Consider the following 72,089-nt stretch of genomic DNA (forward strand, 5'->3'; position numbering starts at 1 on the left):
TAAAGATAATGCCTCCAAACCTTCAAGGCAAATATCACAGCTGCTAACTCTAGATCATGCGTAGGGTAATTCTGCTCGTGAATTTTCAACTGACGTGAACCATAGGCAACTACTTTCCCTTCTTGCATTAATACACAACCCAGACCCTCTCGTGAGGCGTCACAATAGACTGCATAACCCAACCCTCTCTCTGGAATAATCAATACTGGAGCGGTAGTCAGTCTAACTTTCAACTCCTGAAACGACTTTTCACAAGTCTCACTCCATACAAATTTAACTCCCTTCCGAGTCAGTCTAGTCAACGGTGATGCTAACCTGGAGAAGTCTTTCACAAACCGACGGTAATACCCAGCTAACCCCAGGAAACTGCGGATCTCAAACACACTCTTAGGCTGTGCCCAATCTTGCACTGCCTCTACCTTGGATGTATCAACAGACACTCCTTCACCGGATACCACATGGCCTAAGAATTTGACTTCTCTCAGCCAGAACTCACACTTCCCAAACTTGGCATACAGCCTATGGGCTCTAAGTAACTCAAGCACCACCCTCAAGTGTGCCTCGTGCTCCTCCTCAGAAGGCGAATAGATAAGGATGTCGTCCACAAAAAACGACTACAAACTGATCCAAGAATTCCCGGAAGATCCGGTTCATCAAGTCCATAAAGACTGCCGGTGCATTGGTGAGCCCGAATGGCATTACCAAAAACTCATAATGGCCATACCGCGTACGGAATGCCGTCTTCGGAATATCCTCTTCCCTGACCCTCAACTGGTGGTAACCCGATCTCAAGTCTATCTTTGAGAAACAACGGGAACCCTTCAACTGGTCAAACAGGTCATCGATACGAGGCATAGGGTACTTATTCTTAACCGTAGCCCGATTCAATTTCCGATAATCTATGCAAAGTCTCAAAGCACCACCTTTCTTTTTAACAAAGAGGGCCGGTGCTCCCCAAGGCGAAACACTAGGACGTATAAAGCCTTTATCTAGCAACTCCTGGAGTTGGATCTTCAACTCAACTAACTCAGCTGGGGCAAAACGATAAGGTGACATAGAAATCGGCGCCGTGCCGGGCATTAGGTCAATAGAGAATTCAATCTCTCGATGCGGTGGCAAACCAACAAGATCCTCAGGAAAGACGTCCGAGTACTCACAAACCACCCTTGGCAACACAACCTGGGTCTCATCATCCTCACTAATCAAAAGGTTAGCAAGTAGCCCACTAAGCTCACTCCTTCCTCGTCGAACATACCCCGGTGGCAACACATCACCAACCCGGTCCCCCAGAAAATGAAAATACTCTCCGCTCACGGTACAACAAGTGACCCTCTGGCGGTAGCAATCAATAACTGCCCGGTATGACGATAACCAGTCCATACCCAAAATAACATCGAAACCTCTCATAGGCATAACTACAAAAGAAAATGGGATTCTATGGTAATCAACCTCTATATCACAACCCCTAACACCGTGTTTCAAAATCAATTCACCCCCAAGAGGCGACACTACACAAATAGGAGATGCCAACTGTACTAACTCCAACTCCAAAACAGATGCAAATGCAGCAGACACAAAGGAATGAGATGCACCCGTATCAATCAAAACATTAGCAACCGAGTTGCAAAACAAGAAAGTACCTCTCACAACAGATGGAGCCGGTACAGGATCCTGCGCGGTAACAGCATACACGCGCCCAGATGACCTCTGATCAACCTGCTCACCCCTTGGAGCATAAGATTGCTGCACCGACTGAGACGATGAAGCCCCCTGATTAGCCCTCGAGGCCTGACCCGACTGAGCTGGCTGTTGACCCTGAATCTGCCTCAAACCAGATGCACCAGGTGTGCCACCCAACTGCGGGCAATACCTCTTCATATGCCCTGGCTGACCACACTGATAACACGAGAGTGGCTGGCCTCTACCCTGACTCTGGCTCTGAGATCGAGCCGAAGATGATGCTGCTCTCTGCACTCCTCCCCTCTGAGGACAAACTGGAGACTTGTGGCCCAGCTGGCCACACTTGAAGCAGGTAATGCCTCCTTGACTGCCTTTCCCCGAACTAGCACTCGGCACAGGAAAAGTCGATCTAGAAAAGCTACTCTGAGACTGTTGGGGATTAAAACCCTTCTGTCTCCTACCATCACTCTGACCATCCTGACTCCTCTTGGAGCCCTTCTGTCCTTCCTCCTCCTCCTGCATCATGATCTCCATATGGGCTGCAGCATCAACCATACGCCCATAATCCCGAATCATAGTTCCCCCAACTCTCAGCTTGAGGCCACGCCTCAACTTCTTCTCAAACTCAATACAGCGGCGTTCCTCAGACGCCACCAATTCAGGTGCAAACCTGGATAAACTAGTAAATGCAGCCTCAAACTCGGCCACAGAAGAACTCGACTGCTTAAGCTGACAAAACTGGTCTCTCAGCTTCTCCCTAACTGCTGGAGATAAGAACTTCTCCTGGAAAGCATTCACAAAAGCCTCCCATGTACCTCCTATACGCCCCTTAGTGAACTTCCACCACTGACCCGCATCCCCCTTCAACTGAAATGATGCCAAGGTCACCTTCAACCCCTCGTCTTCGATGCCAAGCATCTCAAACGTCTTCGTTGTCTGTTCGAGCCATTCGTCTGCCTTAAGCGGCTCTTTAGGATCACCCACAAATTCATCCGGATTAGACCGGAAGAACTCCCTCTTCAGAAAGGAAGGTCCTGCATCCGCAACAACAACCTGGGCTTGATTCTCAGCCCTAAGAATGCCTACTGACTCCCTGAATGCCCCTGCTATCTCTCGGGCTAAAGCGCCCAAAGCCTGCTGGCCTACTGGCTCGGCCACATTGGCCTGGCCAATTCCCTCCTGAACTATCGGAATCTCCTCTGGCACAGGCACCTCCTGCCTACCCGGCCTACCACGCCTACCGCGTCCTCGTCCTCGTCCTGACATCCTAATAAAGGAAACAAAGACATTAGCACATTAATAAATGTGCCAAAGCTAAACACTCGCGTCCTAATACAATGGACAACAACAATTCATTCCACGTAAGCACATAATCACATAAGCACCTACGAATTTCATTCCCGGATAATGATAGTCCCAATGCGTTACTATAGTTCCGGTTGGAAGCAGCAGTGATCAAGTGCCTTTCCAACAAGACTACTAGAAACTCAAGGGTCAAATCACCATCCTAGAAACTACATTCCATACCCACATAGTCACATAAACATGTTATCACGTAAGCATATAACATTACACTAAGTCTCTATCAAACGAGACGAACCCATTGTGATACTAATCACTTCCCACGTACCCAAAGTATTCAAACCCGGTACGCTCTGATACCAAGTTGTAACGCCCTCAAAATAAACCCATAATAACCATAACATTAACATGCATTTATAAAAGAAACTGAATCATTTGAGTTATTCATCAGAGTATTCTTATTGAAAGACATCACATGTAACATCCTGCAACATCAAAATAAATGCCCTAAGGGCTTACATCTTTCCAAGCTAACACTTGGACACAAAAAGGATGAGTACTAACTCATTTACAAGTTAAGACCTAGGCTTGAATGTTTACATGAAATCTCAAAAATAACAAAATAAAACATATAACTAAAGACAAGTCTTCAAAATCCCAAACACCAAATCCTTCCAGGCTAAGTCCGTGGAGGTAGCTTATCACCTGAACCTGAAAATGATGTTCCCATAAAGGGTGAGCCACAGCCCAGTAGAAAAATACTAAACCAAATATAAGCATTGATTAAAGCTATAGCATTCAATAGATGGTTAACTAAGATAACCAATTTTACCATTATACAGTCTCATGACACTAATGTCTAAGACACATTTCACTTTCCATTATTACCAACATGGCTCAGAACCTGGCCAAACTTACAACAGTGAAATATATATCATATTCACATTACTTCCAATATCAACAAAACAAATGAGACTCATGCTCATATCAAAACACTTCATACTTCCCATTTGATACACATTTTAGTGCTGTATCAATAATCATGTAAAAACACTTCAATATAATAAGCACACATAAAAATGGTGCTAATGGAGTCCATCCCCTATCTCCTCCCAAACAAAAATCCGGTTTAGAGGTCCATCCCCTATCTTCCCCTAAACCGTGGAGTACATCCCCTATCTCCTCCCACACAAAACAATGTATGCAAATGCAATGCTCAAACAATACACGTATTTTCTGTATTAATGCAATAGTCAAAATTAATGACTTAACCAATGTGATTAGTTTCAGTTATTCCTAATCCACATGCAATGTCTACAACAATCACGACTATCCGCCACCGATAGCCCAAAACAGTTATTTCTAGACTGGAAATAAATATATCAACAATTTAATAGGTGAGTGATTTAAATCATCCAACTACACCATTTAATCTATGAATTCATCAATTTCATGAATTTAACCAAATTCCCCAATTCCCTTAAATTAATTTTACAAATTAATTAATTTATACAACTAGGGTTTTTCCCAAAATTATCTAAGTGACATCAACATCTTAAAATACCAAAACTTAGAACAAAGCTTATAGAATAGAGTAGGAAATCCCTACCTTGAAGATCACAACTAAAATAGAGAAGATGGAGATGATGACCCAAAATCCAAAGTGCTCCAAATCCTCTTTTTTTCAGATTAAAAGAAAGATCTCGTGAAGCTCTACCTTTCTTCCAAAGGAACTAGGGTAGAAGACCACCGGAAATAGATCAAATCTTGGAGAGAAGGTAAGAGTAGAGAGAGACTCTCAAGGGGCGGTTTTTAAAAGTTAAGAGATGAAAAGGTAGGTCAAAAAGTGATCAGAAAAGTGAAATCACGGACTGATGTAGTTGACTCTACGCTCGAGCGTAGAAAGACCCGCTCGAGCGTAAGACACAGAATCATGCTCGAGCGTGAAGAAAGCCGCTCGAGCGTCGATTGCACCCTTTCAGAAGTTTTGCAGGCGCTGCACCCGCTCGAGCGTCAAACTCCCAGCTCGAGCGGAGGAGCAAAAACAAGGGATCACGCTCGAGCGTAAAAACTACCGCTCGAGCGGAAGAACTGCAGAGCAAAATACTGGGAGATGGAAAATCCCGCTCGAGCGTCAAAACTCCCGCTCGAGCGGAGAAGCAACAACGAAGGGCCCGCTCGAGCGTTAAAACTCCCGCTTGAGCGGAGAAGCAACAACGAAGGGCCCGCTCGAGCGTTAAAACCTCCGCTCGAGCGTGAAGGCCAAAATCTGGGCATCACCTATTGGCATCAACAATCAACCAACCTGTAACAGACCCGCCCAACACAACCTATAATTCAAATACTAAGAGATTAAAGGACAACAACAACCAATAAGTAATGACAGGATCCACGGAACCTAAGTCCGGATACAATAATCTAAAGAGAAAAGACCGGGGTCGCTATAGGAGTGACCCCCAAAAGGGGATCCCAAGCATTATTCTTAAATCAATTACCTATTTTCAGCAACTCGTCTTCTTTGTTGCTGCAAATTTTAAAAGGTGCAAGTGTAATATGTGTAAGGTATATAAGTGCAAATTGTATGGAGTACTCCAAATCTTTTATTATTTTTTATTTTTAGCGAATATTTTGAATTTTAAAAAAATATATTTTATTTTTATGAGACATTAGAATGTAAAAAAAATAATAATAATTATAATAATAAGGAAAATATGAAAATTAAAAAAAAAATTGAGCATTATAACAAAATAAATCTTGAATTTTTAATTTTGTCAATTTGAATTCGAAACTTTTAATTTTTTTCAGTCTAAACGATTTGCCTAATTTTTTAAAGTAAAATCAAAGAAAAAATAGATATTTAATTATTAAACTCAATAAAAATAATATTTTAGACATTTTATATATACACATGAAGTTTAATGACTTAAATACTATTTTTTCTTATTAAGTTTTACTTAAAAAAAAATAGACGAATGATTTAAATTGAAAACAAATCAAAAAATTAAGATTTTTAAATTAAAAAAAATTAAAAGCTCAGGTTTATTTTGTTTAAAGACTCAAATCATGAGGGTTTTTTTTTTTTTTTACTAATAATTGTCTCAAAAATTTACTAAAAACAAAAATATATATATGTATATATTTCAGAAACAACTATGAGAAACTAAACAAAACAAAACAAGTTAATTACAAGATTGTCCTGTGTGCACTTTTTATCCCCCATTTCAACCCAAAGTTTGGACAGCACAAATATGAGCAAAACATCGGATCGGGTTGAGAAATTATTCATTGCCTCAAAGGCGCCACGTCACATGTGACAGTTGGGGCCTCACACCAATTACAATGTGCCAGCTAAGTCACTTGTCAGTGGGCCATGGCAAGTCAACAACCAGCATAGCAGTTAACTCAAATTAAATCCATTCCAAACGGCAACCTCACAGAAATGGATGGATGTTTGGAATAATGCTAGGATAATCAAAAAAAAAAATATCATAAATAAAAAAAAATTTCATCCTTTAATTACTATGTAATATTTTATTATGTGTAATTTAAGAGTGAAGAATCTTTTATGATCGTGATATTTTTTTCATGATTCCTAACATTACTCGGGCATTAAATGCGTTATTTAAAATTCAATACTTTTAAATCTAACTAACAAATTTGAAGAAAATGATACTAGTAAATATAAAACCCAACAAATAAAAAGACTTGTTTGAAGATCATTCTCTCTGGTTTGGGATAAATATATTCTCTCTGTTCCCTCAGCTTCTACAATCGGCCATGAGCACCACTGTTGGAAGCCAACTTCTCAGCAGTTAGTCATGATCAGCTCCACGACATTTGCACACTCTGCTCTACGACTGTGTTCTTTTCCCTTGCCACCACATCTCTCATAAGAAAAAAGCCTCTCTTTTTTTTTTCTTATTAAAAACGTGCAAAAAAAGTAGAGAGATAATGTGACCAAAATAAGCTGTTAATTTATATATTAGATTTAGATATATACTTATCTCCTTGCATTGTAGATATAGTCCATCTCTCTCTATCTCTGTCTCCTTCTATACATATCTAAGTTTATGTTCAGCCTATAAATACAGGCTCTCTTATTGTATTCAATTCAATTCAATATATATAAAATACACAGTTTTTTCTCACTTTCTCTCAACCATTGTAACATGGTATTACAGCGCAGGTCTTAAATCCTAGCTCCTCTTTTCTCGTGCTTATTGCCCATAAACAATGGCATTATCAAAGCACAAAGCACAGGGTTCCAGATTACACCATTATTTGTTCAACAACATTATTTCGTCATCGTTGTTGACCAAACTTTTACAAATTTTTCATCCTTGTGCTCGGAATTCTCTCCCGGTTCCAGCGCCACCAGGCCCGTCGCCAAACACCACCAGACACACCCTCACGCGCCGTTTTTATTGTCGGCGTGTCAAGTCTTCCGCCGCCACTGTTACACGCGCCCTTACGTGACTTTCAGTTGCCGCTCACATCAGCCTAACGTCAGCCCTTCATGTGCTCTCCATGCACCGTCCTGCTACTGTGAGCCACGCGCTGTCTCTGCTATCTTACACTGCGTCTCCGTTCTGCTAACATGCGCCGCGCTTTTTGTTGACGTCATCCATGCCCTGCTGACATCATCTCTGGCCCTTCCCTTTATTTTGCCTATTTTTTTGGTGATTTCACCCCGTTTTCGGCTATTTTCGACATTCTGGATTCACTGGTGTACTCTGTTTAATCCAGTTTTACTACGCCATCACTGGTTCTCCTTTGTGAGTCATTATTTAATCACCTCATGGCTTGTTCAGACAGTTATCCTCTGCACGGTCACTATTCTAGACCCTCCACAATATAGAGCCGAGATCAGTCTTCAGTACATTTTGCGTCTACTACAGTTGTCTCTGGTTCCTCATTCGTTGTTGCCCCGTCACCACCCTATATTCTTCAAGACATTAAAGCTATTTTCAAAAAGGTTATTTTTACCTTTGGTACACCCTCTGCTGTCCTCTCAGTTACTCCAAGTACTTCTTCTTGGTATTTTGATTTCGCTTGTTGCAACCATATGACCTCTGACCCTACATTGTTTTCTTTATTTCTACCTCTAATGTCTCTCTCCCTCACACTTATCTGATCTCTAATCTTACCCTTAATCTTATCTCTATTGGTCAACTCTGTGATCTTGGCCTCACTGTTCTATTTTCTCCAACTGGTTGTGTTGTGCAGGATTCGAAGACAGGAGAAACCCTTGGGATAGGTCGTTGACATGGACGTCTATACGAGCTCATCCATTTTCACATTCCCTCCTCAAGTCCTTCCAATGTTGAGACTGCTTCTTCTGTTACTATTAGCTCTCCTCTTGCTTTATGGCATTCAATTAGGTGATGTTCCAAATGATAAAGTAGACTGTCTATCTTGTCAACTTGCAAAATAGCCTACCTTACCATTTACTACTAGTACCTTTATGTCTCATGCACCTTTTGATCTCATACACTCTGATGTTTGGGGGCCTTCATCTAATACCACTATGGGGGGATCTAAATACTTTGTTATCTTTGTCAATGATTTCACTCATTTTACCTGGTTATTTCTTATAAAATTTCGCTCTGAGTTACACCAAACATACTATGATTTTTCTCACATGGTCAAAACTCAGTTTTCTTCTATTATCAAATTTTTTCGTGCTGATAATGCTCAAGAATACAAAGAAACTCATTTTTTACAATTTCTTTGTCAAAATGATACACTTTCTCATTATTCTTGTCCTGGTACCTCCTAACAAAATGGTCGTGCTGAGCGCCAACATCGCCGTATCCTCGACACTGTTCATGCTCTTTTAATGTTTTCTTCTTGTCCTAAATGTTTTTGGGGAGAAGCTGCTTTCACAGCAATCTATACAATCAACTGTGTTCCTTCCCCTACCATCAACAATCAAACCCTATATGATCGTATGTATGGCACACCTTATGCCCATACTGGTCTTCGTGTGTTTAGATGTGTTTGTTTTGTTCTTCTTCAACTACATGAATGTACCAAATTAGAATCTCACGCCCGTTTGTTTGCTTCTTGGGGTATGTGATTGAACATAAAGGTTATCATTACTGGGATCCTCTTTCTCATCGTCTTCATGTCTCTCATCATGTAGTAATTTGGGATCACAAAATGTTCTCCTCTATATCTAAGTTTCATTTATCCACTCATCTCATTACACCATTCTTTACAAATCCCTCTCTTCTGTTTGATGAGCTTGATACAGACACTATTTCTAACATGATGACTTTGGCCCATCCTGAGGATTGTGCTCCGTCTCCTAGTCCTACTGCTCCACTCCTTGATCCTGAGCCGGCTTTTGTACCTGCTCCTACTCCTGCTCCACCTCTTAGTAAGCCTCATACATCCCTTGATTCCACTACATCATCTTCTGCACCAGAGGTACCTCTTCGCCATTCTACTCGGGTAACACAACCTTCTGTATTTCTTCGTGATTTCATTGTTGATTCCACTATTTTTTCTTCTCATGAACCTACTTCTTATCAAGAGGTTTGGTCCGACCCTCTTTGGCAGCAAGCAATGAGTAATGAACTGCAGGCTTTAGATAAAGCTCATACCTAGGATGTAGTTGACCTTCCACCTGCCAAGAGTGTTGTTAGTTGTAAATGGGTTTACAAGATCAAAACCCACTCTGATGGTTCCACTAAGCGTTACAAAGCTCATCTCGTTGCTCGGGGGTTTACTCAAGAATATGGGATTGATTATGATGAAACATTTGCTCATGTTGCCCGTCTTACCTCAGTTCGTAGCCTACTTGCCATTGTTGTTGCTCGCCATTGGAGTCTTTGTCAAATGGATGTCAAGAACACCTTTCTCAATGGTGATCTCACTGAGGAAGTTTATATGCAGCCTCCTCCTGGTTCCTTAGTTCCGTCTGTAAACTTCGTCATGCTTTGTATGGTTTGAAACAAGCTCCCCGTGCCTGGTTTGCCATGTTTAGTTCTACCATTAATGACTTTGGATTATCTTCCAGTGCCTATGATTCTGTTCTGTTTATACGCAAGACAAAACATGGTGTTATTCTTCTTCTTCTCTATGTTGATGATATGATCATCACCAGGGATGACACAGTGGGTATCTCTATTCTCAAACAATTCCTCAATCGCCAGTTTGAGATGAAAGATTTAGGTTTGCTTAGTTACTTCCCCAGTTTGGAAATTTCTCATGATTCTTGTAGTTACTTTCTCACCCAGGCTAAGTATAACTCTGATCTCTTGGCTCGTGCTGGTCTTACCTATTGCAAGACAGCTCCTACCCCATTTGATCCTCGAACTCGTCTCATACCTCTTGACGATTACCTGTTGTCTGATGCTACCTTATATCGTCAGCTAGTTGGCAGTCTTGTTTATCTCACAGTTACTTGTCCCGACATTGCTTATGCTATTCATATTGTCAGTCAGTTCATGGTTGCTTCTCGCTCTCCGCACTATGATGCTTTGATTCGCATTTTGCGCTATCTCAAAGGAACTATGTTTCATGGTCTTCACTACTCCACATACCATCTCTACAATTACACGTATTTTCTAATGTAGATTGGGCAGGGGATCCTATTGATCGTCGTTCTACTATAGGATTCGGTTTCTTCTTGGGTAACTCTTTTATTGCCTAGCATAGCAAGAAGCAAACTCTTATTGCTCGTTCTAGTACCGAGGCCGAGTATCGTGCTCTTGCTGACACTACTCAAGAACTTTTATGGTTTCATTGGCTCCTTGCTGATATGGGTGTTTCTTCCCCTGGTGCCAGCTCTCTCTATTGTGACAATCAGAGTGCCATTCAGATTGCTCACAATGATGTCTTCCATGATCGCACCAAACATACTGAGATTGATTGTCATTTTATTCAACAGCATGTTACACGTGGCACTGTTCATCTTCTTCCTATTCCTTTTGCTGATCAACCTGCTGATATTTTCACCAAGGCTCATCCCCATAGTCATTTCGGTGATCTAGTTTCCAAACTCAAGTTGGTTGATGCTTACCCTACCTTGAGTTTGAAGGGGGCTGTTAATATATACTTGTATTGTAGATATAGCATATAGATTTATACTTATCTCCTTGTATTGTAGATATAGTCTATCTCTCTCTATCTTTATCTCCTTCTATACTTATCTAAGTTTATGTCTTTTTCTCACTTTCAACCATTATAACATAAGCTAATAAGCTGACTTTTTTTTTTCTAGTGGTGAAAACATCTACAACCTCTTCCACTATGAATCACCATAGTCGACCGTCAAGAAAATATTTGAAAAATACCAATTCGTATTTGGAGGAAACATAGCTTGCACCACTACGATTTTACCTTCTTTTTACTTTGGTCTTGGCCACAAATAAAAAGCGCTAATTTTTTTTCGAAATCTTTGTGACACAATGTGCATCAAATGTTGATAGTAATTCCAAAGTGAGTGTAGTTTTTTTTTTTTTTTGATTAGTTTGAGAAACACAATTTCTCATAATTGTTATTCTTTTTGGTTAACCATTTTTTCCCGGTGTTGTAATTCATTAAGCTCTTGAGAAACATGGCATGGGTGTGCAACAATTCTACCTTCGATGAGTTCTTAGATGATGAGATTCTTGGTAGAATTTGTAATGAGATGGTAGTAGTGGAAAGTAGGGTTGGGCATAGGGTTATCCAACCCGCATAACCCGCCCTACCCGACGCTACCCGCACATGTATGGACGGTTTCACAAATACAATAGGGTAGGGTGTGGTTTGAAATATTTCAATTTTTCGAGTTGCGGGTGGGTTGCGGGTTTGACCCGTACCCACCAAAACCGCCCGCAGTTTCCATTTTTTTTTTTTTTAAGAAAAAAGCTGAACCGTTCATCTATTTTATTCCCATCCGTAGATGATATTTTTTGCCCTAACCCAAACAAAACCAATTGAGATCAAAACCCTAATCTCAACTCATTCTCTTATCTCGACTCACTGAGACTGAGAGAGAGCTCTCTTCATCTTCTCATCTCTCTCCCATTTTTCATCTACGCAAATCGCACGCGACGATCGACATTCAATCTGTGATTTGTATCTCTGAGGTAAGGCTCTCTCTGTCTCACTTTCTCTCATCGATTTGTGATTTGATTTGTATCTCTGTCTCTATCTCGCTCTCTCTCTCTCCGATTTGCTTTTTTTTTTAGGTAATAAGATCTGTCTCACCCTCTCTCATTTTTTATCTCCACAGCTCGCATCGATCGACCTTCATCTTCTCATCTCTCTCTCTCTCATTTTTCATCTACGCAGCTCGTACGTGATGATCAATCTTCGCAATCGACTCTCTCTCTCTCTCTTCGGCAACTCTGGGGTAAGGCTCTCTCTGTCTCGCTCACTCTCCCTGATCTGTGATTCGTATCTCTATATCTCTGTCTGTCTGTCTGTCTGTCTCTCTCTCTCTCTCTCTCTCTCTCTCTCTCTCCCTCCCTCTCAGATCTGTCTCTCTCTTTTGTTTGAAATTGTTTGAATTTTTTGAAATTAAATCTGTTTAGATTTATCTGTGTTTTGTATTTTGTTTAATTTTTTGGGGGAGTTCGATCTTTGTAATCTGAATCGGTTAGGTGGGTTAATCTGATCTGATCTTTGTAATATGATCTTTATAATTTTATCTTTGTAATCTGATCTTTGTAATGTGAATCTGTTTAGATTTGGCTCACTCTCTCATTTTCGTTTAATTTACTTACTCTGTTACTTTTGAATTTGTTTAATTTGAATCTTTGTAATCTGTTTAATTTTGAATCTAAATCTGTTTAATTTGAATCTGAATTGAATTTCGAATCTGTTTAATTTTGAATATGAATTTGAATCTGAATTGAATTTGGAATCTGTTTACTTTTGAATCTATTTAATCTGAGTCTGAATTGAATTTGAATCTATGAATTGAATCTGAATTGAAATTGATATTGAATTTGGGTGGGTGATATTAAATCTGAATTTTTTTTGAATCTGAATCTGAGTTAAAATTGAATCTGAATTTTTTTTTTTAAATTGAATTTGAATTTTTTTTCTAATCTGAATTGAATCTGAATGAAATTGAATCTGAATTGTTAATGTTGGAGCATTTTGGAAAATTATAAGAAAATGATCCAAAAATAAATATTTACAAAATGGAAAAAAAAAAACTCAAAAATTAATTTTTAAAGGAAAAAACTAAAACCGCAAACCGCCCGCAACCGTCTGCACATCCGTAAACCCTATCCGCACAAATCGCACTGCGGGCAGTTGCGGTTTGGCTTTTTCCCAAACCTCATACATGTGGGCGGGTCAAAACCGAACCGCAAATCGCACAAAACCGATCCGCAAACACCCCTAGTGGAAAGCACGTCTCTTGGGCTGATTTATTGAAACTGTTTTAGTTGTGGAAATTGTTAATTACTGGACTAGTAGTGATATCATTCCAATAAAAATGAAGCACAAATCTAAATGCTATCCAAGAAAGAAAATATCCAAACATAGCTATTTAACAAAATTTTATAGGAAAGGGCCTGGATGTTTCCTCACTATTAACATAAAGCACATATTTGGAACTTGAATTTGCTAGGGAAAATAAGCAAAAAATAAAATAAAATGAGACTAAAAAAAATCCATTCACAATTTTTCATAAAATGAATGTCTAATTCATTATCACAATTAAAATTTTTCTTTAGGAGTTACATTTACCAAATAAAAAAGCCAACTACAGTTTTATTTTTAAGTCAAAAAACAATCCATTTTAAAGCCAATTCTTTATCAAAAGGGGCTTATACCAAGAATGCTGCATTCAAAAGCTTAGAGGATATTTCAGATAATTCACCAATAGAGTTCTATTATATTTAGAAAACTACAACATATGAACAATGGCAAGGGTTACAACAGGTTACAAGAGACAAATTTTTAAATCCTATATACAGGCAAACACAACTTTGCAGTACATTTGGAGGGATGAAAAATTATTTGAAAGCTAATACAATTGAGATCCACATTTGTTTTCATACCATACTATAGCGATCCTGGTTTTCCCCATTATGTATTATATTTCGGACTCGAGTCTAGTGGTTGTGGTTGTTGTCTTATTCTTGTTTCCATCCTTTTATACTTTGCATTTGAATTTTGGGATGTGTTGGGTAAGATTGGAACAGGTTGGTTGGGTGTTGGAACATATGATTGCTGTCCAGGTCTTTGTTCCTTCGCTCGAGCGAGACTTTTGTCGCTCGAGCGAGCCTTGGTTTTGTGTCTCTTCACTTGAGCGAGATCTCTTGCGCTCAAGCGTGCGTCTGCGTCCAGTTTGGGCCTGAAGGTTGTCATTCTTGGCTTGAGCGAGCTTTCCTTCGCTCGAGCGAGCGAGCGAGCCCTATGTTTTGAGTTTCTTCGCTCGAGCGAGCGGTCCTTCGCTCAAGCGTGCTTCTGGGTTGCAAACCTGAAGCTTCATGTTGTTCGCTCAAGCGAGGCTTTGTGCGCTCGAGCGAGGTTTGTCTGTGTCTGGTCGCTTGAGCAACCACTCCTTCGCTTGAGCGAGCCTCGAGTATATCAGTTGCAGCAGCGTGTTTCTCCTACACTTTTTCATCTCTTTTCACTTCCAAACCCTAGATCCGACTCTCTCTCTCTCTACACTCCCCTTCTCTCTACAAATACTCTTGATCTATAGCTCTTCTATCCTAGTCCCTTTGTAAGAAAGTTGAAGCTTGGCTTGGGCTATCTTTTGATTCCAAAAATCTCGCGTTTGGAGCATCTTGGGTTTTTCTCTTCATCTCTTTTGAGCTCCTAACTTTGAGGTAGGGATGATCTACTCCTTTTTATGCGTTTTCACATAAATATTAATCATTTAGTATAGATGTTGGAATTTGGTGATTTGGAAAGCCAGGGTTTGAGGTTTGTGTTATATTAAAGAGGGGTTTTACGTTTTCAGCTCCATAAGTGTATGAGGTCTTAAAATGAGGTTTTGTGGGTTTTGATAGGTGAGATTTGGTCTTAGGATCGATGTTTGAGAAAAGAGAGAAAATGCCCAAATTGAATTTAAATAATTAATTTGTGTAATTAATTTGGTAATTGTGAGGAACATGAGATTGTTTTGAACATCATGAAATTGGATAGAATTGGGACTGATTGGTGTAGTTGGTTTGATAAATCACCTACCTATGGAAAATGTAATCATTTATCTGTTTAGTAAATTCATTTATCTATTTAGAAATAACTGCTTGGGCTATCGGTGGAGGATAGTCTTGATTATTGTAGAATTGCATGATGATTAGGCAAACTGAAACTAATCACTTGAAATATGTCATTGATTATTATAGTGGGAAGAACACATTGAATATGTGCCTTAATTGACCATGGTATAAGATGATGAGTTTAATACATTGTATATGTATTCTTGTTTGGGAGGAGATAGGAGATGTACTCTAGATGTGCTTATTTGCTTTAATACATTGTATATGTATCCTATTTGGGAGGAGATAGGGGATGTACTCCGTACTTGATTATATGTTTAAATACATTGTATATGTGTTCTTTGTTTGGGAGGAGATAAGGAATGTACTCCATGTGTGGTTATATGCTTAAATACATTATATATGTATTCTTTGTTTGGAAGGAGATAGGTGATGTACTCCGTATTTGGTTATATGTTTAAATACATTGTATATGTATTCTTTGTTTGGGAGGAGATGGGGAATGTACTCCACATGTGCTTATATGTATTTTGTTTGGGAGGAGATAAGGGATGTACTCCATAGGTGATTGCATGTTTAAATACATTGTATATGCATCTTTATTTAGGAGGAGATGGGGGATGTACTCCATAGAAAACAAAGTTGATCGGAGTGTCTGGGGTGAAAATCCTGAAACCTTATAAATTGAAGTGCATGAATGAAGTTGACTTTTGAAGTGTTAATTACATGAGTTACAGTCTCATTTTGAGTTGTGGATAACGGAAGTATTAATAAGTCGAGTTGCAGTCTCGTTTAAATTGTTTGGTTAGATAATGAACCATACTTAGTAATTTAATTGGATAAATAAGGGAAGTGGATTGAAACCTGGTTGTAATTGTTGTTGGGGTATGAGAAGGGTGTGAGTTGGTCCACACGTGTTAGTCTTTTATCAAGTGATAATGTTTTAGTTATTTCTCATATTGGGTTTAGTTTATCTCTACTGGGCTTTGGCTCACCTTACTAGGGACAACATTTTCAGGTACAGAAGACGTGCCAAGTTCAAGATTTTTGCTTGGGAGGTTTTAGGTGTTGAAGGCTCTGCTTGTTATTTGTTTGGTTGATTACATGTAAATGCAAGCCGAGGGCTTTATTTGTAAAATAGTTAAAACTCTTTTTTTGTGTAACTAAGTAGCAACTTGGAAAGATGTAAGCCCACAGTGCATTCTATTATCTTTGTAAACATTAGTAACTTATATGAAATACTCTTTTGTAACATTAACTCTGATGTATGTATGGAAATGTGACTCCTCTATCAGGTATATAGAACTGCTGGGTGTTGGGATTATGTATTATTTTGAGGGCGTTGCAACTTGGTATCAGAGCGTACCGAGTTTGAAAACTTTAGGTACGTGGGAAGTGGTTAGTACCATAGTAGGTTTGTCTCGCTTATTAGAGACTTATGTATGATGTTATATGCTTATGTGATAACATGTTTATGTGACTATATGGGTATGGAACTTAGTTTCTAGGATGTTGATTGGATCCTTGGGTTTCTGGGAGTCCTGTTGGAAAGGCACTTGATCATTGCCGTTTCTGATTGGAACTCTAGCAACACCACGAGACGGTCATTATCCGGAGATGAAAGTCGTAAATGCTTAAGTGTTTATGTGTTTACGTGGAATGAATTACTGTTGTCCATTGTGTTAGGACGCGAGTGAAATAGCTTCGGCACCTTTGATAATGTGCTAATACCTTTGTTACTTTTACTAGGATGCCTAGACGAGGAAGTAGTGATTTCCCTCCTTCCACACGGGAAGAGTTGCGGAAACAGTTTGTGGAGTTACGCCAAGGTACTACACCTTTGGTATAGTTTGAAGCATGGTTTGCTAACCTGTCGAGATTTGCCCCAGAATTAGTGGAGACGGAGGAATTGCGTTGTTTAGAGTTTGAGAGTAGGCTGTGTGATGACATCCGAGAAAGGATTGCTGGGTCTTGGCATAGGAGCTATAGTGTGCTTGTTAAGGCGGTAGCTCATGTAGAGGCGGCGGTACTAGCTATGGGGCAAAATAGGGAGGAGGCCATGGTTATGAGTGTTGGTCGGGTTAAGGAGGAGGCCATCTCGGTAACTCCTACGGTTCATAAGCACTCTAGGCTCAGCAAGAGGTGGAGACGAGCGCATGCTCAGTCCCAGGCTAAATCCTTTTCTTCATCAGGGGTTTTAGACTCTTCAGTTGGGAGGTCCAGAGAGGTTCAGGTTTCAGGCCAGTCTCAAAGTAGGGGGTCTGCTGGTTGTTTCAAATGTTGTCAGCTAGGCCATAAGTCTTCGGCTTGCCCACAGAGGAAGAGGGTAGGGTTAGCAGTTCGACCAGTAGTTGCACCACCAGAATCATCTAGCTGACCAGGTTTTGGATCGATCGAATACTCATTGGGGAAGCAGTCGTTGGGGTCTCCATCAGTTTAGATTTTGAACCAGTCTTGTACTTAGGAGCCACTTACTTGTTGGGTGTGTAACCAGCCAGGTCATATCAAACGTTTCTGTACCCAACCAAGGGCTTCTTTGGGAGTTTTGCAACCTAGTCGGGTTCAGCTTTATTCGACTGGGCAGGGGCAATACCGTTATGTGGAACAAACAGGCTAGATTTCGAGGGCCTCGGGAGAGTCGAGTTCCCAAGCCCCAATTGGGGAAATATGCAGTTGTCCCAGGTGTGGCCAGTTGGGGCATGTCAATAGTTCTTGTCCGTGGCCTGTAAGCTCGTAGAATATCTTGGGTTTGAGAATGACCAACTTTGGCGGTCTAACAGGGGACGGTAACAATGGTAATACCGATGGAATGGGTTTGTTTTGACTAATCTGTTTTGTAACCGGTGAATTATCGTTTTGTAATCATTGGGTTCTGTTGTGTAACCAATGTGTTTTGGGAATGTTGAAACATCAAAACTGCTTGTTTATATATATATATATATATATATATGTCTGTGTTTGTTTATTTCCATGGGTTGGGCAGATTGGAGCATGTTGTGACTCTAAAGTTTATTTAATGTAATAAGTTGTTGTGAAACCATAAAATTTTTGTAATAATGCATTTGTATGCGTGTGATTTGGTTTAGAAAAATGAGGGTTGGTGAGTCCTGTTTTGAAATTAGGAAGAATTATTGAGGGATGCATATCCTGGTTAGGATTACTATGGGGCAAGAATAGTTATACTTGCCGGGTGTACAGAATTTCAAGGGTGTTACCTATTTGATGTTATGTGCGTGATAGAAATTTTGGTCTACTGTCGTGAGAACTCCTCGAGAGGATGTGAAGTGTGCGATTAACACTAGATTTTGTATATTTAACGTGATGTTTTACGGAGGCATATCACATAATTTCGTTAGGAATAGACTTGTACCTTCATGGTGGGTAATGTTGTCGAATCTGTATACGTACTGATTGGTTGTTTTATTTGAGGGAGTGTTAGTCCCTTATTAAGATTATGGTTGTTGGCATCGGGGAGTGGTGTGTTGTGAGCAGCTAGTGTTATATCTCGGGCAGTAGTATAATGGATTTTTCCTAAGTTTCAGGACTTTTTTATTATGTTTGAATGCGATAGGTATGTACCTTAACACTGGTTAGGTCAGGAGATGCAATCGGAAGGGTTGATTGGGTGTATAGCTCGTGGTTAGGGTGTGACCCATGAGTAGAGTCACTGTGGTATGGTGTTCGCGGATGGAGGTTTGGTATAATAGCGAGGAGGGTGAGGACTTTTACTCTTTTGGAGAGTTAGGATGGTGAATCTTTGAAAGCCTTGTTGGCGACATGCGATTGTGCCAGAGTTTGGTTCCTAGTGGTTGTTCAGTAGTGACGATGGATAGTGGTTTGACATGGAGGCTTAATATTTTGATTGTACTCTCGGGACGAGTGACAAATAGAATGTGGAATAAAGAGTTGACCTTGTAGGTCATTGAGGGATGATGGTGCTATGTTGGCATGTGTTCGGTTCGAGCGGTCGTGTAGTAACAAGAGATGTTGTGGCATAGTTAGCCTTGCTAGTCAACGTGGGTGTGAGTATTTTTTTTTAGAACGAGGAGGTGTGTGCCGTGTAGGCATACATGTGAGGGGTGAATGGGAAAATCAAAGTGTCTTGATGTGGAGCGTGACTTCCACATGGGCAGTTAGAAGGTTATGTTAAGCTATAGTAGTCGGTTTTGAATTTTGGTTGAGGACTTCGACCTTGTAAGCGCTTACGTTATTTCGTGATTAGGGGGCGTGCAATTTCCTCCCTGGTATTGTTGTGTGGTAAGCATTTCAAAATTTAGAGGGATCCTCACCACGGAAATTTTGTTTTGGGTGTTGTGTCATCACCGTGAGTGTGATGGGTTTTGTGGAATAACTTTGTTGATGAAAATTTGGAGGAAGACCACAAATTGGGTACTCTTCATAAACTAAAGTGGTTTTGGACCAGAACGTAAATTACGACCATTATTTTCGGGAAAATAATTTGAAAATCTTTTGGTTCGGCGGTGGCCAGTTGTTAATGTGGTGTTTACATTATGGCGGTGTAAGTCTGAACACCTTATTATTAAAATAAAAAAAAATAAATAAATTAAAAAAAATCGAGTTCTTTCAAACAAATGAAATAATTAAAGCAATTTCATTAACCTAAACGGAGTATCTCATGAGGAATTAGATTTGACCTAGCATAAGTGGCTGGTTACTTGTGGTGTGTCTTTGGCAAGGATTAGGAATTGATTATCCGCGCTTTATTTTACGTACTCATTTTGTGAAGGTTTGCCGAAAGCCTTGTGTACGAGTAATTTCGTGTTTCCTATGTTGGAGTATTAGGTACACAACACTGGGTTGGTATTGTCAGTAGTCAAGACGTGGTGAAGGTTTCAGAACGTTGTACTGGTTATGGTTGTCGTACTGTTATTATTGTTATCAAGTCTTGTGAAACAGGACACTTCCATTAATTAAAGTGTTGTGGAAACATCACGATGTTGAGAAAGAAACTTGGGAGCGTGAATAGAGGTCCAAGACAAAAATACCCGGACTTGTCTGTTAATGTTTGACCATGTATTGGACTATGGGAAACGTTGTAATTGTTGAATACAATACGGGAATGAGGGTTTACTTTAACATAGTATATGTTGAATATGTTTTAGAGGTGCAAATGTGGTTATGAACATTGTATATGTTATAGATACTTCAGGAACTTGATTTCAGTTGAACACTATGTATGACTTGAGAATATGGAATATTGTAAGCGTTGTATCAAATGTAGAAACATTGTATATGTTTGAAATTTTGAAGCATGGTATATGTTGAATGTATTTCGGAAATGTAAGTATGTTATAAGCATTGAAAGTGTTTTGGAACACATGAATTATATATGTTGAAATTGGTTGAAATTCAAAAGAATGCATGTTTATAATGCCTATTGAGCTATGTTTGTGAAGTTGTTCTCTTGAAAAGAGATGGAATGATTAGTAGAGGATCATGTTGATAACTGTTGTATTATAATCATGTGAGTATTGAAAAGATTACAATTTTGAAACTTGTATAGCTAATTTCGGGGATGAAATTCTTTAAGGGGGGGAGGTTATAGCGATCACGGTTTTCCCCATTATGTATTATATTTCGGACTCGAGTCTAGTGGTTGTGGTTGTTGTCTTATTCTTGTTTCCATCCTTTTATACTTTGCATTTGAGTTTTGGGATGTGTTGGGTAAGATTGGAATAGGTTGGTTGGGTGTTGGAATATATGGTTGCTATCCAGGTCTTTGTTCCTTCGTTTGAGCGAGAGTTTTGTCGCTCGAACGAGCCTTGGTTTTGTGTCTCTTCGCTCGAGCAAGATCTCTTACGCTCGAGCGTGCGTCTACGTCCAATTTGGACCTGAAGGTTGTCATTCTTGGTTCGAGTGAGCTTTTCTTCGCTCAAGCGAGCGATCCCTATGTTTTGAGTTTCTTCGCTCAAGCGAGCAGTCCTTCGCTCAAGCGTGCTTCTGGGTTGCACACCTGAAGCTTCGTGTTGTTCGCTCGAGTGAGGCTTTGTGCGCTCGAGCGAGGTTTGTCTGTGTCTGGTCGCTCGAGTGACCACTCCTTCGCTCGAGCGAGCCTAGAGTATATCAGTTGCAGTACCGTGTTTCTCCCTCACTTTTTCATCTCTTTTCACTTCCAAACCCTAGATCCGACTCTCTCTCTCTCTACACTCCCTTTCTCTCTACAAATAATCTTGATCTATAGCTCTTCTATCCTAGTCCCTTTGTAAGAAAGTTGGAGCTTGGCTTGGGCTATCTTTTGATTCGAAAAATCTCGTGTTTGAAGCATCTTGGGTTTTTCTCTTCATCTCTTTTGAGCTCCTAACTTTGAAGTAGGGATGATCTACTCCTTTTTATGCGTTTTAACATAAATATTAATCATTTAGTATAGATGTTGGAATTTCGTGATTTGGGAAGCCAAGGTTTGAGGTTTGTGTTATATTAAAGAGGGGTTTTGCGTTTTCAGCTCCATAAGTATATGACGTCTTAAAATGACGTTTTATGGGTTTTGATAGGTGAGATTTGGTCTTAGGATCGATGTTTGAGAAAAGAGAGAAAATGCCCAAATTGAATTTAAATAATTAATTTGTGTAATTAATTTGGTAATTGTGAGGAATATGAGATTGTTTTGAACATCATGAAATTGGATAGAATTGGGACTGATTGGTGTAGTTGGTTTGATAAATCACTCACCTATGGAAAATGTGATCATTTATCTGTTTGGTAAATTTATTTATCTGTTTAGAAATAACTGCTTGGGCTATCGGTGGAGGATAGTCTTGATTGTTGTAGAATTGCATGATGATTAGGCAAACTGAAACTAATCACTTGAAATATGTCATTGATTATTATAGTGGGAAGAACACATTGAATATGTGCCTTAATTGACCATGGTATAAGATGATGAGTTTAATACATTGTATATGTATTCTTGTTTGGGAGGAGATAGGAGATGTACTCTAGATGTGCTTATTTGCTTTAATACATTGTATATGTATCCTATTTGGGAGGAGATAGGGGATGTACTCCGTACTTGATTATATGTTTAAATACATTGTATATGTGTTCTTTGTTTGGGAGGAGATACGGAATGTACTCCATGTGTGGTTATATGCTTAAATACATTATATATGTATTCTTTGTTTGGAAGGAGATAGGTGATGTACTCCGTATTTGGTTATATGTTTAAATACATTGTATATGTATTCTTTGTTTGGGAGGAGATGGGGAATGTACTCCACATGTGCTTATATGTATTTTGTTTGGGAGGAGATAAGGGATGTACTCCATAGGTGATTGCATGTTTAAATACATTGTATATGCATCTTTATTTAGGAGGAGATGGGGGATGTACTCCATAGAAAACAAAGTTGATCGGAGTGTCTGGGGTGAAAATCCTGAAACCTTATAAATTGAAGTGCATGAATGAAGTTGACTTTTGAAGTGTTAATTACATGAGTTACAGTCTCATTTTGAGTTGTGGATAACGGAAGTATTAATAAGTCGAGTTGCAGTCTCGTTTAAATTGTTTGGTTAGATAATGAACCATACTTAGTAATTTAATTGGATAAATAAGGGAAGTGGATTGAAACCTGGTTGTAATTGTTGTTGGGGTATGAGAAGGGTGTGAGTTGGTCCACACGTGTTAGTCTTTTATCAAGTGATAATGTTTTAGTTATTTCTCATATTGGGTTTAGTTTATCTCTACTGGGCTTTGGCTCACCTTACTAGGGACAACATTTTCAGGTACAGAAGACGTGCCAAGTTCAAGATTTTTGCTTGGGAGGTTTTAGGAATTGAAGGCTCTGCTTGTTATTTGTTTGGTTGATTACATGTAAATGCAAGCCGAGGGCTTTATTTGTAAAATAGTTAAAACTCTTTTTTTGTGTAACTAAGTAGCAACTTGGAAAGATGTAAGCCCACAGGGCATTCTATTATCTTTGTAAACATTAGTAACTTATATGAAATACTCTTTTGTAACATTAACTCTGATGTATGTATGGAAATGTGACTTATCTATCAGGTATATAGAATTGTTGGATGTTGGGATTATGTATTATTTTGAGGGCATTACAATACTCCACTTACGATGTGTTTGGTTGGAAAATTTGAGAAAGAATTTGAAAAAAAAAATGAAAAAGTTAGGTGAAATGTGAATAAAATAAACCTACATTTCACGGACTTTTTTTCTTTTCTCTTTCAAAATCCCTCTCTAAAACTCCCGACCAAACACTGTTTTGAGAATTGCATTTCTGGCTTTTTTTTTTGGTTTATTTTTGTCTTTAGTGAATTTTTTTTTAAAAGAAATTCAAAAAGCTTTAGGTTTTTTGTTTCAACTTGATAAGACGAATCAAAAAATTATAATTTTTTAAAAAAAATCAAAAAATGTAGAAAAGACAAAAAAAAATCAAAATAAACAATCTTTTTTGACTTATTTTCATCTTTTATATAATTTTTTTCTGAAAACTTTTACAAAAAAATATACTTTTTAGATTCGTCCCAACAAGACAGGCTGAAAAAAAAAAAAAAATTGACATAATTTTAAAAAAAATACTAAAGATAAAAAAAAATTAGAAAAAGAGGGTATTTTTTGTTTTGTTTTTTTGTTTTTTTTTTGCCAAAATGGGCCTTAGTCTGTGTCTTCAAAACTCTTGCACAAGCTATAAAATAACAAATCAATTCATCAAAGTACCGCCCCAACTCGGCCTGCATCTTTCTCTACGTGTGCTGCGTGCACGAATTAATAGGCGGAGAAGTTGGCTTTTGACGGCAGTGCTCATGGCCGATTGTGGGTTGTTTTGGAAAGTTAGTTAAAAATTAATTTTTTTGATTCTTTTTAGTTTTTTTTAAAAAAATGTGTAAAAAAGTAAAAAATTGATGTGATTTAAAATATAGATTAAAAGCTAATTTTTGAATTTTGGCCTGTAGAAGTTGAGGGAGCAGAGAGAATTTATTTATCCCAAAAATTTATTTATCTCAAACCAAAGAGAATGATCTTCAAATAAGTCCTTTTTTTTTGTTGGATTTTATATTTACTAGTATCATTTTCTTCAAATTTTGTTTAGTTCAATTCAAAAGTTTAAAATTTTAAATTTTGGAGCTCATTCATGATAAAGATGGAGAAGTTTAAGGTATTTATGTTGTGTTTGATTAGAAGATTTGAGAAAAAAATGAAAAAGTGTAAAATTATATGAAATATAAGTACATTTTATTCATATTTTATCTATTTTTTTTTTATCTTTTTAAAATTTTTTCTCAAATCTTTTAATCAAATACAGCGTTAAGGTCCATCCATTTATGTGAGGTTTTTTTAAATGAATTTGAGCTAATTGTTGGTTGCTGACTTGCCACAGTCCATTGACATCTAACTTAGCAGGCACATTTTAATTAATGTGAGGAACCACCTGTCACATACATGTGATGCCCACAACTAATTAAAATTTTTTCTTTAAGCAACGAATAATTCTCTGCCTTGGACGATGGGATAAGAGCATGTTTATGCATCGGATGTTTTCCATCTTCTGACTCGAGAATTGAAAGTCATATCCACGGAATTGAATTCCATTCTTCAATTACATTGTCTACTGTAAAGCACTCATGGGGTATAGACTTCCAAGTTTAAATTTGAATCTGGAAGAATTAATGGATTTATGATTTTATTATTAGTCTTATTTTAATAATTTAAATCATTTATTTTTGTAAAAATACTCATGTATATTTTTTTTTAAAAAAATATGTCGATTTGATAATTGTAATTTTTATTTTATTTTATTGTATTTGTCTTTAAAACAATAATTGATTTATTTTTAAAAATATATAGTTTGTAACACTCTCAAAATAAACCCATAAATCATACATTCAAGACATCCATAAACTTAGGAGAATAAAACATAATTCTATTTATCAGAGTATTCATTACAAAAGTATTACATGTTGACATCAAAAGTTAATGCCCTGCGGGCTTATAACTTTCCAAACCAACACTTGGTTACAAAAAGAGAGTACTAACTCAAAACACAAAATAAGCCCTAGGCTTGATTTACATGTAATACACAAAATAATCACAAAAAGGAAGCCTTCAGCTTTTACAACCTCCCAAGCTACATCCTTGGAGGCGGCATATCACCTGTACCTGAAAATGATGTCCCATATAGGGTGAGCCAACGCCCAGTAGAGATATGCTAAACATAATATGAGCAATAACTAAAACATTAGCATTTGATAAATGTTACCACTTATAAATCAACTTACAACATTACCCAGTTCCATGACAAATATGTCCATGTTTCATTCCACTTTCCTTTACTTAACCAATTTTCAATTTATGAACATGACTCAGAACCTGACCAAACAATTTAATGAGACTTTAACTCATATCAAAACACTTACTTTTCAAATGAGTTAACAACTCATATCAACAATACTTCAATTTCAAATAAGATAATAACTCATAATAAAACACTTCCATACTTCACAAATGATACAGAAATTTGCTGTATCAATGGAGTCCATCCCCTATCTCCTCCCAAACCGTGGAGTACATCCCCTATCTCCTTCCACAAATTACAATGTATATAAACACTTATCATATACAAGATCAATCAATACATATACTCGATGTATTACTCCAACCGTCACATTCAATGACATATTCAACGTGATTAGTTTTAGTTTACCTAATCATCATGCAGTGTCTACAACAATCAAGACTATCCTCCATCGATAGCCCAAAGCAATTATTTATAAACAGATAGTAAATGCATCAACAGATAAAGTAACAACATTTTCAAAAGTGAGTAATTAATCAATCCAATTCCACCATTCTTTCTCATAACTTCTCAATTTCACTATTTCCAAGCCAATTTCATTATTTCACAATGAAAGTCATTAATTACACTAATGACCCAATAAAACCCAAATATGGCATTTTTCTCATTTTCCCAATATTGACCCAAAGGTCCAAATATCATTAATAAACGTTCAAAACCTCATTTTAAGACCCACATACACATATATAGTTCAAAAGGAACAAAACCCCTCTTTTCAATATTTCAAACCTCAAACCCTAACTTCACAAATCAAACCATTTATACAAAATGCCCAACATCTATGTTAAAGATCATAAAAATGAGTAATTATCCCTATCTCAAATGGAGAGACCCAAAGGTGATGATGAAGAAATTCAAAATGCTCCAAAACCCAAAAATTTCGGATTGAAATGTAGCCCGAGCCAAGCTCTACACATTTTGCAAAGGAACTAAGGGACAAGATCACTCAAGCTAGATGATTTCTTAGAGAGAAGTTGAAGTCTAGAGTAAGAGGCTCTCAAGTTTGGGTTTTGAAAAGTAAGAGAGAGAGAGAGAGAGAGAAAGTCAAAAAAGTGATCCAAAAAGTGATTTCACGGACTGCTATACAAACAAGTACGCTCGAGCATGGAAAGCCCCGCTCGAGCGTCAGACACAAACTTGCGCTCGAGCGTCAAAAGTGCCGCTCGAGCGCTGAATACATACTTCCAGAAGTTTTGCAGTCGATGGTCTCCGCTCGAGCGTGAAAGTAGACGCTCGAGCGTCCGATGACCTGCAGAACAAAATACTCGAGCGTGAGCCCGCTCGAGCGGAGAAGAAAAAACAAAGGGCCCGCTCGAGCGTCAAAAGCCCCGCTCGAGAGTGAAGGCCAAAATCTGGGTTCAACTTTTTGTTTCTAAACACAACCAACCTGTTCCCAACCTGCCCAACACAACCCAAGACTCAAACACAAAGAGTAACGGATAAAAATGAGAATAAGACAACGACCAACATCCACGGAACCGAGTCCGAAATACAATTAAACAATGAAGGAAAAATCGGGATCGCTATAACCTCCCCCCTTAAAAAATTTCGTCCCCGAAATTAGATACAAGTTTCAAAAAAACAAGAATTTTCAATTCTCAACAACATTACAATTCCATATTCAACATCTTGACCCATTACCGGTCATCCCATCTCTTTTTCAGAGGCAAATTACAACAAATGTTACAACATGCATTATCAACATGCATTTTGCTGAAATCTAACAATTTCCAATATCATAATCTACAATTCCAAAATATATGCAACGTTAATAACATACTTGCATTTCTACAACGTATTTAACATACACAATGTTAAAATAAATTTCCATTCTCAAGGCATACTCAACCTTCACAATATTTTCATAAACCAAAACATATACAATGTTTTACAACTTAAGACATATTCTGTAACAACCCTCACCCTACTCTTGTCATACTGCATACATTCACACATGATCTTGCCTTGCTATGTTGTTTTGAAGGTTTTTGCCTTGCCTTGTTTTGTCTAAGTATTGCTTGCGTGATCTTGTTCTTTGCTCGGCGTATAGCCGAGGTCATCTTGAGATTTGACCAACCCTGAGCCTTGTACTTAGAACTGTTTTGAGACCTTGGTCGATCCCCATCTTCATCTCGGGCTTATTGCCGAGATGTCTTGCACTTAGTGAACCTTGTCCGCAGGCAGGTATGGCCTAGGCCGAGATGTGGCACACCCTGGCTAAGGTGTGGCACAGCTTAGTCAAGTGTCGTCCTCCCCAGCCGATGTCTTTGTTATTCTGTTGCCGGATCCTTGATTTGAGCCGATGTCATTACTTGCCGATGTGTCTTACCCAGCTTGCTGCATACGCTTTGTCAGAGACTTGTCTTATCTATCAATCACCTTTTTGAGTTGAACCAACCCGATAGCGCCACGTGTCCGAGCCGATTGTTAAGACAGCCGGCAGGCCTAGAAACAAATCATTTCTTTGTCTCAAATCCTTGCCTTGAGAGAGAGAAGCTCTAGAGAGAAGGAAGAGAAGTTCTTGAGTGAGAGTAAGTCTTCCAAGCTTGATCTTCGTGGTTTGATCCGTTGGATCCGAGTTTTGAGGTAAGAACCTTGATCTACTTTGATTGTTGTTATTGATCATCTAGCTGCATTGCATGATCGGGTCTGTTTTGCATGTCATGCATCGATTTGAAGTTGGTTTTGGAAAGAGGAAATGGTTTTCATGTGTTCTTGCAGAAAATCTCGTTTTGATCTGAAAGTTTGGAATAAGGATCATGTTTTTATGTTTGTTCTTGCATGACCATCTTGTATGGGTACCCAGGTCCATGTTTTGAACTCTTGGCATGAAACCTCAGATTTTGTAACAAGTTTTGATCTTGCATTTATCCTTCTCTTGATCGTGCTTATCATGTTCTTCATGTTCTTCGAAGGGAACCCTGGTTTTCCCAACTTTGCTTTTGCATGAGGCCAACGGGACCACACCTCGGCAAGAAGTGTGGGACCTCGGCATAGACCTGGTTGGTACCCAGTTTGTTTTCATGAGGCGGGAGCAGTGTTTAAACACCCAGCATGTTTTGCTTTGTTATTGACTTGGATCTGGTAAGAATACCGAGATCCTCCGCATGTGTATATGAAGCTTGTTTTGCGAATGTGATTTGCCATGTGATTGTAGGACCTTGATCCTTGCTGTGAGCCTACACCTGAAGAACTAGGTGAGTGGTGCTTTTAATAAAGCTATGTTACACTGTTTTGATAAGTCTTGCTTTGCTTGTTTTGATGAAAGTATTTGCTAAGCATGAATGAATAGCCCTGTTTTGATGTATCAAGTATAAGCCTTGTTTTGATGTCACCCTTGAAAAGTCCCTTGTACTGGAGGACTCTAAACTTTCGCAGTACCAAGTACAAAAGTCCCTTGTACTGGAGGACTCTAAACTTTCGCAGTACCAAGTGCAAAAGTCCCTCGTGCTGGAGGACTCTAAACTTTCGCAGCACTAAGTATAAAAGGATACGGTCCTTTCTTGGGAGCACTAGAATGTTAAATCGGGCTACGGGCCTAAGTAACGAGTGCCATAATGTTAAATCGGGCTACAGGCCTAAGTAACAAGTGCCAAAATGTTAAATCGGGCTACGGGCCTAAGTAACACCAGATCATCGTGTTAAAAGGAGCTACGGGCTTAAGTAACACAAGTCCCTTGTGCTGGAGGACTATAAACTTTCGCAGTACCTTTGACTCAACGATTACGGATCGTACAGTCCTTGTCTTGCCGATGTAAGTAAGCATCCCTTGAGACTTGTGAGATTTGATTGATGAATACGGTTCATCCCTTGTCTTGCCAATGTAAGTATGCATCCCTTAAGACTTGTGAGATTTGATTGATGAATACGGTTCATCCCTTGTTTTGCCGATGTAAGTAAGCATCCCTTGAGACTTGTGAGATTTGATTGATGAATACGGTTCATCCCTTGTTTTGATAGAGTTTGATGTGTTTTGCTTTGAAGGAATCTCGGCTAATATCGGTATAGTTTTGGCGTGTTTGTTTTGAAAGAATTCGGCTATATTCATGCAAAAACCTTTATTACTAGTACCATTCACTGAGTATCCAAGCTCACCCTCTCTATATATATGTAGGTGATGAGCAGGACGTCGGCGACGCCTAGAATGTGTTTTTGAAAGCTTGTTTGGATCCATGATTATGTCGGTGTTATTTTGCATTCACGTCGGCACTTCTTGAAATTTATGCTTCTTGGCTTGTACTCACTGTATTTTGTATATGTCGGCTCGAGAAGCCTTTTGATCAAGATGTAACACATATTTTGCTTTTGTTGTATTCAAGTTTGTAAAGATGTATGCCATTACATTGGATCTATGCACTGCTCTTATGGACCACTTGTCTTTTGATTTATTGCTTCCGCATTGGAGAGCCCCGTTTATTATACTCTGATTGTGTTAAGTTTTTGAAAGTTGGCCTTCGGTAATTCCGGATTACTGGCCATCATGGCACCAAACTACTAGGGGCGGTTTGGGGTCGTGACAGAATGGTATCAGAGCACAAGTTCCTCGGTATACGTTATTCACACACTTTGAGTCCTAAAGAGCATAGGATTTCCCTTAGAAAGATGTCAGGATTGCATCATGGTGTTTGCTATTTGAACGAGGTGTGCATTGTCTTGATATACTTATTTGTTGCTTGCCTACGTGGTTATTTGCTTACTTGTTTTAAAGTCATACTTTGCACGCTCATAGCATCATGAGGAGAGGTAGACCTCCAATTGGCCGGGATCAGCCCGAAGACAGAATGGATAGACTGGAAAGATTAGTTGAGGGTTTGGCCCGCGAGTTGAGGCAAACAAGACAGCAGTTCGTCAGTGCCGCTTCGACTCAGGCCGAACAGACCAACGGCCGAAATGTAGTTCCGCCTCCACCTCCTCCAGTGCCGCAAGTTCCCCTGCGGCCAGCCTTATATGGGGATGGCACGATAGCTTTGATTCGGGAGTTCAAGAAAATGAAACCACCGAGATTCTCTGGGGGTATAGAGCCGATGAGGGCTGAGGCATGGGTTTTAGAAATGGAAAAATTGTTCGAGGTCTTCCCCAGCACCGACGCTCAGAAAGTGACGTTGGCAGCATTCACATTAGATGATGACGCTCGCAGGTGGTGGATGATGGTGAGAGAGAGTAATCCAGATCTGACATGGACTCGATTCTTAGAGTTATTCTACAACAAACATTTCCCCCTAAGTGTTCGAAATCGGAAGGCTACCGAATTTCATACTTTGACGCAAGACAACCGAACAGTGGCGGAATATGACCGCGCTTTTACTGAACTGGTGAGGTTTGTGCCTCACATGGCCAACGATGAATACATGAAGGCCAGGAAGTTCGAGTGTGGGCTTCGTGGACTGATTCAAGACCGAGTAAATTTACACAATATGCCGACTTATGCCGAAGTATTGGACAAAGCCATTCAGGCCGAAGCTAACCTAAATCGATACCAGAGCTCGGGAGAGAGCCACCGAAAGAGACAGAACTATGACAACCGCCGAGGACAGCTGGCCACCAAGAAGAAGGCGAACATGGGTAGTACTAGTAACCTTAAGCAGGAAGGTAATGCTAAACCGACGTGCTCGGACTGTGGGAGACAAAATTTCGGGGTCTGCCGTCGGACGTCAGGAGCTTGTTATGAGTGTGGCGAAGTGGGTCACTATGTGAAAGATTGTCCTAAGACAAAGGCAGATAACAACAAGAAAGGTGAGAATACCTCGGGTTCCGTCCAGAAGGGTAATGTTGGAAAATGGCAGATGAGATAGGGCAGAATATTTGCACTAGTACCAGGGGACACTCAGAATGCTGAGACAGTGGTGTCAGGTATGCTTCTAATTTGCTCCCAAAATGCCTATGTGTTGATTGATTCGGGTTCTACGCATTCATTTATATCTACTAAGTTTGCCGAGAAAATTGATAGAGAACTAGAGCCCCTTGACTACATGTTATCTGTGTCTACTCCATCTGGGAGATCTATGATTGTTGCATCCATCTATAAAGCATGTGTTGTTGTGATTGAGAATGTGGAATTATTAGTAGATTTAATGCCTCTAGACATAGCCCATTTTGATGTTATACTGGGAATGGATTGGTTGGTCGCAAATCATGCATCTATTAACTGTGTTTCGAAAAGTGTCACATTGAGACCCCCAAACCTAGCCGAGGTTATTTTCCAGGGTAAAGGGATAGTGCCCCCACCTTACTTGATTTCGTCCATTAAGGCCTATAAGTTAATTCAGAAAGGATGTCGAGGCTACTTGTGCAGTATACTGAGTGATCGGAATGGAAATATTAATTTAGCCGACATCCTAGTTGTTAATGAATTTTCCGACGTCTTCCCAAACGAATTGCCTGGTCACTTAACCGATAGAGAAATAGAGTTTACTATTGACATCATGTCGGGAACACAGCCGATCTCCAAAACATCTTATAGGATGGCCCCAGCTGAACTTAGGGAATTGAAACTGCAGTTACAAGAATTGTTGGATAAGGGATTTATTAGGCCGAGCACTTCACCATGGGGAGCACCTGTTTTATTTGTTAAGAAAAAGGATGGCACACTCTGCCTTTGCATCGATTATAGAGAACTTAATAAAGTCACTATCAAGAACAAGTACCCGTTACCTAGGATTGATGATCTGCTTGACCAATTACAAGGAGCCCAAGTCTTTTCTAAGATTGACCTTAGGTCTGGTTACCATCAGCTTAAAGTTAAAGTCGAAGATGTTGAGAAGACCGCTTTTCGGACAAGATATGGCCACTACGAGTTTTTAGTAATGCCTTTTGGGGTGACCAATGCCCCTGCTGCATTTATGGATTTAATGAATAGAGTCTTCAAGCCATATTTGGATGAGTTTGTAGTTGTCTTCATTGATGATATATTCATCTATTCCAAGAGCGAAACTGAACACGAAAATCATTTGAGACTTGCCTTGCAGATTTTGAGAGACCGGAAATTGTATGCTAAGTTTAACAAGTGTGAATTTTGGCTTTCTACTATTTCATTTTTGGGTCATGTGATTAGTAAGGAGGGTATCTCGGTTGATCCTAGCAAAATTGAAGCCGTAGTAAATTGGCCAAGGCCGACTAATGTGTCCGAGATTCGTAGTTTTCTGGGTTTTGCAGGTTATTACAGGAAGTTTGTAAAAGATTTCTCAAAGACTGCAATTCCATTGACGCAATTGACTAAGAAGGGAACACTGTATGAATGGACTGAAGATCGGGAGTCAGCTTTCCAAGAACTGAAGACGAGGTTAGTCACAGCACCTGTACTCGCACTTCCATCAGGTAATGAAGAATTTCATATCTATAGTGATGCATCGCATAAGGGTTTGGGTTGTGTGTTAATGCAAGGGGGTAAGGTCATAGCTTATGCATCCCGCCAGTTGAAACCCCATGAGAAAAACTATCCTACCCATGATCTAGAATTAGCGGTCGTGGTATTTGCTTTGAAGATTTGGCGTCATTATTTGTATGGAGCTTCTTGTCAGATTTTTACAGATCATAAGAGTTTAAAGTACCTATTCACGCAGAAGGAATTGAATTTGAGACAGAGAAGGTGGCTTGAGTTGTTGAAGGACTATGATATGCAAATTCAATATCACCCGGGTAAAGCTAACAGTGTGGCCGATGCTTTGAGCAGAAAGTCAGATGGAAATTTGGCGTGTTTGACCATGACGACAGTGGAGCCGACTATCGTCGATGAGGTAAAGACAAGACAGATGGAGGATAACTTCTTCAAGAAAATAGCCGAGGAAATTGACACAAAGCCGAGATCAGGGTATACTATCGAAAAGCAAGTACTCAAGTTTGAGGGAAAGTTATGTGTGGCCGACATTCCAGAGTTGAAAAGGAAGATTTTGCAGGAAGCTCACGGTTCTAAGTTTGCTGTTCATCCAGGGAACACCAAAATGTATCAAGATATGAAGCAGACCTTCTGGTGGCCAAACATGAAAAAAGAGATAGCCGAATTCGTGTCCCAGTGTTTACATTGTCAACAAGTGAAAGCAGAACATCAAAGACCGGCAGGACTTCTTCAACCTTTGCCGATTCCTGAGTGGAAATGGGAACACATCTCTATGGATTTTGTGATTGGTTTGCCGAAGACACCGAAAGGTATGGATTCGATTTGGGTTGTTGTTGATAGGTTAACTAAATCAGCACACTTTTTACCTGTTAAGACTACCTTAAACGCCGATCAACTTGCCTTGCTATATGTGAACGAGATTGTTAGACTTCATGGAGTACCGATGTCAATTGTGTCAGACCGAGATCCTAAGTTGTTTCTAGATTTTGGCAGAGTCTACAGAGGGCTTTCGGAGCCGAGCTGAGATTTAGTACAGCTTTTCATCCCCAGACGGATAGGCAGACAGAGAGGACAATCCAGACACTTGAAGATATGCTTAGACTTTGTGCATTGGACTTCCTAGGAAGTTGGGGAACACATTTGCCCTTAGTAGAATTCACTTACAACAACAGTTATCAAGCTAGCATTGGCATGGTGCCATATGAAGCCTTGTACGGAAGAAAATGTAGGTTGCCGATATGTTGGACCGAAGTCAGAGACAGAGCTCTGCTTGGTCCCGAATTGATCCAAGTGACAACAGAGAAGATTAAACTTATCCAACAGAGGATTAAAACTGCCCAGAGCTGACAAAGGAGCTACGCCGACCAGAGAAGGAATGAGTTAGAATTTGAAGTTGGGAATCATGTATTCCTGAAGGTTTCACCAATGAAAGGAGTATCCAGATTTGGAAAGAGAGGTAAATTAGCACCTCGGTATATTGGACCATTTGAAATTCTTGAGAGAATTAACCATGTTGCCTACAGACTTGCTTTGCCGCCAGATTTGAGCCAAGTCCACAATGTGTTTCATGTTTCGATGTTGAGGAAGTACATCCGAGATCCGCTGCATGTAATTGATCATTCCGAGATTACGGTTAATGAGGATTTGGGCTACGAGGAGAAGCCAATGAGGATTATTGACAGACAAGTGAGGCAGTTGAGAAACAAATCGATACCGATGGTAAAGGTCGAATGGAAGGAGCATTATGGCACAGAAGCCACGTGGGAAAAGGAAGAGGATGTGAGAATCCGTTATCCGGAGTTGTTCATAGAGCAAGGTAATTTAAGTTTGGGGACCAAACTTCTTTAAGGGAGGTAGGATGTAACAACCCTCACCCTACTCTTGTCATACTGCATACATTCACACATGATCTTGCCTTGCTATGTTGTTTTGAAGGTTTTTGCCTTGCCTTGTTTTGTCTAAGTATTGCTTGCGTGATCTTGTTCTTTGCTCGGCGTATAGCCGAGGTCATCTTGAGATTTGACCAACCCTGAGCCTTGTACTTAGAACTATTTTGAGACCTTGGTCGATCCCCATCTTCACCTCGGGCTTATTGCCGAGATGTCTTGCACTTAGTGAACCTTGTCCGCAGGCAGGTATGGCCTAGGCCGAGATGTGGCACACCCCAGCCAAGGTGTGGCACAGCTTAGTCAAGTGTCGTCCTCCCCAGCCGATGTCTTTGTTATTCTGTTGCCGGATCCTTGATTTGAGCCGATGTCATTACTTGCCGATGTGTCTTACCCAGCTTGCTGCATACGCTTTGTCAGAGACTTGTCTTATCTATCAATCACCTTTTTGAGTTGAACCAACCCGATAGCGCCACGTGTCCGAGCCGATTGTTAAGACAGCCGGCAGGCCTAGAAACAAATCATTTCTTTGTCTCAAATCCTTGCCTTGAGAGAGAGAAGCTCTAGAGAGAAGGAAGAGAAGTTCTTGAGTGAGAGTAAGTCTTCAAAGCTTGATCTTCGTGGTTTGATCCGTTGGATCCGAGTTTTGAGGTAAGAACCTTGATCTACTTTGATTGTTGTTATTGATCATCTAGCTGCATTGCATGATCGGGTCTGTTTTGCATGTCATGCATCGATTTGAAGTTGGTTTTGGAAAGAGGAAATGGTTTTCATGTGTTCTTGCAGAAAATCTCGTTTTGATCTGAAAGTTTGGAATAAGGATCATGTTTTTATGTTTGTTCTTGCATGACCATCTTGTATGGGTACCCAGGTCCATGTTTTGAACTCTTGGCATGAAACCTCAGATTTTGTAACAAGTTTTGATCTTGCATTTATCCTTCTCTTGATCGTGCTTATCATGTTCTTCATGTTCTTCGAAGGGAACCCTGGTTTTCCCAACTTTGCTTTTGCATGAGGCCAACGGGACCACACCTCGGCAAGAAGTGTGGGACCTCGGCATAGACCTGGTTGGTACCCAGTTTGTTTTCATGAGGCGGGAGCAGTGTTTAAACACCCAGCATGTTTTGCTTTGTTATTGACTTGGATCTGGTAAGAATACCGAGATCCTCCGCATGTGTATATGAAGCTTGTTTTGCGAATGTGATTTGCCATGTGATTGTAGGACCTTGATCCTTGCTGTGAGCCTACACCTAAAGAACTAGGTGAGTGGTGCTTTTAATAAAGCTATGTTACACTGTTTTGATAAGTCTTGCTTTGCTTGTTTTGATGAAAGTATTTGCTAAGCATGAATGAATAGCCCTGTTTTGATGTATCAAGTATAAGCCTTGTTTTGCTGTCACCCTTGAAAAGTCCCTTGTACAAGAGGACTCTAAACTTTCGCAGTACCAAGTACAAAAGTCCCTTGTACTGGAGGACTCTAAACTTTCGCAGTACCAAGTGCAAAAGTCCTTCGTGCTGGAGGACTCTAAACTTTCGCAGCACTAAGTATAAAAGGATACGGTCCTTTCTTGGGAGCACTAGAATGTTAAATCGGGCTACGGGCCTAAGTAACGAGTGCCATAATGTTAAATCGGGCTACGGGCCTAAGTAACAAGTGCCAAAATGTTAAATCGGGCTACGGGCCTAAGTAACACCAGATCATCGTGTTAAAAGGAGCTACGGGCTTAAGTAACACAAGTCCCTTGTGCTGGAGGACTATAAACTTTCGCAGTACCTTTGACTCAACGATTACGGATCGTACAGTCCTTGTCTTGCCGATGTAAGTAAGCATCCCTTGAGACTTGTGAGATTTGATTGATGAATACGGTTCATCCCTTGTCTTGCCGATATAAGTAAGCATCCCTTGAGACTTGTGAGATTTGATTGATGAATACGGTTCATCCCTTGTTTTGCCGATGTAAGTAAGCATCCCTTGAGACTTGTGAGATTTGATTGATGAATACGGTTCATCCCTTGTTTTGATAGAGTTTGATGTGTTTTTCTTTGAAGGAATCTCGGCTAATATCGGTATAGTTTTGGCGTGTTTGTTTTGATAAGAATTCGGCTATATTCATGCAAAAACCTTTATTACTAGTACCATTCACTGAGTATCCAAGCTCACCCTCTCTATATATATGTAGGTGAAGAGCAGGACGTCGGCGACGCCTAGAATGTGTTTTTGAAAGCTTGTTTGGATCCATGATTATGTCGGCGTTATTTTGCATTCACGTCGGCACTTTTTGAAATTTATGCTTCTTGGCTTGTACTCAATGTATTTTGTATATGTCAGCTCGAGAAGACTTTTGATCAAGATATAACACATATTTTGCTTTTGTTGTATTCAAGTTTGTAAAGATGTATGCCATTACATTGGATCTATGCACTGCTCTTATGGACCACTTGTCTTTTGATTTATTGCTTCCGCATTGGAGAGCCCCGTTTATTATACTCTGATTGTGTTAAGTTTTTGAAAGTTGGCCTTCGGTAATTCCGGATTACTGGCCATCACGGCACCAAACTACTAGGGGCGGTTTGGGGTCGTGACATATTCAATATTCTTAAAGTTTATCAATACAACAAAATTTCCAATACATGGTTAAACATTAACAAACAAGTCCGGATATTTCTCACAGACATCCAACTCACGTTCCCAAGTGGCTTCCTCAACCTCGTGATGTTTCCACAAAACTTTTACCAAGGGTATCGTCTTGCCTCGCAAGACTTGATCTCGCCTATCCAAAACCCTCACCAGTCTCTCCTCATACGAGATATCCTCATCAACCTCTAAGTCGGTCCAATCCCATACATAAGATGGATCTAGCTCATACTTCCGAAGCACTAACATGAAACATGTCATGCACTCCGGACAATTGCGGTGGCAAAGCTAAACGGTAGGCAACCTCACCAATCCTCTCAAGGATCTCGAAAGGGCCGATAAACCGAGGGGACAACTTCCCACTCTTCCCAAATCTCATCAAACCCCGCCTAGGTGATATTTTCAAAAAGACGTGATCACCCACTGTAGACGTCCTCGAACGTCCCGGGGGAAATCCCCCCGTTTTGTTCATTTCGGGCTCACTACAGTTCAGGACTCAAAAGTCACGGTCCTGTATCTAATCTCACAGAGTGCAATGCAAGACCGATGAATCATCAAAGAGTCCAAATCCGGCAAATTGTTTTTGAAAACAAATTTTTTGAAAGAAGTGCCAAACATATATTGCTTTGCCAGATACAGAGTCACCACCTAAATATTTTATTTTGGGAAATTTAGGAAACCCTGACTCGTTGCCTAAGGCCACGTGCCCATCATCACCAAAGTTGCCTCAGCTCGGGAACTTGGGTACGATTGGGGAAGGTCACTTCGTGAGCACCCCCGCTCGCCCGATCAAAGATCGGCATCTACTAACCATGATATCGAGTTTTGAAAACATATGCGTTCTTATTCCGGTTATTAGCCTAGATTTACTACGTGATGCGCACAGCATACAAGTATAGACCGGATCGCCTGAATTGGAATAAAACATTTCATGTTTATTTTTTAAAGCGGTTTGCTACTCGCAAGTAGGCTTAAAATGCAGATTTTGCCACCCTCGAGTGGGCTTAGAAAACATGGTTTTGCCACTATCTAGTGGGCTTAAAACTCACAGTCAATGCATTATTTCAATTCAGATAATCCAACCTTCACCCACAGGCATTCAGGCAGATATATCACATAAGCAATTAGCCTCATGGTAAGCATGCTATCATGGCAGTCACTCACACACATGGAAGGATGCTAAAGCATAAATACTTACCGAGTACTCCAAACCAAAACAGAAGCTATGTTAGAAATCTATGCATGATCCTAACTGTACAGAAATGCCTAATGTAACACATGAAAAAATGCAACTACAGTAGGCTCAGCTATTCTAAACATGGCATATGAAATGCAACGAATAACATGTATTCAACTCGGAATTGAAATACAAATGCAGTTAGTATAATGCGCCGAGCCCGGTGCGTGCAAGACAGATGAATGATGCAAACATGCAAGCATAAGTATGCTAATTGAAACATGCCATAATCTAACCATCATAAGCTGGTAAATAAAAGGAAGAAAGACGTGGGGTTGGAAGACATACATCACACACACGCACACTTATTACAATTGTGCCCACGCTCGGAGGGTCCGAATAAATAATACAGTCCGAATAAATAATTACAGTCCGAATGAATAATTAAATATTACAAAACCCTAATTAATTAACAAATTAACTAGGAAAACAATAAACTAGTATCCAAATTCATGGACCGCCTCAGCTCTGTTCCGAATGATGAAAGATGCATGCTCGAGTTGCCTTGCGCGGAAATCCATTGCGATGCCCCAATTTGCCTCTGTTTGCAATTGATCCCGGAATGCTGTGCAAGGCTTTAGGAAGTTGCTGATTTCTGATTTGCTGCAACAGAGAGCAAGAAAGGGGCATGGCAAAGTATTTTCACATATGTATGCACACCTCGATCCATGTGCTACCAATCACGCATCTCGATGCACGATGGCCGAGGAGTCGAATTGCACGACTCAATGTGAAATGAATGCACATATAAACACAACAAGGCCTAGACTCCATCATGGTTAATCCGGAGTGTCGACAACCGGGAATTGAGACACGTTTCGTCACTTTGAGTATGAAACGTCCCTCGTTTTCCGTGCTTGGGCTAACTCCTATCCCAAACACAATCCAAATGAGATGGCATACACAATGCGACTAACATGTAACCTAGCATATGCAATGCTATGGACTAAAAATGGCATACACAATGCACGTGATGTGACATGGCATATACAATGCTCTAACATGCAACCTAGCATACGCAATGCTATAGACTGAAATGGCATACACAATGCACGATGGACTTACACCAACATGAGTGGACCTCAGCCACACTCACATCAGTGGCCATATGATGGAAATGAGACAATCGAAACACATGCAAACATGCACGATGCAAGGGATCGATCCTAAGGCATCAAATGCCACTCTACCAAAGCATGGAAAAGGATGCAATATGGCATACAAGCACAGAAATTCCAGCTCTGAAACATGATACAAAATGGTCCCGAAACATGCAAACATGGTACACAATGCAAGCTAAGGGGCCCGGGTACCGAAACTATTGAAGTGCGTTACTCTAGAGCTACCCAAAACAATGCACTAATGGAAAAATCAACCCCAAACAGACCCTAGGCAGGTCTGAAACAGTGGGGAAATGGCCTAAAATGATGGCTCGGAATGCAACGAAATGGAGCTCATTCAATGGTCGGTAAATGAGGCATACAAGTCCGACTCTCAAACGCATTTAAAGAGTATAAAACATGACAATATGGCATTCAAACAAGCTCTGAAATATGATGTATAATGGGCCCAAAACAAGAAAATACCTCAGTATATGCATGTAATGGACCCTGAAACTCAAAGCTAAGCAAGTGTATTGAACCACAAGCATGCAAAACAAACACCATTCGACCATGAGACCTAAAAACAGAGCTAGGGTAGTCCAAAATATGCACAAAATCAGTTTAAGGCAAGGCCAAAAAGTGCTAAAATCAAGGGTCAACAAAGCATGCAAAGAAAGCTAGTGAACCATGATTTACATTACAAGTATGTGAAGCACATGAGGGCTCACTGAACCAGCCAAAAATAGAAGTATGCCATGCTAAAATATGCCCGAATAACCACTGAAACTCTGTCAATGCATACAAAAATGATGAGCTCCTTTGGAAGGCCATGCAAGGGGTTGTTCTTCACATATATGATGGACACGCAAAATGGCAAAACAACCTCTGGACAGAGGTTCTGAGGGCCCTCAAACTCATCAAAAATGGCCCAAAATGAAGCTAGGAAGCATGCAAGTAAAAGCCCCTTTGAAAGGCCTTGAATAGGATTGCCCTACACATGCATAATAGACACTTTATATGGAAAAATGGGCTCAGGATAGGGTTCATGCAGACCTTAAAACTCACCAAATAGGGCCTGAAACATGACTTCAAAGCATGTAAAATGGAGCTCCTTTGTAAGGCCAACAAAGCTAGTAAACAAAGCATGGAGAGAGGGGGTCACCCCCCTCTGATTTTGGCTCTCAAAATAGTATGCTAGCCATTGAGAATCCACTTGATTTCAGTGGCTAGAAGGCCAAACAAAGAATGAAACAAAGGCCAAGATGCAAGGCTCAAAACAAGATGCAAACAAGCATACAAGGGGGTAGATGACCCCCAACAGAAAAATACCCTTAAAAAATCTTCAAGAGGAACTCAAAATAAGACGTTTTTTAGTTTATGTCAAGGCTTGAAAATACTTTCAAGTAAGGCTAAGATATGAAGTAAAATAAGCCTTAAAAGAGGGATGGAGCATACAAGGGGGTAGATGACCTCTAACAGAAAAATGTCCTTAAACAAACTTCATGAGGGACTCAAAATAAGACTTTTTTTCAGTTTATAACAAAGCCTAAATATGCTTGCAAGTATAGCTAAAAGATGGATCAAAATAATGCTCAAAAAGGGAAAAAAATGTTTACCCTTGAAGACCAGCAGAAACCAGCAGCCTCTGGACCCAAAACCCATCCTTGAACCTCTGAAAATACCCTCCAAGGACCTTAGGTTGATGATGGAAGTGTTAAGCTGTGAGGGGTGGTGCAAAGGAACCAAGAACCAAGCAATTTAGAGCTCAAAAGAGAGAGATATAAAGAGAGATATATTGCTTAGCCCTAGCAATTTTCTGAACCAGCACAAAGGAGGGAGAGGCCCTCCTATATAGACAAAGAGGTCTAAAGCTTCTCTTGGAAGCTAAAAACAACTTTGAAGATCCTCCATACACGTGTATGGAGGATGCTGCAAATGGCTCCCAGCTGGCACAGCTGGAACACACTCAGAGAGACAAAACAGAGGGTAGCCAGTCGACCAGTTCAAGTGGTCGGCCGACCACTTGACCTGGTCGTCCGACCAGGTCAAAAGGTTCAAGCTGGTTGGCCACCCCCTAGGATGAAGCCCCAGAAGTGAGCTTTCCAATGGCACAAACCTTGCAGTAAAATTCCTCCTGTGCAAAACGTTATGCCTGTTTTGGTGAAGCCGCGCAGATTCGGTCCAACCAGATTGATGCCCTACTTCAACCAACCATATCTCCCCCACCCGGACTTGGCTTTAGGAGATTCTTGAGTGAAAAATGAAGCCCCGGAAGTAATCTTTCCAATGGTGGTGGCCTAATATCTTAAATCCAAGTATGAAAATGAATATGCCCGATTTAGCGAGGACCGCTAGACTTTTTCTCTTCTTCCTGGATTCATGCCGAACCACTTTTGACCACCTAAGTGGTCAGCCATCTGATTTTCTGGTCTTCCATGTGGTCATATTGAAGCCCCTGAAGTTATCTTTCCAATGGCGCCAACCTTGCATCAAAATTCCTCCTGTGCAAAGAGTTATGCCCGTTTCGGTGAAGCCGCGCAGTTTCAGTCCTACCCGGATTCATGCCAAACTTCTCCCAAACTAGTTTTCCTCTCTCTTCTCTTCTTTTCTTCAACTCCAAACCCCTAGACAAGGTGTTTTAAAAGATTTTTCAAAAATTTCATCTCTCTTTCATTCATTTCCACTTTGTTCTTGCTCGGTTTATCAAAAAACGCAACATTTGACAAAATGCGAGCCTCGAAACATCGTAAAAACTTTATTTCAAAAACGTTTTGAAAGAGAGGGTTTTAAGGTCTAAATTCTTTTGATCAAGATTATTTTGGTCCAAAAAGGGGTATGAAGTTGAGATTTGACACTCTCCTTGCCAAAGAAACTGAACCTTTTCCCTGCACACCTTTCTCCACCATGTAAACCATCAGTCGCGTCCAAGTCTTAAGGGCAGTCAAAAATGGGGTGTCTACAGTTGCCCCTCTTTGACAGAACTCAAAAATCAAGAAGTGACGAGAGTGAATGTCAAAGTCTAGAGACGACCCATTTTTGACAAGGCCAAAGACTTGGACAAACAAAGTATAGACAAATAAATGGTTGCGCCGGTAGGCTGCCTACGTATCCCTCTGCAAGGAATCAAACCAACGTAGTTCAGGGGCAGGATGCAAAATGATATGCAGAAAGATATTGATAATTGGACTTATACGCTACGCGAAGCCGGTTTGAAAATTGGAGTTATATGCTATGCAAAGCCGATTTGATAATTGGACTTATATACTACACAAAGCCGGTCTGATAATTGGACTTATACACTATGTGAAGCCAGTTTGAAAATTGGACTTATACACTACGCGAAGCCGGTTTTGAAAATTAGACTTATACACTACACGAAGCTGGTTTGAAAATTCAGGATTTATGTAAAATGTACTGTAATGACTAAAATGCAATGTGATAGCTAGGAAAAGGGAGGTACCTTACAGGGGCAATTGGCAATGACTTACCTCGGCAATGTCCTACCTCATGTTGATGTGGGAATCTTCCTCTTCTTCTCAGTTGAACCACAGGTACTACTTTTCTACTCGACTATGGTTGCAGCTTTTCCTATTCTCCAACAGGGTGACAGCCTAGGTTGATTTGGTATCCAGAATTGAGGCGCATACATATGCAATCTCAATCTATGGGGCTGCCATACAGATTTCAAGCCGAGGATATACCCCTGGGTATTTAAACCAGACTTTAGTCTCAGAAATCCCGAACCTTTGCATTCTAGGTAAGAGCCATTCGAACTCTAGTTTCCACCGTCTCAGTTGGTCTCCTAGGAACTCACCGCAAACACAGGCAAGTGGCTATACCAGACCACCGGAAGTCGTTCGGGCACGACAAACACCAAAGGAATTGCACCTTTAGAGGATTTAAGGTCTCCTAGACCAGAGAGTGCACAAGACAGTGCGAATAAAGATGCAGGATTTAAAGTCTCCTAGACCATATGATTTAAGGTCTCCCAGACCAGGTGAGTGCACAAGACAGTGTGAGCTAAAGGTGCATAAAACAGTGCGAGTAGGGTGAATGCACAAAACAGTGCGATGCAGATAAGGTGCGTAAGATAGCGCGATGTAATGCACTAACAAGTGCAAGTAAGGTACGCAAGATAGCGCGATAAAATGCATGCACAATGAAAGTAAGGTGCATAAAATAGTGCGATGCGCAAAATAGCACGAATGAAATGTAATGCACTAACAAGTGCAGGTGGGATGCGCAAGATAGCGCGAATGATACAATGTAATGCAGAAAACAGTGCGATGCGCAAGAAAGCGTGAAAGTAAATTGCACAAAACAGTGTGATACGCTAAATAGCGCGAGTGTAAACTGCACAAAACAGTGTGATGCGCAAGAAAGCGCGAGTGATTACAAATGTGGAAGTGCACAAGACAGTGCGATGCGCAAAATAACGCGAACATGAACCTGCACAAAACAGCGCGATGCGCAAAACAGCGCGAACGATTTGAAATGCACTAAACAGTACGATACGCTAAACAACGCGATTGATTTGAAATGCACTAAACAGTGCGATACGCTAAACAGCGCGATTGATTTGAAATGCACAAAACAGTGAGATACGCTAAACAGCGTGATTGATATGCGATGCACAAAATAGTGCGAGTGAGATACAACCACAAGATGCACAAGACAGTGCTAGTGAGATACAAAGTGTAAGTGCACAAGACAGTGCGAGTGAGATAAAATACACAAGAAAGTGCGATAAAATGCATCTTCTATGCAAGTATGGGGGCATTTTCTATGCAAAAGATACGAGCATTTTCTATGCAAGTAAGGAAGCACATTCTATGCATGAGACAAGCAAAGTATATTCTATGCAGAATCGAAAGCAAGCATGTTCTATGCATGAATCATAACGATGCGCGGCACGCATGCAACAACAGTGTATATGAAAGTTCATATTCTATGCAATAGAGGAGCATCAAACATGTACTCTGGTGCCTCTGATTTGCCTCTTAGAGGACTTCGCAACACACTCAGCTCAAAAAGGGCACACCTTGTTCATATTGGCGAGAGATAACATCTGCATGTGAAACCCTCGGGTGCTGCTTGGACTGCCATTCTGACTTGAAGCAGGCTTACACTTGGGGTTGAGATACACTCATACTCCAGAGAAATGGCGAGGCCTGAGAAGGTGCACCTGGAATGCAGTCTCGGATTTTGCTAAAGTTGAAACATGCTAAGATGCTCCAAATTTTCCCTCTTTTCTTTTGCTTTGCAGTCCGGAGCCTAAATAGCTTCAGATAGGTCCTTGTTCTACTGTTCACACTAATCGAGGGTGGACCCTACAGTTTTATGAAAAAACAAATCATGTTTTGCACAAATATGGAGAATGATACAGCACTTTGAGCACAAAACGATTCCTTTTTGAAATTGAAATGAGAAAAGGGTTCTCAACCGGGTATTAAGCCTACAACTGACCACAACCAAAACGACTCAACAACGGAAAACAAAGGTAGAACAACCTAAACACAACTCAACAAAGGAAAAACAAGGTAAAACAACCTAAACACATCTATTGATACTCAAACGACTCAAAACAAGAATCGAGACAAACAAAATACATAGACACAACACTCAGCTGTGTTACAAAGGCAAGATACCTCTTGGTGCATGAGGAGCTAGTTTCTCTGGGTAATGTTTCCCACCCTTTCTTATTTGTGATTCTCACATCACTCGGCCCTCAAGCTCGGCTTTTCTCACAAAACCCTTTTCCTTACTTTTTCTCTTAGCGCACATCTCTCTATTCTTTAATCTCTCATTTTTTTATCCATCCCCTGGGTGGTTGATGGATAAACAAGAAGTTGCGGGCTCTTGTCCCTAGCATTCTGCTAGATTCTCTTTCTTCTGTGCACAGCTAGTGAATTCCTCCCACAGAGGAGTTGCGCTACAATTGAGTGTGTAGCAAATCTGCAGCTGACATCGGTTGACGATGCTCTGCTGGGGAGTTTGGACGTGATCAAATCTGTCCAAATGAGGGAGTGGAATATCTTGCCCCATTCCAGCTCGTGCTTCGCACTTGGCTTGATACCTCGTTGCTTGGAAGATGTGAGAGCTTTCTGCCCTTTTGTGGTCAGCTTCAGTGGTGCCCCTTTCTAGCAGGTAGAATGCCCTTTCTGGCAGGTGGAGTGCCCTTTTTGGCAGGTATGTTGACCATGGGGAAAAGACAGAATACCTGACTCAACTGTGCCCCTAGTTCATCATTTTGACCATTTTTTGTTTTTGGCTTTCTGTTAAAACAATTTTGACCAAAATGAGAGTTAGATTAACATGCTTGTTCAATTTTCTGATTTAAAATCATGCAAGTCAGGCTATGAGCACTGACAATTTTCCTTTTTTGGGTCCAAGAAATGGTCCAGTTTTAGAAGAATGGAATAATTTTCGAGAGAATTAGTCAACCTCATTAAAAATTTTCAAAAACTATTTTTGCAAATGGTCACTACTCAACGAGCACAGAACCTACTCTTGAGATACACAACCTTAGATATGAAGGAAAATTACCCCTCGCTCAAGGAAAGTTACGTGGTAACGGAAAGTTGCCCCTTGTTTGAATAACGCCACAGCGCGTTGCATGGCAACGGAAAGTTACCCCTTGTCTGAATGGCACTGCAGCGCATTGCAATCAATCCTCAGGGTGATGATCACAACCGAACTCCCGGATACAGAAAAGACAAAGATGAACAGAACCATCACATGGACACGGTTGAATTTGAAGTGTTTTACAGCTGGACTTCAGAATAAAGTTGCCTACGTATCCCAAAGATGGGAATAAAGCCTTACGTAGTTCGGGGTAAGGTACACTCGAGTATTGTCCTCTCCTTTTGTGCTCTCACTTTTGCCAAGGTTACCCTTCTGGGTTTTCGGCCTTGCGAGCTTTTTTCTTTTCATTTCTTTTCTTCTTTTTTCTTTTTCATCTTTTCTTTTCATTTTCTTCATTTTTCTTTTTTGCATTCTTTTCTTTTCTTTTTTTTTTTTGTTCTTTTTCTTACTCTAACTTTTGCCTGGGTCACCCTTCCGGGTTTTCGACCCAGCGAGCCTCTCAAGGGTAAAAGTGTAGCTTTGTCCATGTCAAATGGTTTTGAGATCCTAAAGTCATCTGAATCCAAGAGAATGGCTATTGTTCGCTGACGATGCAGGAGTCCATCCAATGGGGTCTGAATTGCCCCCAGTGTTGAGGATAAGGACTCAGTTGTCCTTCAGCAATACTTTCTTCTTTCCTCCCTTCTGGGATTTGGTATTCTTGCCGATCTTCATCTTTGACTCTTCGAGCACACTTGAAATTCTTTTGCCCCTAGTTCAAAGGGGTGCTTTTGATCTAGCTTCGCAAGCTTCTTTTGACCTTCTGATCTTCTTGATCCTACTTTCCTGGCCTCTTGTTTGAGGGCTGCTTCAAATCTGGCCACACAGGCCTTACATGGTGGTTAACCGTTGAACACTCTGAATCCAAGTTCAAGGTTTGAAAGCAAGGGGGTCGAGTCTCGAGGCTGAGAGCGATCCTGAGCTACACAATCTCAAGAGCGATTCCACACCGATCTTCGCAGGACTACACAAAACATTTTTTTTGAAATCTTTTAAGAAAGCGACAAATCCCTCGCACTAAAGACAGTGTAGAACCAATCTGGATCAAGCTAGGATCCTTCTCAGTACTCATATTATCAAACATGATTTCATTCATTAAGGGCTTAGCATGCCTCTCTTTCTCTCAATTGATCAGATTTTGCAAATCCCGAGGAATTCGCTTCCTCTTCGTTTTCACCACGATATTCAAAAAGTTTTGGAAAACTTAGGTTAATACAATGATTTAAAGGTGCAGAAGAGCAAAGTTTTTAGTCAAATACTGCCACCTCATTCTGAACTTCTAGCACAACTGGCACACATCAGAAGCAAACACAAGAGTGTGAAAAACCACTGTTGTTCCATTCAAATTTGTTGGTGTAACTGGCTCCAAGCAGAAATAGACTCAAAAGAAAACGAAAAAACAAACGCAAAACAAAATGGTGATGCCCGAGATAACACCCCCGGAATCACCCGACCTCTGTACAACAGGACTGACTCGATACAACAAGACAGACCCTCAATAAAAAAGGCTGACTCGAGGCAATGAGACAGACTCAAAACAAAACTTACAGAACTGACTCAACACCCAAGTCAGAAAGTACAAATTAACAACATTTGCAAATGTGCTCAAAACAGTGCATGCCATCCACCATATTTGGAGTAAACTGAGTGCCATCCGCAGGCGGTTCATCCCCCGATCACATGGTCACATTATCCCCCCAATTTCACCGATCCAGTGCTGATAGACTTTGCAGGACCTGACGCGAAGATGACCTTTTCATCAATCAGATCTTGTATTTCATGGTGAAGACGAAGACACATGTCAGTGTCATGGCCAGCTTGTTGATGAAAGACACAGTACTTCGCCGGGTTGTGGGAGAAAGGAAGTTTATTCAGTAATGGTCGCGGCTCCAGGGGCATCGGATGCCCATTTTCGATCACGACCCTCAGGGCCATTGACAGAGACATGTCCAGTAGGGTGAACACCCTCTGGCCCCGAGGTGGGTATTTGGCAGGTTGTGAGCTGGTTGTGTTGGATGTACAGGCGAAAAGGTCGGTAGGTGCTGACTTTTGATGATTTCTTCCGAGTGTAGGATTAGAACTGAAAGGGGTGTTTCTGGTACAATATCTCTTGTCTCGGCTTGCCCCTTGATTCAGACTGCCCCCGACTTGAGCGGCAAAAGTATCACCCACAATTTTTGCAACCACTGCAAGCACTTGTTGTTTGTTTAGTCCTTCAGCTTTCAAAGCCTCAACAGCCCGTTGAAGGTGTTCATGGGGACCAATGCTTGCCCCTACCTTATTCTTATCGCCTGCTTCCCCTTTGCCAAGGGTTTGGCTTTCTTCAAATGCAGCCAGTCCCAAGATTGGGGAGCCTTTTGTCATGAAATTCCCGGTATGTGATATGGTCGATGAGGGAGCCAATGTCTCGGAGGCCAGATTTGTCACAGTTCTCTGAAGATCTTCGATCATTCTCTTCAGCTCAGAAGTAGTGGGCTCACAGGTTTGAGATGATTGGGGTCCAGGTGCATCCATCATGCATAAGTCTATGCTTTCTGGAATGAACACCTCAGGCTTGGGTAGATGGGCCAGGGTGATGTATATGCTGGGGTCAAAGGTGGATGGTAGTATATGGATGAGATTGAGGTGGGCAGGAGATGTTTGGTCATTGCTGTCTGAAGGTAGAGCTATCGTCCGGTTGTCGATGAGATTTTGGACCTCATGACGAAGGCGGTAGCAACGGTCGGTGCCATGACCGCGCTGCTGATGGTACACACAGTACTTGGAAGGGTTATGTCTGGCTGGGAGTGGGTCAGGCAGAGGTTGAGGATCGAGGGGTTTGAGATACCCTCTTTCCATCAAGACTTTTAGTGCGCTAGTCAGGCTCATATAGAGGGGGGTGAAAGTTCTTCCCTAAGCTCGAGCGGGGTCGACTAGTTGTAGGGTTGGTTTGGCAAAAGGGTTAGCTGTGGTGACTGTATTGATTTCGGTGGGTTTGGGAATAACGCTACTACCAGCATTGGTACTCCCTGCAAAAACCCTCCTTGTCGGTTCGCTTGTTCTGCTTATGATCCCACTGTTGAACTCATTCTCGATCTGAACCCCCAGTTCATGCAAACTTTTGAAAGTGAATAGCGGAGCGACTATCAACTTTTGCAACATATCATGCTCGAGGTTTCGCACCATCATCTGCACGTGATCCTTCTCAGAAGGGCGGCGATCTGTCATCTGTGCTGCCTTTGTTCTCCACCTCGCAACAAACTCCACAAAAGGCTCTGTTGGGTTTTGGCAGGTTGCTTCAAGCTCTTGGATGGTCATTTCAACTTGGGTATTGTAAGAATACTGATCAACAAAGGCCTCAGCCAATTCTTTCTAGTTTTACTTCACTATATTCTCCAACTTGGCGTACCAAGCGGCTGCCACACCCGACAGGGTTCTTCCATACAGAGAGAGTTTCTGTGGCTTAGTCAGACCCATTGGCTTCAGGATATCTAAGAAAAGCCAGATATGTACCATAGGATCTCCAGACCCGTCAAAACGGTCAATATGTGGCATTTTGAATCTGTCTGAGAGCCGTACGGAAGCCTCGGTGTACCTATCCTCAATGTCGGGAATGGAGTTAAGGCCCTGTACCTTTTTGAATTGCTTCTCAAGGTTCATAATTTTCACCGCGGTCGGATCGAGGTCATTAGCATCAAGGGGATAAAGCCTCTCATTAGGCTGCACCACGGGTCTGAAAACTCAGGCTTGAGCCAACCCTTCTCGAGGATCTGGACCTTGCAAATCTTCAGCTGGCGGAAGTGGATCAAAGTTCGGTTGGGGTCCCAAAGCTGGATGTGAGGCAGATGCCCTAGATGGGCGTTGCGTTTCAATACTGGTCTCAGCCTGCATGGTAGTTCCCTGATTTACCGCTGCTATCACAGCCACAAATTCTTCCGAACCCTGTGCCATCACAGTTTGCTGAGTCTGAACAAAGGTGATGTGACTGGCGACTGACGGATCAGATGAACTGGTGAGCCCTGACTGGCCTTTCTTTGCCTTGCCTCAGCAAAAGAATACTGGTTGCCCTTGAATTGAGTCTCTGACCTAACAAAGTCTATCAGCACTAGTCCAATGTACCCGGGAGATATCGGAGCCTTCTGAGGCTATGGTTCTAGGACTACCCTAGCAAAAGAGAAAACATAGAGCATCTCAGCCTGATTTCACCAAAACAGATATGAGCATAGCAGAATGACTGTGCCCTCTACTGAATTCTCTCCCAAAATTCTGCTTGCAAGCTAATACCCTCAGGTAAAACTGATTGCCCCAAAATACTGATGCTGGTGCCCGCAGGCCTGATACCCAAATTTGCAAACTGATGCATGCATTCCTGTAGAGGCATACTCTAAAAGCACATAGCAAGCAAATGAGAGCCAAAACACCCCTATGGAGAGGTAGGGTTTCCCTGTCCTATTTTGTCAGGAGCTAGGGTTTTACTACGCACACAGTGGTTTCAAACAACCTATGATCGGGTAAGCAACCTATCCTAGCTTGGAATGGTCACTATGCATTCCGAATATGCACTAGGTCGAATGGTCAAAAAGGGTGCCCCGGTAAAACCGAGGTTTGTGTTCCCTTCGTGGCAGAGCCCGCAACCGGTCAGCCTTAAGGCACGCTTCTTGAAGCGAGCCTCCGGCAAACCGTTCAGGAATAGCATACGGTAAACACGGTGTCCTATGCGCACCAATGCAAATGCAATGCAAAGAAACACATAAGTGTAGTCAACACCAGATATCACGAGTTCGAGTCAAGTTCTCTAACTCCCCAGCAGAGTCGCCAGAAACTGTAGACGTCCCCGAACGTCCCGGGGGAAATCCCCCCGTTTTGTTCATTTGGGGCTCACTACAGTTCAGGACTCAAAAGTCACGGTCCTGTATCTAATCTCACAGAGTGCAATGCAAGACCGATGAATCATCAAAGAGTCCAAATCGAGCAAATCGTTTTTGAAAATAGATTTTTGAAAGAAGTGCCAAACATGGACTGCTTTACCAGATACAGAGTCGCCACCGAAATATTTTATTTTGGGAAATTTAGGAAACCTTGACTCGTTGCCTAAGGCCACATGTCCATCATCACCAAAGTTGCCTCGGCTCGGGAACTTGGGTACGATTGGGGAAGGTCACTTCGTGAGCACCCCCGCTCGCCCGATCAAAGATTGACCTCTACTAACCATGATATCGAGTTTTGAAAACATATGCGTTCTTATTCCGGTTATTAGCCTAGATTTACTACGTGATGCGCACAGCATACAAGTATAGACCGGATCGCCTGAATTGGAATAAAACATTTCATGTTTATTTTTTAAAGCGGTTTGCTACTCGCAAGTAGGCTTAAAATGTAGATTTTGCCACCCTCGGGTGGGCTTAGAAAGCATGGTTTTGCCACTATCTAGTGGGCTTAAAACTCATAATCAATGCATTATTCCAATTCAGGTAATCCAACCTTCACCCACAGGCATTCAGGCAGATATATCACATAAGCAATTAGCCTCATGGTAAGCATGCTATCATGGCAGTCACTTACACACATGCAAGGATGCTAAAGCATAAATACTTACCGAGTACTCCAAGCCAAAACAGAAGCTATGTTAGAAATCCATGCATGATTCTAACTATACAGAAATGCCTAATGCAACACATGCAAAAATGCAACTACAGTGGGCTCGGCTATTCTAAACATGGCATATGAAATGCAACGGATAACATGTATTTAACTCGGAATTGAAATACAAATGCAGCTAGTATGATGCACCAAGCCCAGTGCATGTAAGACAGATGAATGATGCAAACATGCAAGCATAAGTATGCTAATTGAAACAAGCCCTAATCTAACCATCATAAGCTGGTAAATAAAATGGAGAAAGATGTGGGGTTGGAAGACATACATCACACACACGCACACTTATTACAATTGTGCCCACGCTCGGAGGGTCCGAATAAATAATACAGTCCGAATAAATAATTACAGTCTGAATGAATAATTAAATATTACAAAACCCTAATTAATTAACAAATTAACTAGGAAAGCAATAAACTAGTATGCAAATTCATGGACCGCCTCAACTCTATTCCGAATGATGAAAGATGCATGCTCGAGTTGCCTTGCGCGAAAATCCATTGTGATGCCCCGATTCGCCTCTGTTTGCAATTGATCCCGGAATGCTGTGCAAGGCTTTAGGAAGTTGCTGATTTCTGATTTGCTGCAACAAAGAGCAAGAAAAGGGCATGGCAAAGTATTTTCACATATGTATGCACACCTCGATCATCGTGCCACCAATCACGCATCTCGATGCACGATGGCCGAGGAGTCGAATTGCACGACTCAATGTGAAATGAAAGCACATATAAACACAACAAGGCCTAGACTCCATCAGGGTTAATCCGGAGTGTCGGCGACCGGGAATTGAGGCGCGTTTCGTCACTTTGAGTACGAAACGTCCCTCGTTTCCCGTGCTTGGGCTAACTCCTATCCCAAACACAATGCAAATGAGATGGCATACACAATGCGACTAACATGTAACCTAGCATACGCAATACTATGGACTAAAAATGGCATACACAATGCACGTGATGTAACATGGCATACACAATGCTCTAACATGCAACCTAGCATACACAATGCTATAGACTGAAATGGCATGCACAATGCATGATGGACTTACACCAACATGAGTGGACCTCAGCTACACTCACATCAGTGACCATATGATGGAAATGAGACAACCGAAACACATGCAAACATGCACGATGCAAGTGATCGATCCTAAGGCATCAAATGCCACTCTACCAAAGCATGGAAAAGGATGCAATATGGCATACAAACACACAAATTCCAGCTCTGAAACATGATACAAAATGGTCCCGAAACATGCAAACATGGCACACAATGCAAGCTAGGGGGCCCAGGTACCGAAACTAGTGAAGTGCGTTACTCTAGAGCTACCCAAAACAATGCACTAATGGAAAAATCAACCCCAAACAGACCCTAGGCAGGTCTGAAACAGTGGGGAAATGGCCTAAAATGATGGCTCGGAATGCAACGAAATGGAGCTCATTCAATGGTCGGTAAATGAGGCATACAAGCTCGACTCTCAAACGCATTTAAAGAGTATAAAACATGACAATATGGCATTCAAACAAGCTCTGAAATATGATGTATAATGGGCCCAAAACAAGAAAATACCTCAGTATATGCATGTAATGGACCCCGAAACTCAAAGCTAAGCAAGTGTATTGAACCACAAGCATGCAAAACAAACACCATTCGACCATGAGACCTAAAAATAGAGCTAGGGTAGTCCAAAATATGCACAAAATCAGTTTAAGGCAAGGCCAAAAAGTGCTAAAATCAAGGGTCAACAAAGCATGCAAAGAAAGCTAGTGAACCATGATTTACATTACAAGTATGTGAAGCACATGAGGGCTCACCGAACCAGCAAAAAAACAGAAGTATGCTATGCTAAAATATGCCCGAATAACCACTGAAACTCTATAAATGCATGCAAAAATGATGAGCTCCTTTGGAAGGCCATGCAAGGGGTTGTTCTTCACATATATGATGGACACACAAAATGGTAAAACAACCTCTGGACAGAGGTTCTGAGGGCCCTCAAACTCATCAAAAATGGCCCAAAATGAAGCTAGGAAGCATGCAAGTAAAAGCCCCTTTGAAAGGCCTTGAATAGGATTGCTCTACACATGCATAATAGACACTTTATATGGCAAAATGGGCTCAGGATAGGGTTCATGCAGACCTTAAAACTCACCAAATAGGGCTTGAAACATGACTTCAAAGCATGTAAAATGGAGCTCCTTTGTAAGGCCAACAAAGCTAGTAAACAAAGCAAGGAGAGAGGGGGTCACCCCCCTCTGATTTTGGCTCTCAAAAATAGTATGCTAGCCATTGAGAATCCACTTGATTTCAGTGGCTAGAAGGCCAAACAAAGCATGAAACAAAGGCCTAGATGCAAGGCTCAAAAGAAGATGCAAACAAGCATAGAAGGGGGTAGATGACCACCAACAGAAAAATGCCCTTAAACAATCTTCAAGAAGAGCTCAAAATAAGAATTTTTTCAGTTTATGTCAAGGCTCGAAAATGCTTGCAAGTAAGGCTAAGATATGAAGTAAAATAAGCCTTAAAAGAGAGATGGAGCATACAAAGGGGTAGATGACCTCTAACAGAAAAATGTCCTTAAACAAACTTCATGAGCGACTCAAAATAAGACTTTTTTCAGTTTATAACAAAGCCTAAATATGCTTGAAAGTATAGCTGAAAGATGGATCAAAATAATGCTCAAAAGGGGAAAAAATGGTTACCCTTGAAAACTAGCAGAAACCAACAGCCTCTGGACCCAAAAACCCAACCTTGAACCTCTGAAAATACCCTCCAAGGACCTTAGGTTGATGATGGAAGTGTTGGGCTATGAGAGGTGGTGCAAAGGGGCCAAGAACCAAGCAATTTAGAGCTCAAAAGAGAGAGAGATATAAAGAGAGATATATTGTTTAGCCCTAGCAATTTTCTAAACCAGCACAAAGGAGGGAGAGGCCCTCCTATATAGACAAAGAGGTCTAAAGCTTCTCCTGGAAGCTAAAAAAAACTTTGAAGATCCTCCATACACGTGTATGGAGGATCCTGCAAATGGTTCCCAGCTGGCACAGCTGGAACACACTCAGAGAGACAAAACAAAAGGTAGCCGGCCGACCAGTTCAAGTGGTCGCCCGACCACTTGACCTGGTCGGCTGACCAGGTCAAAAGGGTCAAGCTGGTCGGCCACCCTTTAGGATGAAGCCCCAGAAGTTAGCTTTCCAATGGCGCAAACCTTGCACTAAAATTCCTCCTGTGCAACAAGTTATGCTTGTTTTGGTGAAGCCGCGCAGATTCGGTCCAACCGGATTGATGCCCTACTTCAACCAACCATATCTCCCCCACCCGGACTTGGCTTTAGGAGATTCGTGAGTGAAAAATGAAGCCCCAAACGTAAAATTTCCAACGTTGGTGGCCTCATATCTTAAATCCAAGTATGAAAATGAATAAGCCCGATTTAGCGAGGACCGCTCGACTTTTTCTCTCCTTCCAGATTCATGATGAACCACTTTTGACCACCTAAGTGGTCGGCCATCTGATTTTATGGTCTTCCATGTGGCCACATTGAATCCCCAGGAGTTAGCTTTCCAATGGCGCCAACGTTGCATCAAAATTCCTCCTGTGCAAAGAGTTATGCCCGTTTCGGTGAAGCCGCGCAATTTCAGTCCTACCCGGATTCATGCCGAACTTCTCCCAAACTAGTTTTCCTCTCTCTTCTCCTCTTTTCTTCAACTCCAAACCCCTAGACAAGGTGTTTTGAAAGATTTTTCAAATATTTCATCTCTCTTTCATTCATTTCCACTTTGTCCTTGCTCGGTTTACCGAAAAGCGCAACATTTGACAAAATGCGAGCCTCGGAATATCATAAAAACTTTATTTCAAAAACGTTTTGAAAGAGAGTGTTTTAAGGTCTAAAATCTTTTGATCAAGATTGTTTTGGTCCAAAAAGGGGTATGAAGTTGAGATTTGACTCTCTCCTTCCCGAAGAAACTGAACCTTTCCCCTGCACACATTTCTCCACCATGTAAACCATCAGTCGCGTCCAAGTCTTAAGGGCGGTCAAAAATGGGGCCCAACAAGGGTGCATCACCCACCTCGGCCCAACAAACTGGAGACCTACATGGTCGACCATACAAGGCCTCAAACGGTGCCATACCAATACTCGATTGGAAACTGTTGTTGTAGGCAAACTCCACCAAGGGCAAGTGCCTCTCCCACGACCCACTAAAGTCAAGGACACAACCTCGAAGCATATCCTCAAGGATCTGTATAGTACGCTCAGACTGCCCGTCAGTCTGAGGATGATAAGCCGTGCTAAAAGTCAATCTAGTACCCAAGGCACTCTACAAACTCTGCCACAACCTAGCAGTAAAACGTGGATCTTTATCTGAGACAATCGACACTGGGACCCCGTGCAGTCTCACTATATCCTGAATATACAAGTCGGCAAGATGATCTACCAAATCTCTCACGTGCATAGGGATGAAGTGTGCTGACTTAGTCAACCGGTCTACAACCACCCAAATAGCATCACTACCCCCCTGAGTCCTCGGAAGACCTACAACGAAGTCCATAGTGATATGCTCCCACTTCCACTCGGCAATAGGCAAGGGTTGCAACAAACCCGCTGGCCTCTGATGCTCGGCCTTCACTTGCTGACAAGTAAGGCATTTAGACACAAAAACTGCCACACCCTTCTTCATACCCCGCCACCAAAACTGGCGACCCAAATCACGATACATCTTTGTGCCTCCCAGATGCACCGCAAGGCGTGAATGGTGAAACTCTCAGAGTACCTCCTCTCGGCAAGACTCCGGCACAAACAAACGGTCTTGGTATCTCACACTCAGGTCGGGATACACAGTCAAACCCTTCTCAGCCTTCCCACTGGAGATCTTCTCCCGGAGGGATTCTACCTCAAGGTCACCTCTCTGTGCCTCTAACACTCAATTGACAAGTGTAAGCTGCGCAACTACTAAAAACAAAGCCGCAGACTCAATAGATTCGCCCAGAAGCAAATCAAACTCGCCAAGTGCACCCAACATCTCCCACTCCCGGATGGCTATACAAGCTACATCACTAATGAATTTCTTGTTAAGGACATCGGCCACAACATTGGCCTTCCCCGAATGATAATGCAACTCGAAGTCGTAATCTTCAATAAATTCCATCCACCTTCTCTGCCTCAAGTTCAAGTCTTTCTGTGCAAATAGATACTTCAAACTCTTATGATCCGAGAATACCTCGAACCTCTCCCCATACAGATAGTGCCTCCAAATCTTCAAGGCAAAAATCGCAGCTGCTAACTCTAAGTCGTGTGTAGGGTAATTCTTCTCGTGTATTTGCAACTGCCACGAGCCATAAGCTACTACTTTCCCCTCTTGCATTAGCACACAACCCAAACCCTCTCGTGAGGCATCACAATAAATCGTATAACCCAAACCCCTCTCTGGAATAATCAAAACCGGAGTGGTGGTAAGTCTAACCTTAAGTTCTTGGAACGACTTTTCACAAGTCTCACTCCATACAAACTTGACCCCTTTTCGCGTCAATCTAGTTAACGGCGAAGCGAGCTTGGAGAAATCTTTCACAAATCGGCAGTAATAGCTAGCTAATCTCAAAAAACTGCGGATCTCAAAAACACCCTTAGGCTATGCCCAATCTTGCACTGCCTCTATCTTGGATGTATCAACAGACACCCCTTCCCTGGAGACTACACGGCCTAAGAATTTAACCTCTCTTAGCCAGAACTCACACTTCCCAAACTTGGGATATAGCTTATGGGTCCTAAGCAACTCAAGCACCACTCTCAAGTGTTCCCCGTGCTCCTCCTCAGAAGGTGAGTAAATCAGAATGTCGTCCACGAAAACGACTACAAAACGATCTAAGAATTCCCGGAATATCCGGTTCATCAAATCCATAAACACTGCCGGTGCGTTGGTGAGCCCAAAAGGCATCACTAGAAACTCATAGTGGCCATACCGCGTACGGAATGCCGTCTTTGGGATATCCTCCTCCCTGACCCTCAACGGATGGTAGCCCGATCTAAAGTCTATCTTAGAGAAACAACGGGACCATTTCAACTAGTCAAACAAATCATCAATACGAGGCATAGGGTACTTATTCTTAACCGTAGCCCGATTCAATTTTCGGTAATCGATACAAAGTCTCAAAGCCCCATCTTTCTTTTTAGCAAAAAGGGCTGGTGCTCCCTATGGCGAAGTACTAGGGCGGACAAAGCCCTTATCTAGCAACTCTTGGAGTTACGTCTTCAACTCACTCAAGTCGGTTAGAACAGAACGATAAGGTGCCATAGAAATCGGCGTTGTGCCGGGCACTAAATCAATAGAAAACTCCACCTCTCGGTGTGGTGGCAAACTAACAAGGTCCTCGGGAAAGACGTCCGAGTACTCACAAACCACTCTGGGCCACTCAATCTGGATCTCATCACACTCACTACTCATAAAGCTAGCGAGAAGACCACTAAGCTCACTCCGCCCTCGCGGATCATACACTAGTGGTAAAACACTACCAACCTGATTCCCTAAGAAATGGAAACAATCCCCGCTCAGGGTACATACAGTGACCCTCTGGCGGTAGCAATCAATAACAGCCCGGTATGACGATAACCAGTGCATACCCAAAATCACATCAAAACCCGACATAGCCATAACCACAAAAGAAAATGGAAGCCGACGAACAACGACCTCTATATCACAGCCCCGACACCCTTGTTTCAAAATCAACTCACCCCCAATAGGTGACACAACACAAATAGGAGATACTAACTGTGCCAACTCCAACCCCAAAACAGATGCAAATGCAGCAGATATAAAGGAATGGGATGCACCCGTATCAATCAACACATTGGCAACCAAGTTGCAAAACAAAAAGATACCTCTCACAACAGATGGAGCAGGTACAAGATCCTGCGCAGTAACAGCATACACACGCCCTGAAGGTCTCTGGTCTACCTGCTCATCTCTCGGAGCAAAAGACTGCTGCACAGACTGAGACGATGAAGCCCCCTGATTGGCCCTCGAGGCCTGAACTGACTGTGCTGGCTGAAAACTCTGCGTCTGCCTCAAACCAGATGCACCAGATATGCCACTCAACTGCGGGCAATACCTCTTCAGGTGCCCCGCTTGACCACACTGGTAACAAGAGAGCGGCTGGCCTCTGCCCTGACTCTGGCTTTAAGGTCGAGCCGAAGATGAAGCTGCTCTCTACCCTCCTCCCCTCTGCGGGCAAGCCAGAGACTTGTGGCCCAGCTGACCACATTTGTAGCAGGAAATGACTCCCTGACTACCTCTCCTAGAGCCTGAACTCGGCACTGAAAAGGTAGATCTCGCAAAAGCACCCTGGGACTGCTGAGGGTTAGAACCCCTCTGCCTCCGACCATCCCCCTGGCCATCTTGACTCCTCTTGGAGCCCCTTAACCTCTCATCCTCCTCGTGTATAATAGTCTCCATCTGGGCCGCAGCATCCACAAGGCATCCATTCTTCCGAGTCATGGGCCCAGCAACCCTAACCTTGAGTCCGTGCCTCAACTTCCTTTCGAACTCTAGACAACGACATTCCTCAGACGCCACTAGCTCAGGTGCAAACCTAGATAAATTGGTAAATGCGGCCTCAAACTCGGCCACTGATGAACTTAGCTGCTTGACCTGACAGAACTGATCTCTCAACTTCTCCCTGATAGCGGGAGACAAAAACTTCTCTTGGAAAGCGTTTACAAAGGCCTCCCAAGTCCCATCAATTCGGCCTCGCACGAACTTCCACCACTGACCCGCATTTCCTTTCAACTGGAAAGACGCTAAGGTCACCTTCAATGCCCCGTCTTCGATGCCAAGCATCGCAAACGTCTTCGTCATTTGCTCAAGCCACTCATCAGCCTTCAGTGGCTCTTTTGGATCCTCTAGAAACTCATCCGAATTAGACCGGAAAAACTCCCTCTTCAGAAAGGAAGGCCCTGCTTCAGCTACATGGGCCTGGGCATGATTCTCAGCCTTGAGAATGCCCATGGATTCCCTCAACGCTCCTGTCATCTCGCGGGCTAAGGCGCCCATGGCTTGCTGACCTACTGGCACGGCCACATTGGCCTGACCAACACCCTCTTGTTGCACCAGGATCTCATCTGGTATAGGCATCTTCTGCCTCCTAGGCCTATCTCGCCTACCACCACGTCCTCGTCCTGACATCCTAATAAAGGTAACGAAAAACGTTAGCACATTCACAAATGTACCAAAGCTATAACACTCGCGTCCTAATGCGTTGGACAATAGTAATTCATTCCACGTAAACACATAATCACATAAGCACTTACGCATTTCATTTCCGGATAATGACAGTCCCGAGGCGTTGCTAGAGTTCCAGTTAGAAACAGCATTGATCAGGTGTTTTTCCAACAGGACTCCCAGAAATCCAAGGATCCAATCAACATCCTAGAAACTAAATCCCATACCCATGTAGTCACATAAACATGTTATCAAATAGACATATAACATCATGCATAAATCTCTAATAAGCGAAACAAACCCATTGTGATATTAATTACTTCCCATGTACCCAAAGTATTCAAACCCGGTACGCTCTAATGCCAAGTTGTAACGCCCTCAAAATAAACCCATAAATCATACATTCAAGACATCCATAAACTTAGGAGAATAAAGCATAATTCTATTTATCAGAGTATTCATTACAAAAGTATTACATGTTGACATCAAAAGTAAATGCCCTACGGGCTTACATCTTTCCAAGCCAACACTTGGTTACAAAAAGAGAGTACTAACTTAAAACACAAAATAAGCCCTAGGCTTGATTTACATGTAATACACAATCACAAAAAGGAAGCCTTCAGCTTCTACAACCTCCCAAGCTACATCCTTGGAGGCGGCATATCACCTGTACTTGAAAATGATGTCCCATATAGGGTGAGCCAACGCCTAGTAGAGATATGCTAAACATAATATGAGCAATAACTAAAACATTAGCATTTGATAAATGTTACCACTTATAAATCAACTTACAACATTACCCAGTTCCATGACAAATATCTCCATGTTTCATTCCACTTTCCTTTACTTAACCAATTTTCAATTTATGAACATGGCTCAGAACCTGGCCAAACAATTTAATGAGACTTCAACTCATATCAAAACACTTCCTTTCAAATGAGTTAACAACTCATATCAACAATACTTCAATTTCAAATGAGATAATAACTCATAATAAAACACTTCCATACTTCACAAATGCTGTATCAATGGAGTCCACCCCCTATCTCCTCCCAAATAACATCCGGTTTAGGAGTCCATCCCCTATCTCCTCCCAAACCGTGGAGTACATCCTCTATCTCCTCCCACAGATTACAATGTATATAAACACTTATCATATACAAGATCAATCAATACATATACTCGATGTATTACTCCAACCGTTACATTCAATGACATATTCAACGTGATTAGTTTCAGTTTACCTAATCATCATGCAGTGTCTACAACAATCAAGACTATCCTCCACCGATAGCCCAAAGCAATTATTTCTAAACAGATAATAAATGCATCAACAGATAAAGTAACAACATTTTCAAAAGTGAGCAATTAATCAATCCAACTCCACCATTCTTTCTCATAACTTCTCAATTTCACTATTTCCAAGCTAATTTCATTATTTCACAATGAAAGTTATTAATTACACTAATGACCCAATAAAACCCAAATATGGCATTTTTCCCATTTTTCCAATATTGACCCAAAGGTCCAACTATCATTAATAAACGTTCAAAACCTCATTTTAAGACCCACATACACATATATAGTTCAAAAGGAACAAAACCCCTCTTTTCAATATTTCAAACCTCAAACCCTAACTTCACAAATCAAACCATTTATACAAAATGCCCAACATCTATGTTAAAGATCATAAAAATGAGTGGTTATCCCTATCTCAAATGGAGAGACCCAAAGGTGATGATGAAGAAATTCGAAATGCTCCAAAACCCAAAAATTTCGGATTGAAATGTAGCCCAAGCCAAGCTCTACACTTTTTGCAAAGGTACTAAGGGAGAAGATCACTCAAGCTAGATGATTTCTTAGAGAGAAGTTGAAGTCTAGAGTGAGAGGCTCTCAAGTTTGGGTTTTGAAAAGTAAGAGAGAGAGAGAGAGAGAAAGTCAAAAAAGTGATCCAAAAAGTGATTTCACAGACTGATATACAAACAGGTACGCTCGAGCGTGGAAAGCCCCGCTTGAGCGTCAGACACAAACTTACGCTCGAGCGTCAAAAGCGCTGCTCAAGCGCCGGATGCATACTTCCAGAAGTTTTGCAGTCGATGGTCCCTGCTCGAGCGTGAAAGTGGACGCTCGAGCGTCCGATGACCTACAAAACAAAATACTGGGAGGTGAATAATCACGCTCGAGCGTCAAAATGCCCGCTCGAGCGGAGAAGAAAAAACAAAGGGCCCGCTCGAGCGTCAAAAGCCCCGCTCGAGTGTAAAGACTAAAATCTGGGCATCAACTTTTTGTTTCTAAACACAACCAACCTATTCCCAACCTGCCCAACACAACCCAAGACTCAAACACAAAGAGTAACGGACAAAAACGAGAATAAGACAACGACCAACATCCACGGAACTGAGTCTGGAATACAATTAAACAATGATGGGAAAACCGGGATCGCTATATAGTTGTTATCTATTTTTTTAAAATAAACGTAATAAAACAAAAATATCATAATTATTAAATTAATTTAATTTTTTTCATATGTAAATAATCTTAAAAAATGACCTCAGATTCATAACTAGTAATGGGCTTCACTAGCCTCCATTTTTTTTAGATTTAAATGAACTTAAAAAAAAAACCCTCAACTTTTGATGGACTATGATCTGCGACCAAAGCTTCAAACATTCAAAGTCTCTCGAAAAAATTGAAGATAAAATGAGAAAATCAACTGAGAAGACTCGCTTGGGAAGTAGGTTGGCTTTTTTACTATTTTAGTCTATAGCGATCTCGGTTGTCCCTTTATTATTCTGTTGTGTTCCGAACTCGGTTCCGTGGAATTGATAGTAGTATCTATCTTGTTGCTATCCTTTAAATCCATTGTCTGAGTTTTAGGATGTTTTTGGGGTTGTGTTGAACAGGGGTTAAGCCTTGGTCTATATCCTTGTTGCCCAGGTTTTTGGTGTTACGCTCGAGCGGGTCATTCTGCGCTCGAGCGGAGTTTGGTTTCTAGTTTAGCGCTCGAGCGGGTGTTCTGGCGCTCGAGCGGGATTGCATACCTCCAGCATTTTCGTGTTCCTGCAAAACTTCTGTAGATGTGATTTCTACGCTCGAACGGGTTTCTCTACGCTCAAGCGGTGGCGCTCGAGCGGATTTGTTGGCGCTCGAGCGGATAGTATCTTTTCGGTGTGAGTTCTGGGAGGAGGAAATCTACGCTCGAGCGGACTAGTTTTCGCGCTCGAGCGGATGTGCTTTATTCTTGTGTCTTGGCGCTCGAGCAGGCCTTATTAAGCTCGAGCGTGTCCAGATTTTTGTTCTTGACGCTCGAGCGTTGTGTTTTCCACTCGAGCGGGAGTGTCGTATAACAGAGGGCAGCTAGGCATTTTTGAATCACTTTCTACACTTCCTCTCTCTCTCTCTTACTTTCTAAAAAGATATTTTGAGAGCCTCTCTCTCTAGAAACTCCCTTCTCTCTAGGGTTTGATCTAGTTAGAGTACTTTCCTTCCCTTTGCCCTTTGTAAAGGTTGTGTTGATCGTCGAGGGCTTCGTTTTGATCCGTGAATCTTGGAGTTTGGAGCATTTTAGTTTTCTACATCTTCTCCTCTTGAGCTCCGAATTTGAGGTAGGGATAACCTACTCCTTACTATGAGCTTTGTCTTTAAATTTTAGTATTTTGAGATGTTGGGGTTGATTTGGTAATTTTGTGAAAGTTTGGGGCTTTTGTGTAATTTTATAAAAAGTTGGGTTTTTATTTATATAAAACCAAAATGGATGTTTGGCATGGAAAAGTGGAATTAATGTTGAAACATTAATGAAATTGAACCTGAGGGTTGTGATGTTAATTATGGAAAATGCCCTAATTACATTGGTTAATTAATTTGTATGATTGATTGTTGGAAATGAGGGATTGGCTTGAAAGTGTGGAAATTGAAAAGGGAAGGGGTTAAAGGGTATAGTTGGATTATTTATTGCTCACCTGGTTGAAATGTTGATTTTATATCCATTGTCGCATTTATTTACTGTATAGAAATAACTGCTTTGGGCTATCGGTGGAGGATAGTCGTGATTGTTGTAGACAATGCATGATGATTAGGCAAACTGAAACTAATCACTGGAATATGTCATTGAGTATGACGGTTGAAAGAATACATTAAATTTATGTATTGTGTGGTGATGTGTATAATTATTGTTTATATGCATTGTGTGTGTGTGGGAGGAGATAGGGGATGTACTCCACGGTTTAGGGGAAGATAGGGGATGGACCTCTAAACCGGATGTTGTTGGGAGGAGAAAGGGATGGACTCCATAGATAGAGCTCATATGCTTATCTAATAATGTGTTGACAGAGCTCATATGCTTGTCATTGGAAGTGTGATAGTGCTTGTATGCATATCTGTGGAAGTGATGATATAGCTTGTATGCTTATCTGTTGATGTGTGTGATATAGCTAGTATGCTTATCTATGATGAAATGGGAAAGTGTAATATGAGTTACTGTCTCATATGAGTTGTTTGGCCAGGTTCTGAGCCATGATTATAAATTGAGAATTTGAAAGAAATTGGAAAAATGAATGGTGATATGGACTTGTATGTCATGAAAATATAAAGTGTAATAAGGAAAAGTATCAGTTTTGTCCATCTATCAACTGCTAATCTTTTAGTCATTATTCATATTTGGTCTAGTATATTTCTACTGGGCTGTGGCTCACCCTATATGGGAACATCATTTTCAGGTATAGGAAGCATGCCACCTCCAAGGACGTAGCTTGGGAGGCTAGAGGCAGGCGGACTTTTGTTGCTTTATTTCTTTGATGTATTACATGTATATTCAAGCCAAGGGCTTAATGTGTAAATAAGTTAGTACTCTTTGTTGTAACCAAGTGTTAACTTGGAAAGCTGTAAGCCTATAGGGCATTTGCTTTTGTCGTTAACATGTAATACTTTTGGTAATGAAACTCTGATGAATAGAAGAAAGTGGAGCTTTTACATATCAATGCATGTCTCTGTTGATGGGTTTAATGTTATTATTTTGAGGGCGTTACATAGTCTGAGGCTAAAAAGTTCGTTTGGATTAGTTTTTTTATTTTTGTGAGAGAAAAAATAAAATAATTATAATTTAGATGTAACATTTTGACTTTTTAACTTTTTAACATATTTTGTCTTTTTGTGATTAAAAAATCCACCAACCTCATTTTAGTCCATTAGGGTGGCATCCAATCGCTCTCTTCTTTCCCTTTCCTTTCGGTCTACGTGGGTGATTTGTTTTTTTCTCAAATCTAGTCTTTTGGCCTTTGATAAGAGGTTTTCTACCATTCAGACTTCCACCGCCTCCATAGGCTTTAGATCTAAGACCGATGTCAGAGTTGCTTGCCAGTCTTGCGCTATGGGTTATGCGAATCTAATTTTTTTGTGTTTTTGTATTTTGTTTTATTATTTTCCCCCTCTTTTGTGGAGTTTTTTTTTCCCCCTCTTCCATGGAGGGTTGGGTTTGTCTTCATTGTTGGTGACTGCAGTATGTTTCAGGTATGGTTGTTGGTTGGTGGCCATAGTATGTTGTGGTTATGATTGTTGGTTGATAATTCCTTCTAGAGTTGGGCTAATCGCTTTGATGTATTTGTTTTTGTCTATCCATGAAATCTTACTTTGGCCAAAAAAAAAAAAAAAAAAAAAAACAAGAATTAAATCTAATATCTACTAAATCAAATTATTCATATATATATATATATATATATTAAATTCAATTCATTTATATTTTTCTATTTTAAAAAAAATCCATTTTATTTTATTTTATTTAATAAATTGACTAAAAAATAGTAAATAAAAATATCAAATAATCTCAAATAGAAAACAAAACACTATATATTGATCCCCAAATTTCCATTTGATATATTTATATTCAAGTTTATGTGCTATTGATGTGAGATTTAATATATTTGGTAGAAAATTTAGTAAATTATTTGGCATCCCTAACATAACTCTTAATATATACATAACATCTCTTATTGAAATAAAATTAAAATGTATAGCTAATCAACCAGTAAATAAGTTATTTATGTCAATTTCGTGTTTTACAAATTCAACATTAACTATACATGTTTATTTATTATTTATCACATCGTGTTATAATCATGTTTTATCGAAATATACCATTCACGTTGAATTAAAAGGTCGTGTTGAACATTTCAATCTAATTTAGGCACACGGAGAAATATATCAATTGAGATTAATTTAATTTATCTCTCTCTTTAATTTAAAACGAATTAGGTATTCATAAAAAGTACTAGAAAAATGTGTAGAGCCATACGACCCATACTACCAAAATCTACAATAAAACTAAATATTTTACGTTTGGATTTTTATTAAATGCGCAACATTGTTATGAATAATTTGATTCCTATATTTTAAGTATAGTTTTAATTTGGTTCTTCTGTCTCAATTAGAAGTTAAAATTTATATTTTAGAACACTTGTTTCTAAATTTTCAATTTGGTTCTAAATTGGAAGGTAAAATTAATAATTTTGGAACACTTGCTAATTTTTGAAAGTGACACGTAGAAATTAACAAAAATTTAGATAGAATGACCAAATTAAAAGTAGATCTAAAGTGTCAGGACCAAATTATTCAAATTAAAACTATAAGAATTAAAATGAAATTTGAATCAAATTATATGAATGTAAAATGTAATTAATACCCCCCAAAAAATACATCAACCGTGATAATTATAGTCTAATAAATCTATCTATCTATCTATCTATATATATATACTAGCGTATGCCCGTGCCTGAAGGCACGATGTAAATAATGTTAGGATTATAATATAATTGTAATTGCAACACTATTTAAATTTAAGATTAAAATGCAATTATAAAAATATATTTAATAGACTACACTCTACAATTTCAAAAAATATATTTAATAGACTACACTCTACTAATTGACAATAAAAGTTTTCATTCTTGCATGTGCTTTCATGTTTATACAAATGCTGTACACAGAGGTAGAGACTTTGCTTATTTATTTCAATGTCTAGGTGGGAAGATGATGTTTGCATGTTCTGGGACTATAATAGAATGCGAGGATGTAATGGAACATTCATCAGTACCATTTTAACTTCTGCAACTCTCCTAAGATCACCTATTGATACAAATGCTATACCAGATGACATTAAGGTGGTTGTTGTTGTTTTATTGTTTTTTTTTTTTTAAATTATAAAATACTTGGCATAGTACAACACTATTCAATGTTTTTTATTATTATTTTTTTGGGTGGGTATGACTTACTATTATTGCAGGTTGAGGTTGGTGTTTATGTGATGAATGATAACCATTTAACGGTCATGTGATTGCTTACGATTTTCACTTCAACATTGCTACCATTAGTATTGAAACAGATGTAGCATTGCCAACTGCAATCATTAGACCCTTGTATGATTCAATCTCAATCATCATCAATCTTACAAATCAAGCTACTGCGAAATGTGGAAAATTTGGAAAACGAAGTATTAGAAGTTTATATGTTCGCAATTAGAATTTAACCTGAAAGAATTTAACCTGAAAATTAACCGTAATGCTTTGCAGAAACTCTGTTTTCTGGTATCTCCGCAAGCCTTTCAAGAAAAAAATGGTCGACTTGGTGATTTTCAGATAATCAGAAAATCTAAAAGCAAGAACCGAAGCAAGAATTAATCAGAACTATCAACTGAAATATGCTATTATTCTTGTTTTGAACAATGAATTTGACTCCCATTATTAAGTTGTAACACATACTAAAGCAGTCATTTTCTCACTGCTATGCATGCTATATTCTCCTTTCAAACCCAGGCCAAAACTTGAGGTGCAGCAATATATAAGATATTGTTATATTAATTGACTGTAATTTTATTAAATTATGGATTCTTTATTTTCTGGTGGAAGCTGACTGTGAGATGTTGTAATATCCAGATTTAGGGCTGGAAGGCATTATCAAAAGTGAGAAAACAATTTGTTTGTTCTTTGATTAGCAATTGCAGCACACAGAGTCATGCTGGTTATTTAACAGCATAGTTGCTTCATTAAAATACTCACCTACATGCACACATGTACTGAGTTTTACCGCTGATGGTTTCTTCAACCTTCAGAATAAGATGTCCTTATGGAAAGAAATAGAGGGCAAGGTCTACACCACGTCAATTGTACCAATAACAGACAGACTAAGAAATATATGATATAGCGATCCCGATTTTACCTTCATTGTTTAATTGTAATATATGACAACTTTTCAAAGATTTTGCATGATTATACTAGATTCATCTCATTAGTAAGATACATGTACATCAATTAGATGGTGACTAATCATTAATACCTATTTATACAATGTATAGAAGACTAATGCTAATACATTGAATGTGATGGATTTATTATGAATGAATCTTAGAGATGCATTATGTTTCTATTATGAATATGTAGGATACATTAATCTATCTAATGAATTTATTAATATAGAAGATGCATTATGTATTATGAATGTATGAGATACATTAATCAATTTAATAAAGTTCATTGAATGAATAACTTGAGAGTTTCTCTCTTTAGACTACATCTTCTCTCTATAAATACATCTAGTTCTAGTGATCTTCTACCCTAGTTCCTTTGTATTGAGTGTGGAGCTTCCCTTGATCTTCTTTTTAATCTGAAAGTTTGGCGATTTGGAGCACTTTGGTTTTTGGCCTTCATCTTCTCCATTTGAGGTAGGGATTTCTTTGTTCTTTTTCAATACTCCGTCTATAGATAGACATGTGGTAATTTTGTATTGCATGAAAATCATATCCGTTTTGGATTTGTTTTAAAATCATGAGGGGAACCTAGGGTTGGTTGTTTGAGAATGGTTTTGTTATCATTGACTGTGGTTTGGACTAATTAGAGAATAAAATTAGCATGTTATTATTGAAAGAAGAGAAAGCCCTAAATTATATTTTGATTTGGTAAAATAAAAAGGGTTTATGGTTGAACAATGTTGGTAAATTTCTATTGTTAATATGAGTTGTGTAGAAGGTGTTAACAGTTAAAGGATTAATTATGGTATTGGAGTTATTTTGAAATGAACGTATTGAATCAAGTTGGGTTATGGCTTATTATCCATGGAATTGATTTTGTAAAATGAAAAGAATGAAATTGGTTTTGTAAAAAGGGAAAAGTGTTTTTGGAATAAGTGATGGAACATGTTGACTTGAAAAATTATGAAAGTTGATCTTGACAATGGTAAATGAAATGTTAACTCAATGTGAGTCTCAGAAAATAAATTTGAGAATTAAACTATTGTATCATGAGTGTTGAATACACACATTTGGGGGTTTTATCTTTACCTATCGTACTAGTGTCGTTGTTGGGTTTAAGGATTGCTTGAGAATTGAGTCTCTTTTATTAGGTGTACTGAATACATGCATCTAGAGGTTTTGTCCTTGGTCATCGGTGGAGGATGACATTGCTGTGTTGAATTGTGATGTATGCGTTACACTTGTGTTGGTTAAACATTATTGAATAGTTTATGTGTATGTATTACACTTGTTATTGATGCTTTGTTGTATTGAGGAATTTGTATATGATAATTGTTTATATACATTGTGTTGTGTGGGAGGAGATAGGGGATGTACTCCACGGTTTAGGGGAAGATAGGGGATGGACCTCTAAACCGGAAACTGTTTGATATTGATACAACACTAAAATGTGTATCATTTGTGAAGTATAGAAGTGTTTTGGTTACTCAACGGTTTAGGGGAAGATAGGGGATGGACCTCTAAACCGGATTTTGTTTGGGAGGAGATAGGGGATGGACTCCATTAGCACCACTATATGTGTGCTTATTGTTATTGGAAGTGTTTTTACATGTTATTGATACAACACTAAAATGTGTATCATTTGTGAAGTATGGAAGTGTTTTTATCTGAGATTGATACAGTACTAAAATGTGTATCTATTATGAGGTATGAAATGTTTAAAATGAGTTATTATCTCGCTTATCGCTTGGCGTATCCTTAGCTTACTGTGCATATAGCCGGTAGAGCAGAGTTTTAATTGTTATCGTCAATGTATCTAAGTATGTTATGGGTTGCGATGGTTACAGTTTTGAAAGGCCGAGCTGCCTCATTTGTGGATTATATACATGTTGATGATTTGTTATTTCCCTTTTATTTAAGACATGCATGTATTGATATGAATGTATTGGGAACAAACCAAAATGCCATTTTGAGATTTTGGAAAGTGTGAAGGAAAATGGGGTATTTGTGAACATGTTTTCAAAAAGGTCATTTTGTTGTAAGTACGGAAAATGGGGGAAGAGTAATGGGCTTGGTAAAATTGTTGTTATCTAAAACTGTTATAGTCATGAAAGTTTGGAAAAATGGGTAATAAAAAGGAAAAAAAAAGGTGAACCGCTTATAGCGTCGAATGAAATGGCTGTTTTCGAAAAGTTCATACTTATGTATATTTTGTATAAACTGCCACATTACTATTCTAGTAAGAGAATGAACATTCATGATCATAGCTATCTGTAAGTTGTTATTGTTGGAGATCATGTTGAGATCCCTACTGGACTATATGTTCATCCCACGTTGTTGAATCTTTTTCAGGTGATAGCCAGGATGTTCTACAAGGTTGGATCTTTTTATTTGTTGGCCACGGGGCCTCTTTTGTGTTGGCGGAATGCCATTTATGTAAAAAGGGTTATACCCTTCTTCTTGACTTTTTAATGATGTAAGCCCAAGGGCAATTTATTTAGTGTTCTCATGTTGTATTTACTTGCATACGAATGAGAGCAATGTTATTCACTTCTACAAGTTGAATATAAGAGTTTATTTCCGCATGTTATCTCTGAAATGGAATTAAGTAAATGAAATTGGTAATACTTTGAGTAATAAAAAGTGGGGCGTGACATATGAGCTCTCTTGTTATTTGTCCAAAACCCTATTTAACATAGTATCCTGTGTAATTTGGGTTGGCTAAACAAATCTTTATGAATTGCAACTTTACAACCAAACCCACAAAAAAAAATGGTCGACTTGGTGATTTTCAGATAATCAGAAAATCTGAAAGCAAGAACCGAAGCAAGAATTAATCAGAACTATCAACTGAATTTTGCTTAGAAACCTTATTGGCAGGTGATTTCAAAAATCCCAAACATTTTGAAGGATGAGTAATGATTACAGATACAAAATTAAAGAAAAATCCAGCAAGAATTGTATTGGGATGGGTACAGAATTCAACTGATTACAGATAAAAAATATCCAAATTCAAAACTCAGTGAAAAATCAACCCAACCAAACAAAACCCACAAAAAATTCAGATTTAAGCAAAAGAATATTATGAATTGCAACTTTACAACCAAACCCACCAAAAATTCAGATTCAAGCAAAAAATAAGCAATAAATGAACCCATATCCATTCAGTTAAAAAATGGAACACCCTCTCAGACCCATTCAAACAAACACTTAATGGGTGTGAAGCCCTGGACTGAAATGGGTTGGGGATTAACCTCTGAAATTTCAAATGATGAAAATAAAAAGATTCAGAACTATGAAATCGCAACCTCTAAAATCGCAACCTCAGAACTATGAAATCGCAACCTCTGAACTATGATCAGAACCATGAACAATGTTCATATAAAAAGAGTAACAGTTGTGATAGAGATTGCCATACCTGAGCGATGAAATCGCAACCTCTGAAATCGTAACCTCAGAAATCTGAAATGATGAAAATAAAAAGATTCAGAACTATTGTGATTCTGATTCTAAAGGGTGAGAAGAACAGTTGTGATAGAGATTGCCATACCTGAGCGGTTGAAGCACAGCTAGACGGAACCGAATATAGGGATGGAGACGAAACCGAATCTGTGGTTGAAGGAGAGCAGTTTCGGGAAGAAGAAGAACAGGGAGAGAGAGAGAGAGATAAAGAGGGATGGAGGGGAGACGTGATTTGGCTGGAGATCA

At 40.3% G+C, this 72,089-nt stretch overlaps 1 protein-coding gene and 1 long non-coding RNA gene across 2 annotated transcripts in view; one reads left to right on the forward strand and one right to left on the reverse strand.

Annotated features, from left to right (window-relative positions):
* Positions 1 to 11,894: 11,894 nt before the first annotated feature.
* Positions 11,895 to 22,903, forward strand: LOC114306958 (uncharacterized). The gene is made up of 3 exons (XR_014346944.1): positions 11,895 to 12,065; positions 12,271 to 12,331; positions 16,186 to 22,903. It is a non-coding gene; the product is annotated as an uncharacterized LOC114306958 (long non-coding RNA).
* A 43,978-nt stretch (positions 22,904 to 66,881) lies between these two features.
* The window catches only part of LOC145803781 (uncharacterized), a 5,272-nt gene continuing 64 nt past the window's right edge, over positions 66,882 to 72,089 (reverse strand). Inside the window, exons 1-4 of the mRNA XM_082897124.1 lie at positions 71,932 to 72,089; positions 71,800 to 71,843; positions 67,666 to 67,786; positions 66,882 to 66,911 (exon numbers count right to left, since the gene is read on the reverse strand). The exon at positions 71,932 to 72,089 is cut by the window's right edge and continues 64 nt beyond it. Coding sequence (XP_082753250.1) covers positions 66,882 to 66,911; positions 67,666 to 67,786; positions 71,800 to 71,843; positions 71,932 to 72,089 — 353 coding nt within the window. The remainder of the gene's footprint in view (positions 66,912 to 67,665; positions 67,787 to 71,799; positions 71,844 to 71,931) is intronic.

The sequence above is a fragment of the Camellia sinensis genome, chromosome 12, assembly GCF_055761805.1.
Source record: "Camellia sinensis isolate YWXY chromosome 12, ASM5576180v1, whole genome shotgun sequence".
Classification (NCBI taxonomy): Eukaryota; Viridiplantae; Streptophyta; class Magnoliopsida; order Ericales; family Theaceae; genus Camellia; species Camellia sinensis.